Raw genomic sequence first — 72,089 nt, forward strand, 5'->3', positions numbered from 1 at the left:
CAAGGTCGATGAGGGAGCCAGTATTGTTCAGGTGACACTTTGGAGGGGCTGCCTTTCATGGAGGATGTCTGCAAGACTCCAAGACCGGGAAATCACCCTTTTTAAAAAATCACTCACCAATCATCAACACTTTCCAACAGCTTAAAATGGACATTCATTTATGCATTTATATCATATGTTGATAGAATTCATTTTTTAACAAACCTGTCAAACATATTGATCCGTGTTAGGCCCAGACCTTCGTTTTGCCGCAGTGTAATTGGTCAATTTTATTGTGAATGCGAATGACTACCAATTATTGTTAGAACGAATATATTATCCAAAGGAATAGAGCACATGCCTCGCATTATTATTATTATACTGCATTAAAGTCCATTACACTCTAATTATACCGTATTATTATTATTATTATTATTATTATTATTATTATTAAGCACAGGCCTCACTCGCTTTGCTAAATTATGCATTTATCAAAATAAAGCTTTCCAATGTCACTTTAAAATGAAATACAAATAATAATACAAAAAATATTCTTAACCTAACTTTATACATTTTAAATTAATATTCAATTCAAATGATTCGCTTTTTTATTGAATACTGAATTTGGGCGTGTTAAGTGACGCTGGATGTCAGATAGTTACGTTTTAGGTGGCATTAATATTCAAGACTATAGCACTGTTGGTGATATTAAAATGAGAATATGCGACTATTGTCAAAATGAACTGCAATACGTCAGATTCTTCAAATAGTGTTAGTGTTAATAGTGTTTTAGAACTTCAAAATAAAATCTTCATTTTTACGTCTTGTTATAATTTCTGATCTAATCACCAAAAAAGTTTAAACAAAATCTGACTAAATGTATCAGAAACAAAATTACAAAAACTGTCTCAAAGATTCCTCCTAGAGTAAATATGTGTGTTTATGAATTTCGTGTATTTCTGATTTTAAATATCAGTGATATTCACATTTTTATGCGTTGAAAAGCACTTTAAGACTACAAGCAAATGTTCTTTTTCATTCACACATACACACACACACACACACACACACACACACACATACACACACACACTTGCACTCTATTTCTCTCTTTCACACACACACACACAGACAAGCCTCAATCTGATCAATCTCTTTAGTAGATGAATGATTTGTGCAAACAAACTCCAAAGTGTTTAAGGTCATCACTTAGCATCAGTGTCGGTTCCCCTTTTGCTTCTGTCCTCCAAAACCTTTTTTTACACAAGCAGTGGCTGATAATAGGATCTAACATTTCATTTCCTGTGGTCATTTAAACACGTTTGGAAATTACTTCTCAATCCCCTTGCTGATGACACCCTGTGTTGATGATGATGGCTATCAGTGTGTCTCAATGGAGACCTTGGAGAGCCCCCATTCCCAACCCCTTCACATACCTGGCAGCTGTATGTATATGTGCTATCATCCCTACACTCGAAGGAAGCATCAGAGCCAATATGCACCTGACATTTGGAATTGGGCGCGACAACTCCATCAGAAGGGAGTTTGATAAGAGCATTAAAAAGAGAAATGCATTCCACAATATACACTTTGATGCTGCAAGATGTTTCTGATAGATTTTGTCTCTAAATTGAGGGCATGAATGAGTTGTCAACAAAGATTTTGATGATGTACCACATGAAATGAAAGTGGAGGTGAAGCCATTCTTTTCTCTTTTCAATAGCCATAGTTATGGCGCACTAATAGGCTATGCTTGGTAATCACTGGCTATTGTGCCTGTTGCTTCTCTCAGTTTATTAGGGGGGCGGAGGGGGGGGGGGGGATACCTCTCTTTGTAAGGATATATGAGACAGGCTGGGCACTGTAATTGGTGCTGGCATCATCATTGCTGTCTGAAAAGTTTTGAGGGCTGCAGCCGCTACTGTGTGGTGTTACGTCCATGTATGTCATTATGGAACCAGCTTAAAGGTTGCCTGTGTTAACAACATCCGCGCCCACACATATATGTCCACATGCATGCACGCAGATAGATGCACATGTGCTCATGCACACGCAGCCTACATTCACACACAAACAAAGGAACTGAATAAGCCATACATTATATAAAATTGCCTCTATTACATAAAGCAAATATGTACAGAGCTGAAAGAAAGTCTATCGCCATTCAATATATACTGGTAGCACAGAGCATGGGGTGAAGTATAATTTATTTTACTGATGTAAACAATTTTTAGACTATTATTCTCAGGTAATTGCAGGTTGCACTGCATATTGTGAATGTAAAAGGAAGCCTTGCTTCAGTCTCATAACCCCCCCCCCCTCGCCACAACTCCCTTCCTCCCCATTATTCTACTTAATATGTCAGAAGGTCTGATCGCAGAGAAACCTTTTCAAGTCCTATTGATGTGTTCCTCAATTGACCATAGCGACCTAGCAACCTAGAGAGCGCTAATTGGCAAGGGCTTAACATTATTGGCTGCATAGTTTACACAGAAACATAGGCCAAACATATAACCTTCATCATACACAGTACACTTTTTTTTTTATATATATAGTTTTGCTGATACAACAGGAGAGGAAATTGTTTTGTGTTGTTGGTCTTAACTAAAGAAGCAATTAAGAAGGAAAGGTCAAAGCAAAGTCTGGCCTAGTTTCTGAATGGAATACAGTGGGTGAAAAGATGTCGGGTGAAGATACACGAGTAAAGATGGAATAATGTGGTTAAACTTTCATATTATTTATATTGTATATAATACAAATAAATAATACATATATCAGACAGTTCCACCTCCTCTCTCCTTCCTTCCCCACTTCCAACAGCTCTTTGCCCCATGTGAAATGATTAGGGGAGGTAAGGTTCGCTTTTCATTTTACTGTGCGGGCGAATTCATTGAATTGGCAGGTTCTGAGAGACACAGAGCGAGATTTTAATTAGTGCATTGCCCTCGTCTTCTGCCAAGGAGAGACAACCTTTCTTTTTTCATGACAAACCTGCGTCTGCTCCGTTTGTTTGGTTTCAGCAGAATGAGTCACTGCAAGTCTGCAAGTCTTTGCCCGAGGGAGCAAAAAGTTCCCTAATTCCAGTCATTTTCAAATGGGAAAAATAGCCTGCAAATAATCATCTTCCTACAGAGTGGGAAAAAAAAAACATTTCAAGAAGGTCATAGGACTCTGAAAGCAATTCTCACTCTAATAGATTTCCATGAAATTAAATACATGAAACCACATTTTTACCATTGCCTTTGGTTTGACGATAACATGAACTGAAATGCACATACACACACACACAAACACACACACACACACACACACACCAACACACACAGACACACACACACAATTATATGCTGTTCCAGTACTTGCACTGGCTAATTCCATTGCTTACTATGAATACCATTTTAGCAATATGAGGCATTGCAGGGCCAAAGCAACCCTTTGAAGACTATTCACAAATGTCTGTAGAAGGGGGGGCAGAGGATGAAGGATGGAGGACCAGGTTAGGAGTGTGTGTGTGTGTGTGTGTGTGGTGGGGGCAGCATCCCTTATTAGAAAACCATGTCACATTCTCTCCTGTGCCGGCCGGACTCGCTGCGCTGCCAGTAATCCCTCCTCCAAGTCCCCCTATGCATGTTATTCAATTCGCTCATAAGTAGTTAGAGAAACTGTTTTCAGTTGCCACTAATAACTACTGACCTCCAGTGACACAGGCCAACAATAGGTTTGTCAGGCCTGAAACGCACAACCAAAGAAGCTGATTAGGAACTCAAGTGGTTTGAAGCAAGAATCAATGGCTGGTCTGTCCTGCCACGGTGCTTCCAGTATGGCACTGATGATTGTGGGACCTCCATTAGTTATGCCTTATTAAGTCCCACAAACTCTTCTTTAAGAAAATTAGTTTAGCCAATTCTTAAATCTATTACAGCTGTGGAGCCCCGACTGAGATGCCAGTGTGTTTAGACTCCAAGACAGTGGAGGTTGGAAAGAGACCTGTGGCATTAAACACATTACACTAAGTCCATTTATATACTTTTCCCTTGATCTGATATCACTATATTATAATTCCTAAAAAAAAACATTCGCACATTTTTTGATCTCCAACTTTACAAATTCTTTTTAAATTCTTTAAACACAAACTATATAATACTAGGTATGTGAGGTGAGAAGAACAAGAACAATAATATCATCATAAGCAAACTATTACTGCAAGAAACTGCATGTATCTCTATTACTGTCATTTCAGGAATTACAAAAGAATGTGCTTTCATACAAAATATGTGACATAGCTTCGTCCATCTTTGTAAAACGTGCGTTATTCTATTGAGTTTATAAATCTGACCTTAGACGTCTACTATCAAAAGCGGTGCAGGAAAATGAAACAGTGACTCAATTCAACCAATGAAATGGCTACAGATTGTAAACATCTGTAGCCAATGTTTTTTATGACACGAAGGACAAGCTTCTCCACATGAGATTTGTAAGCCATTCAAAATACTCCTGTATGTCTGTCTGTTATATCTGCAGGGCTACACATGATATAATTATACTCCATCCTTGGAATGGGTTTCAATCTGTCCAAAATGACAAAAAAGAAAATCAAACAGGCATAAAAGACATTTAATTGTCACCCCCAAATATGTAAAGAGTTCAAGTGAAAATGTGTAAGAAATTGAGTTTTTGTATTCATATCAACAGACACATTTACAGGACAAAAGAGTTCATCTCTGTCCTTCACAACACTCGTCTTTACTTTTGAACTAGCAAGCAGTTTTCTCCCAGCTCACCGTTGCCACAGTAATGGCCAGCTGCCAGTCTGCGGATTACTGGTTAATAGGGCCAGGGCTGAAGAGCAGTTCAATGAAGGTAGGCAATGGATAAGATCAGTGTGTCTTGGCTAGGGCATAGTTATTTATGTGTGTGTGCTTTGTTTTATTTCTTCGTATTGTTTCATTTCTTTTTACAGGCACAGCTGAATCTCAGCATATAGTCAAGTATTTAGATACACACAGTCATACATTTTAATTAGGGATGAATAAGTGTGCATGCTGTGAACACACAAAGCAGTTAGAAATGGTACAAGTAAAAATAATAAAAAAGCTCCAGTATATTCAAGGGCTACACTTTAAACATGCTTGTTAATATATATATGTATATATATATATATATGAAAATGCTCTCAGAACTAGTTAATGAGGGTCAATGATCCAACAGCAAACACACAAACATGCACACACGAATCAACATGAATGGCAAAAGACAACAGAAACAGTCACCCCTCAACAGCTACATCTGTCAAATTAAGCCCAGAAGGACATAATCATTTCTTCAAATATAACATTCTGTAATCTGTCCCCTCCAAAACACGCAGGAGTCTCAATATAACCGTCCCAGAGGGCCATGGGGGCCAAAGAGGACCACCCACTTTCTTTTCAATTATCATCTTGCAGCAACCTGTCTCCTCTCCAGCATTCAGCGGGAGACACTGACTGCTCTCCAGAGGGAATTACAATTAGACTGCTGTTTGTCCCTCGAATAAACTTCCAGACTGTAGCTGACAATCTTAACTCTGTCGAGCATGTGACCCCAAGGACAAACAGGATTACGCCCCAAATCCTGTGTTCCTTTACTCTCTCTTCTCCTCCTCTTGAGATGCTGTGGCCAGGGGGTCTCAGGGTGGAGGCAGGGAAAGGGAATGTGGGGACGCAGCTGAATTCCCTTCAAATACACAAATCACATCAGTTAGAAGTGTTATCACTATTATTTCATTATATCCCATTCTTACATTTTTTATAATAAACTGAATGAGAAGTTACAGCTTTTTGTATTTTTCTAGATCATTACTATGAAGTTTGGTTCATTTTGGGGGGTTTGAGGTTGGCTTAAGTAATTTTGGTTAAGTTTAGGATAATGTTCCAACTTAAATCTAATGCAGTGGTTCCCAACCTGCAGCCGAGATCGCCCGAAGGGGTTGCAAGATAATACTGAGGGGTCATGAGATGATTACCTGGATAGGAGGAGGCCATGAAAACTGAAAAGTCGTTTCAGTTTAAGAAGGTATGAAAACCACTGATCTAAAGGGCAGCTTGTCCATAAAGTTCATAGTTTTTGACTAGTACAGGCCAAAATGTTGCATTTCTTTTCACACAAGTATTGGTGTCTGGATGGATCAGGCTTCTGAATATTTTGAGATTTTGGCTGCCCAGTTATATATTGCATTTAGCTCAATAACATTTGATAAAATAAAAATTTACAAAAGGTTTATTATGTTTTACGTGATTTAATCCTATATTTCAGTTAGATTTTTGTGATTTTCAACTATTTGTCTGTTTTCAGTGTTGAAAAAACAAGGGGAGTCTCCCTCTATTCTTCCAGCAGGCTAACATTAGTCTATTATTTACTTGTAACTTGTATCTTCTGTGTATTATCTGTCAGTTAAAACCTCATCAGTGCAAATAACAATCACACTGAGAATTTGTCTCTGGGACACCAATTAGGACACAATCCACATGGGACAAAGGCTCTGTTTCAGATGGGAGTCATACTGGCCAGAGGATCTGGAGTGTTTATTTGCCCCGCTGTTGCCAGCTGGTCATACGAAGGCACAGAAAGGGTACATTGACTCCACCCTGCAGGGGGTAGTGGCACAGCAAAAGGGAAATGGGACTCTTTTTCAGCTCCCCTCTCCACAATACAGCACACCCAATCAAAGAGGCCCAGACCCTTTTGTGGGGGTGGTGAGTGGACAAGGGAGGGAGGGAGGGACGGTGAGAGGAAGGGGGTGAGATTGGGCTGCCAACCCCTCCTCCTGCCGCTGTCCTGTCTGTGCGGCCAGCCACACTTCACAGCTAATTAGCGGTCAGATCCACTGGCCCCTAATCAGCAGGACATGTTAAAACTGCCCTAATCAGGCCTAATCCTGGCTTTGTGTCACACACACACACACACCCTTCCCCTGTCTACTGTATTGATTGAATCTGCAATGGGCTTTAGGCGTGCTCTCGATAACATTGTATGATGTCAGCCAAAGAAACTTTAAAGTAAAGCTTCTATAGGTGACATGGGTGGCTGTCTTACTTCCTTAGCAAGTGATTAAATATATTGTAAAAACTTTAGTGATGCTGTGCAGCAAATGCATGACTGTTTTAGTTTGCTTTCAACATATTAAACTAAAAGCAAAGTAAAAAAATATACAGGGTACTAATGATATAACTGGAAATAACTAAAAATACTACTAGATAAGATAACTGAAATAATGTATCTCTAACAAGTACAACATAATCATCAGCTGCTGTACATTTAAAGGCTGTATATTTTAAATTATAAGTTATAAATAACGCCTTCTTTCTAGCTTCTATTCTATTTTCACTGGGAAATCTTTGCCGTTTTTCATTTGCTGTTTGTGTGGAGTTAGTGTGGACTATGACTATAAATAAGTGAATATTATATTTTTTTGTCTTTGAACTAGATTCTCCATCATCTCTCATAACTTTTCAAGTTTTTGCAGTGTGTTGTATCACCACTTGTTTAATAAAACGAAAGGTTAAGGTCTTACATTACTCATAATGCTATGCCATTCAAATGCTATATGCACTTATTTAATATATTTACTGAATTACTAAGATGGTAATTTTGTCACATAAGCAGTGCTGTAATTTATCAATTATTTCAGCCCTTTAGTAATTAACTGGTCTATAGTGTTAATTAGGATCTAATGCACAGACACTCAAAGATTGGCATGAATAATAAGGTGATTTTCCTTATGCATATTATTCTGTGATCATTCATGAGTGATGGGCTTGTTGCCAAAGCTGACAGGATGTAAACACAACCGTGGTTAAGTAAAATAAATCTGTTAAAAAGTATATTATTTATTATTTTATTCAACTTTCTGTTTGTACAGTCATGGTATTGATGTCATCACGACTGACATCAGTGCTGTCCACCTGTGCCTAAATAGTGGCTGTCCTATTTGCTTGATTCAGTCGATTCAGACACTACTTAGAAACTTTAGGGGGAAAAATGAGGTCATCAACATTGACAGTATGGATGAATTTTAATCTAAATGCTCAAGTGTAGAGAATGGATTAGGTAATTACCATACTTTCCAGTGATATAAGGCCAAAAATTAAAATCTCCAACAACTTCTCAAGTGACAACTCATCTAATCAGGGGGACAATCATGTAAAGGCCTTGCTGTTTACTGATTGCTCTAATCAAAAATGGCTTCTTCAAACACAGCTAATTGGTCAGTTTACTCACGGAACGGGGAGGCAAATGTAGAGGGGCTACTGTCGTGATTTCAAGGACCCAAATATCTCCCATTTGCATTGAGTGCCACCAGAATACACTTGACTCCCACAAGTTATCAGCAAACCAGACAATTATTCATCAGGCACAAATTGGCACATCAAAGTCAAATCAGAGAATTACCGTCAGGAAGACCCCATAGCAAGGGGGCTGAGTGAGGAAAGGTGGCCTTTGATTGACCGCGTTGCCCTTCAGTCAATCTACCAGTCCTATACTGTCAAGCTTAGTACCTTACAGAACTGCTTCACAAGTAAAATCACACAGCATTTCAAAAAAGGAGGAAGATCAAGGTACACTGGCTCAGACTTTAAGGTGTTTCTTTCTTTTCTCTTACTGGCTATAACAACTAATAAACTGTGTGAAATATAATTGTCAGCTTTAAGGAGAGGCTCCGACATGACAGGTTAAAGCTCCAGTGAGGTAGTGAGATATAAGTAGACATCATTTAGCATTTTTTATTATTTTTATTGTATTCTTCTCTTCAATTTCACTTTTTCAAGACAAACAAAAATGTAAGTTAAATCTGCTGGTAGTTCTTTACTGTTTCACAAGTTTCCTCAGAGGTTTCAGACATTTTTAATTGCTGTCCTCAAGTTCAAACAAGGGACCTTCTACTCTGGGCCACCAAGAGTTTTCACTGGACAGATGGGGTAGCTGTTAATAGCAGTCAACAGACATTTCGTTTGGCAAGTAGACTTTCTCATCTGTAGGATTTTACTGACCCAGAAACATGCTCATCACACTTTTCAACAGAAGAAGCAATAAGAAATTAATCTCTGACTAGCACTTATGTCAAACTATACTACTATTCTGTGATTTTTTTTCTATGGCACTCGATTTTAAAAAGTACTCTACTGATTTAGAATCGCACTTTTGTAACATTGGCTGGAGATTCAGGTGTGTTATGTAACTGCAAATCCCAGCCCAGATTTTTTCATTTTAACACTTGTAGTCTTCTGTCTCAAGTGACGCTTGCCTTACTTGAGGCAATTTTATCAGAGTGAAGAATCTGATGTGTAAAATTAATATCATTAATGATAATAATGCAAGAATTTATAACAAAATGAATTAGCAGGACAGGAGATGTACAGATACTTTATTATTGCTCACAGTAGGTTTAAAAATGTACTATGTAGAATTACACTGAAGTGGCATGTTAACATATCATCATAGAATAAAGACAAGAAAGCAGCAAGTCCAACTAGTGTATTTTAATGGGCAAATATTGCAGTACTACCTTTTGCAATATTAGAAAGCAGTATTATACTGTATAGACATGGCAACAATATCAAATGCAATCAGTGGAACACTTATCAGTGTGAGACTAACAGCATATCAGTTATGGTGTGGTAACAAAGTGAACTGTTTAATTTAATATGGTGTATTATGCAGTGCAGAGGAGGTGCGTTGCCTGGAGACGGTTCCAGTTCAGACTGCCACTTAATCTGAACTTTACAGTGAGATTCTTGTTGAACACCTGACCTAAAGTCTTGGCAGTATTAATTGATATACTGTATCTACAGAAAAGAGAGACGGTAAAGGCAGAGGAGAGAGAGAAAGACATGCTGTTATGCACTCTCTCAGATAAGCTACCAGGACACCCCAGGAGAAAACATTCAAATTCCAACCTGTGTGGAGAGTATTTTATACCTCTAAATTGATTGAATGGGATACATTTAAATGAATGCAATTAAGGTCAAAACAATGAGGTATACTTAAGGTAAACCATTGCCCTTAGGTGCCCTTCTCTGTTATAAATCTATGACCAGCAAAGATTTCTGGGAGTTATGATGCCCAATTTGGTAAATCATTGAACAACTATTCAGTTTGTTGGGGTAGGGTGAATTTCACTGCTGGAGTGAATACCATGAGGGTCTCGTCAAGCTTTATGTGACTTCCTGGTTTCCTGGCAAGCTGGTGCTGTGTTCATGGCAACCCAGCCGGGCAGCACATGGGTAGAGAGAAATGGTGCAACTTCTACAGTGGACACTGGGATAACATTACTGAAGAAACAGGGATGCTGTATTAGGAGCTCTTAGATTTAAGGAACCTGAAGCAGCTGCTAGGATTTCATGGTACTGAAGTGATCACTGTGAAAACATACTGTTTTTCACAGACATATTCCCAAAGTTCTCAGAGGCAGTCCCAACCTAAGATCAGAAACCGGTGACAGTGGCAAGGGCTTTGGTCAAGGAATTGATTCATAAGTATGGAGTTCATCAAAGAATTCACTCACTGAAGCACAGATAACACAGGATCTGGGCAAGGTTGCTGTCAGCCGAGTGTCAAAGGGGCAGTTTACTGTGGTACTGATCGTGGACCAGACTCTGAGGTTTGGTGGAGAATCTGGCCTGGTTCAGAGGAGGGTTTCTGCTGACAAGGGGTCAGGAGAAGAAAGCTGCTAATGAAGTGTTTCCCATAAAGAGGTAAGGGACAAAGTATTTGGGCAAGCTGGTGATTCAGAAGAGGCAGGGACAGACATGAACATGCACTTTATAGCACATCTGTGGAGCATGCAGTTCAAATAAATTTCAAAATAAAATAAAATAAAAAATCAAAATAAATGAAAAGTTCATTTTGTTTTACTTTTTATTAGACATGAGGTGAATTTAATGAGAATGCACATAATAGGAAAAACTATTGATGTCCCCAACTCTTTCCACATGCTATACAATGTAACCATTTTGACAGAATAAAAACAAAACAAGTTAATTTGTTTGTTTTTGGGGGTTTTTTACAACACATTTAATTACGTCCTTGACAATTCAAACAGCATTTTGGTCCCTCAGTCTCCCTTAAAATTGCTTGTCAACATTTGTAGCATTGCTTACTTAAACCTTTGGACACCCCTGGCAAGGTTAACAAGGTGGCTTTTATGGAAAACAAAGGACAAATCTAATAACCCGTTTTGAACAAAGTGATGAGGGAAATCAGACATTAAGTTATCCTTTATAAATAAGATTCATTTAGAAATAGAATGAATCATTATTAAATTAATCGTTTCAGGCCACATGCCTTTATATTTGAATCCTCAAGCTTTATACAACAAATTACTCATGGTCATTAGTATCTGCTGGGCAAAAAAGAGTAGCAGTACAGTACAGCAGCTTCATTCAGGTTCATTCAACTGAAAGCACTTACAATTTGTCTGGATATTCTTTAACAGACAACATCAAATTTAAATCTCAAGGCCAACTATTTTTTAAATGGATCTCCTTATAAGTTTTCAACAACTATTGGATGGATTTTTTTTTTTTTACAGACATTCATGATCCACGGAGGATGAAGCCAAATTACTTTGGTGATCCACTTGACTTTAGTGCCACAGGTCCGTTTTTTTTCATACATCAAATCAAATCACAATATCTATATACAGATTGGCACACAGACATAATATACAGACATTAATGGTTCTCAGGCAATGTATCCAACTGACTTTGGTGATCCCCTCACTTTTCCCCCCCACCATAAATTTTATATTTGTGCATACTAACAGGCTAAACTAGAAAATGTTAAACATTATAACTGCTAACACTACGGTGTACCACCTTGTCTCTGTACAACCAGTACTTCATTTGAAATTGTAAAGCATATTGTAACACTCTGAGCTGCCTTCAGCAAAGTCTTTATCATGTTTGAATTGATAAATCTCACATGGAACTAGGTTGTTTCTGCTTTTTTCTGGATTATAAACATGCTTGTGTCCCATCCTTCACATAGTACACATGCATACAGATAGATAGACACTTACCTGACAGTGTTGACTTCAAGGTCGACATAAGCAGATTTGGACTGCAGTAATTAAAGGTGTAATGATTACAGTAATTGATTACTTGTTCAAGTGGCCTAACTTGTCCAACACTGTAAATTAGTGAATAAATCATTAATAGTAACTGAAACCTTCTTCCCTAACAGAACTTGTCCATGTTCATCGTACAGCGGCATAGCTTCGTGAATTTTTCCTTTACACTGAGGGACCTGAGACCGAATGTGTTAAATCCAGCAGGTTCACAAGCTGCCTTGTCTCATACTGTCATTCCTTCATACTAATTCCATTGTGATGAACAAAGCTGCAACGCCATTCTTTTTAAAGATGAAAAATTCATGTTGTCCTTTATCACATAATGCATATTATAATTGTAGACTAAAGAGTGAATTCACTGGTGGATTGAAATCTGAATTTTCTATTTGCATGTCACATTATAGTGATAACCTGGTGTTGGGGTTGTTAGTAATGATCTCTACTAATATGCAGAACTAAATATATTGTTGTTGTTAACAGTACTATTACTGTATTCTCAACATTTTTTTGAATACTAAAGAACAACAAAAAGCAAGATTTCTCCATCTTAAAATGAAAGACTGTTCTTGATCTGAGAGCAATATTTTGTTAGATATATTATTCTGACATCAAATTTCTCTTGCAACTTCCGCTCACAGTCTGGGGTTGTAGTGGGTAGTGTAGGAACTTATCCAATCCAACCCAATCCACTTTATTTATATAGCCAGATTTTTAGCAAAGTGCTGTACAACAAGATAAAACACAATAAATAACACAATAAAAACACAACGAAAACATGAAGTAGATAATAGAAAGATAAAAGTCCTGTTTTACACAAACAGAAATTGCACCCACATAAAGTTAGTCTAGAGAAGCTACCCCTGACTTCTTCTGGAACATTACCAATAAATTACCCACAGTTAACGTCACCTAGCACAACATTAGCGTTGCACAGCTGTCCTGTTAGCTGGTCAATAGGTCAGACCCTGATTAAATTAATCTTAGATTAACCAAAAATACTTAATTGGCACATTTGATTTTAAAATGTTAGATAGTAGGCTAAAGGCTAAAGATAATTGCTCGTAACATTAATGTTAGCAAGCTGTTATTCTGGCTTTATTTTAAGTGCCTTATTCTTAATAAGGCAGGGGGAAAGACAATGGTACATACAGTCTAAGATTTTACCACATATCCTGTAGTATACTGTAGGATATACAGTAGCACTGTAAAAAAACTGTAAAAAAATCACAGTAACATTTCCATATCAGTATAATACTGTACTTCATTTTACTATTTGCTAAAAAACTAAACTAAAAAATAGTTTCAAACTACTACAAAATAATCATTAACATCAATGCTGCATGTTAACAGTCTGCTTCTGTGGTTTACTCTGAGAACTGTGGTTCATTTATTAATAACTGGATCTGGGCTACCTTATTTCCAATTGAATGATACCTAAATAGAGTAGAAAAACACGCTTTGCCATGGAACTGTTTTTTTGTGTTTAGTTTAGTTTTGTTTTGTGAGGAGCATTATCCCCATACAGTACTGCACAAACACATATGAAAGCATGGAACTAATGAATAGCCCTACTGCTTGGCCTTCCTTCACAAAGTATGGCGCTTTTAAAGAGAACTAACTGAATACCTTGGTATTCATGTCAATGTTTGCATACAAAGACCTGTACCTATTTTCCTGTGCCTGGCAGACCAAAAATAATTAGCTTGGGTCTGCATTTAGAGGTTGAAACGAAAGATGTTTAATAATTAATTTTAATAAAATCATATTTGTATTGCATTGTATTTGTGTTATTTTTTATTTTATTTATTTTTGGCCTTTTCAAGCTCTATTTGATAAAACAGCTAAAGAGTGACAGGAATGCGGGAAGAGAGAGATGGGGAATGACATGCGGGAAAGAGCCACAGGTCGGATTCAAACCCTGGGCCTCCGCAACAAGGACTGAGGCTTCACACATGGGGCGACTGCTCTACCAACTGAGCTAAATGCCGCCCCCATATTGTACTTTTAAAAAAATATTTGTTGATGCAGCAACCTAAATGGGATTTATTAACTACTAGCTCAATGCCACTGTTTCCTGCTATTATTCTCATTGTTCATCACAACTAAACTCGTCTTTATGCTGCATGTGTGTGTATGTTTGAGTGAATGACAAAAAGACAAAAGAATATTGTGTGTATACATTCGGCTGAATCATTGATATTGGCTGAAAATTGCCTGCATGTACTGTAATTCACAGGGCTTGTCGAGTAAGTGTGCACATTTTTGTGGAAGTCGAATTGCATGAAATGAATTACACACCTTAGGGATCATACAGTAACTCATTTATTATCCTTTCATATTTTTATGGCATAAAAGTATGCAAGTGCTCTGTTGTGTTGTTGCTATAACTCTTGTGTTGACTGTTACAAAAACTGTAGGCGGACTATGCAAATAAAGTGTTTTAATTTTATATTACAGTACACATTATGTATATTGCAATTAATGTTTTGATGTACATATTTTCCTTCAGGCTGTCTAAATTCTGCCCTAAACAACGTTTATTCTAAATTTGTAGAGCAACCTCGCCCAAACATTTGTAGAGCTATGCTGATTCGACTCACACCTGTTACAATGTAATGATCACTAATAAATCAGCACAAATGTGTCAACTTACATGTTGCTGTAGTGCTTGTTTATGATTATTTTTTTTTTCATTTCTGGTACAATCTTGTCACTAACCAAAGGAAATTGGTTAGGATCAGTCTGGGAACAGCATGTGCATGTATTGTGTAACAAATATTGATAGCTCTCATGTTTTGATGCCGAGGGAACCAAATTCATAGGGCTAATTGTCAAAATACCTCTTCCAGCTCAAGCGCTGCAAGACTTGAGGGCACTTGTTTGCCTCTTCTGCTCTGATGATTCAATAACTCCAAACAAGTTTGCAGCCTCAGGAGTGACGGCTCGTACTTCCTTTTATCACTGTGAGAGACGAGGGGATGTATAAAGCTCTCAGCGATACTACTGTGATCTAATAGTGCATTTTCGCCTTTGTGTCTCACTCACAGTTTTGTGATACTTTGGGTTCAAATGTGTTGCATGAAAAAGCCGGGTCGTACATGTGATGAAATGCCTCAGCCTCACACTTATTTAACAGAGCATGTGGCTCATGACGAAAGGCCATCCCTTTGGTTATGTTGTAAGTGACTTGGTGCCCTAAAGCAACTACCCACAAAGCTTAGCAGAGCCACAGTTCACCTGTTTGTGTCACTGGCTAATAACGGCTTTGAAACCTCAGCGGTAAATAAACGGTGGCACAGGTCTGTTGATTCTAGTTGAGCCTCCTCCATGCTAATGGCTGACCCTGTATTCCCCCAGTGAGGACTAGTGAGCGTGCCAGCTCCCAGATAACAGCCGGTGTTAATGACGGGGAGTCCAACCAATCCCCCTGCTGTGTCTTGGGCTAATCTGCTTTTGATCACCTTTGCTAACATCTCTATTATCAACAGATTTCAGACATCAACAAGGAATTACATTAATGCCACTTCCTGTGACCCAGCTGCACCGAGCCCAGACGTGTGTGTGCGTAAGTTTGTTAACGTGTATCCCTTAGGGAGAATGGACGAGGTTGTGAGGGTGAAAATTTGTAAATGCAGTAACATTTACTAGCCTGACATTATGCATTGTCTTCATTTCAGAGACTCATGAGCGGGGCAGACGCAAGTCACTCACCCAGAGATCACCAGGTTCCTGCAAGGATAGGAATATAAGACACTGCAACAACTCCCTCAGATCATTTAGTATTATTTGTGCATTCGAGGAAAGATGCAGAGCAGGAAATCTGTGGATGTGTGGCAGGCGGGCACAGCCACGTCTCTAGTGGCTGTGGGAGAGCGTACCATGAATAAATTTAGCGCTTTCCCCAGGAGATTGCCTTCAATCATGAAGCATAAGGTGTCAATGCTGCGCCCTGTGTGCATGGAGCACCAAATTACCTTCCACCAGATTGCTGAGCTGGGTCTAATAGGAATGGGGAAATGGACTGTTGAGGACGGACTGCTAATTAATCTGGCCAAAGTCAGAGCTCATGTCCTGGGCCTTCTGACAACTGGTCAAGTTGAGACCAGGGATACATGTACTATTAAATGAGATTGTGTTTTGAAGACAAAGTAGATCAAAAAAGTGTGTCTTAAAAGAACATACTACATACTACATGTTTGGATATATGAAAATATGTGTTTGTTTGGTTTTGATTATAATACAGTACTAATACTGAATGCTAAAAACAAACAACACATATTTGACAATGTATTAGACATAATCAAATATTTCTAACCTTTGTTATGCTGTGCAAAAGCTCTGAAACATTACAGTAATGTGGACTAAAGCATCAAATGTTCCTAGTGAATCCTATGGTGTATGAACCATAACATTAAAGGCCATATCCAGTATTCAGCACAAGCTGAAATATTATCATCTCAATTTACATACAAATTTCCATGTATCTAAAAGCAAAAAACTCTTTACCAAGCCATTTTCCTATTTTGAATAATAGGCGGTTTTCTGAGATCTAGTTGATTGACTAAACAAAGACATGACTAGTGCATTAAAGCAATTGTTTATTGCCACTGAATCATGGTGTATGTATAATTTTGCTGTAAATGGTTATTAACTGATACAGAAACCATGGATTCGTATAATAGCTGGTAATCATTCTACCTCAGGATGTGTTTTCACCCTCATACACAGGGTTAAAGAATTAGAGTGTAGTCAATTACATTTAGCGGGTCACAGAAATTGATTTACTGCCTAAGGAATGTTTTTTTTTGTTTTTTTTTTCCTGCTGGGCTTCGTCTCTGTGGTGGCATTCTGCTCACATAATCAAGGATGAGCGTTGCCTGTCTACCCAATCTACTACTTGGTCCCACAGGGAAAGATGACTTGCAACAGGAAAACCTGCATGAATACTAATTTGCCTACTTGGCTTTAACAGCTTTTGCAAGCCAATCTCATAGGAATTTGTAGAATATGATGCCTTTCCATCTTTACATATTAATTACCCCAACTGAAAATGGGGACAGCAAGAGATGGGGGAGAGTAACAGAGGAAGAGCGTGTGAGGGAGTGAAAGAGAGAGGGAATCATGGGAATAGCTCTAAGCAGGGACTCTCTGCTCTCCATCCTAAATGCGGTTAATTATAATGTGATTTGAAGCATCTCGAGCAGGAATCTGGCAATCTAGATTTGGAGCTCTCTGACCACAGCTCCAGTTTGTGTCTCTTCATTATGGCTCAGCATAGTCGGTCCTTCTCGTCCCCTCAGACTAAGGATCACAGAGGCTGGAGTAAAACTGGGGCACACTGGTTGTGTTCACTCCAGGCATGTTTGGAGCAAATTGTTCTGATTCCTGGACTCCTTTAGTTCATTTCTTCCGGGCAGGTGAGAACCATGCTTTTTCAACTGAGTTAATGCACCGATACCTGGGAATATTTCAGAATCCAGAGCTCTAATTCTGAAGCTTTTTCGTAACTACATTTTTAGTGTAACATGGTAGTATTCCATTGACTCAGAAAAAGACGGCACTCTCTCAGTGAAGACTAGACCCTCATGTCAGACATATGTAACACAACAAGGCATTTACTTTGTCACATGTGAGGTCATGCACCAGCTGAAGTCTGTAACAGTGTGACAAGACAAACCAGCAAACTGCTCTTGTTTGTCCTAAACACTTGATTGATTCTGAAAAAGGAGCTTCAATCTGCCAAAGACCTGCAAAAACAGGTATAAGCACTGGGTAATCAACAACACATTCATCTTTAGCACAGATTGGGTCATTCACATGCGCTTAGCTGAATTTGGACCTTTGTCCAAACATTACACATATACTTGACAATAAACTGCTCACCTGTGACATGATTTGAACAGAAGCCAAACTTGTGGATAAATATTTGAAGTGGTTCTGCAATATCTAATGAGGTGGAATGTAACTGAGTAAATTTACTCAAGTACTGTACTTAGGCACAACTTAGTTGTTTCTTATTTCCATGCTACTTTATACTTCACTACATTTTAAAGGCATATATTGTACTTGTTCCATTACATTTGAGTTACTAGTTACTGTGATTAGGATTAGTAATACAAAATATAATCAATTAATAAGTTAGGATGCATTATTATGTATTAGGCTACAGAGAAGTATTTAAAGTAAATAAAATCAGCCCCACCTTAGCTGTGACATTACTGATGCTTAGACATGAATGCATCAATTAACTGCAATGCAAATGGTAGTTTTTCTTTTGGTATTTTTTGATATGACATATCATTTGATGCTAATACTTATACCTATATTATACTTTAAAATGTTTGATTTGAACTTTGCATACCTCTTCTCACCGTATATGATCAAATTGTGATTGATGTGTGCGAGGGTTGGGCCATGCATGTAATGATAGCATACAAAATGTGTGTTGTGGTGAATGTAACTGAAATGAACAGTCAATATATATAATAATAAAAACAATAACATGAGTAACAATGTAACATTGTTGCTTAGAACAAACAGGAGCCATTTTAAATATCAGAGAAATCATTTTGTCGCCTTATTACTGTCTTAAATTAGTAATGCTAACTTTGCTAATGCAGTTGAAAATGTTTGAAAGTTTTTGTTGGAGGAACTGAAGATAAATTAAATGCATTTTGCATAGTGGAAAAGGTTCAGGATAAATACCTATTGTTAACAGCCTCAGTACAGAAGGACTACATTTTATCTTGGTTCCACACAGAAATGGAGACTGGTATATAATGTGCAATGCTATATGGCAAAAATATAGCCTTGTAATCAAAAGATCAAAGCCTTATGGACACGTAACAGCAATTCATAAAGACGTGGAATCAAGCTGTAGACGGTGCTTTTATATACATCTGCCGAAATCTTCCATGAAGCATCACCATAATAAGGGTTTTAGGCGTCCATGCTGAACAGATTTTCACTTGGCCCTTTGTGTCAGAGAATCTCACCTGGTCTTTGGAGTGGGGGCAGAGGGGAGCAAACCTTCCTGCCCCGACTATGGAGAGACAGCCTTCCTCTGTAACCCACTCTCATTCACAGACATCATTCATGTGCAAATCATGCTTGGGCCTATTGTTCACCCACTGCGCTTTCAGATACTTGCTGAATCAAGTGATAAATGTAATGGCAGAGCTGGAAATATGTTTCATATGAGTGAAAAGAAATAAGACTTAACAGAGCATTCACATTTGTCCAAAGGGGGGAAACTAACTTCATACAACTAGCTATAACAATAGCCAACTGAATGTTTTGAATAATACTAATATTTATTTCTTTTTGTTTATTTGCAATTGTACACTTACTCCATTATGTTTTACGCCTTTAGTGAGGTCAGTCCTTCTCTCATACCACTTTTATTTAAGAAAAGTCTTACACTCATTCAGATCAGAAGATGAGTTAAAGGTCTCTAGGTTGATTTTATTTGGCCATTATAGGTAGACAGACACTGTCATATCCAGACTGTGATGACAACGTACAACGTTAGTATATTATGACGACTACATTTGAAACCGTAGAAAATAACAGGTAAGATAGAAGCTATTTTTAATGACTTTAGGAAATATTTTAAAATCTCAACATGAGTAGTTATAAGTAGTCGCTTTTCACCTCTAGCTATTCAGAGAAAAAAGACCTAATGGTTAACCCGAATATAATATTTCTGTGTGCAGCCAATCTGCAGGATGGGAATATTTTTAAGAAATAAAATATTCCATACATAATGAATCAGCTGTAAAAGTAATAAGGGTGTCATGGTAATTATAATAGAACTGATAGGCCATTTTCACATTTTCACATTTTGACATATCACAGTAGGAAAAGTAGATGTAAATAGAAAAGCTAAATTGCATTTAGCTGCATCCGTTTCCCTTGTTCACTACTCCCTGTATACTAAATAACCAAAAGTTTACTATATATACTAATGAGTAAACTGAGAATACAGACTTATGAATCTATGCAGCTGCTGCGTGACATGACTATAATTTTTGAATCCCTAAAAATGTGACACATTTCACTGTGGGCTTGTTATCGGAGAGTAATGAGAGAGTATTGTGCATGCTGACTCATTGTCACACTAGAATCTAGCCATCATTAATGTTAATATTAACACCTGCTTTTTTCCTACTAACAAAATAAAATGTCTGCCACAGCAAATTTGGTCTGAGGAGTGTCCCAAGTGTAACGCTGTTACTCAAATCTAACAGAGTGTAGTCTTTGTACAGGATGGTTATCAGGATGTGCCAGGTGGTAATTCAGTGGCTAGTTTTAGAGGTTTTCTGTCATGACCTTAAGAGTTAGACACCTGCCTGTTTACGATGCACTTAAAGGTCCAGTGTGTAAGATTTGGGAGTATTTCTTGGCAGGACTTAAATTTAATATTCATCAGTATGTTTTCATTAGTGTATAGTAACCTGGATATATGAATTGTTGTGTCTTAAAATAAGTCCTTTATATCTACAGTAAGAGCGGGTCCTGTTCCATGGAGTCCGCCATTTTGAAAGATATGGTTGATATGAATTTGGCAGCCAGAGGGTGAGACATGGAAGAGTATTCATTTGGTTGCAATCTGCAACTTCACTGCTAGGTGCCACTAAATTGTACACACAGGACCTGGATCACAAACTGGATCGACAGAAGAACTAAGATTGCTCTCTCTATACCCATGATGCTAACTTGGCCATATTCTGTACCCATGCATGTTGCCTTTTTTTTTTTTTTTAAATCAGTAATCAGTCATTTATAATGTATTATACCATATATACACATATACACTATCTATACTATATAAATATAGCTTACATTCTTGTCAATAGGCAGCCCAACAGGGCATAGCTGCAGATAAATTCATGATGTAGCAGCATTGCATGACACGTCAAACAGAAACCTTGAAGAGCACAGCACGATTAAACTTTGAATTACAAACAACCTGAATAACCGGATTGTTTTTGTTTCGACATTCAAGGGCAAAATCAATCACCAATCCTAGCCAAAGTAAACATTTTACCAACAACTCTGTTGATCAGTGGAAAAGATTGTTTAACTCTATATAATGGCGCCTGATCTCTTTGAAAAAAGCCCAAGCTTGTGTAATCAAAAGCACAGCCTTTTGTCTCTTTAACACACATACCAAAGAAGCTGCCGAGGAGGCCACATCAGAATGAATGAATATTTAATTGAGGCCTATTGAGGCAGAAGATCAAAATGACCTTGCTCTAAATGATTATTCACTGATAAAAATAAAAGTAGGGGAGGGGAGAATGGAAGGTGCACACTCGAGAGCCTCGGTTTATCCAGCAAGCAGGAATATATTACGCAAACATATGAGAACAAAACCATAGCATTGTTGATGTTGATTTAACTTTGCCACTTGCTTTCATCTATGTGTCCCCCCCACTTGCAGCTAACATTAAATTCGTATTTGAACAGAACTCCAAAATACATAATAGTCATTCTCACCACATAGAGGATGAGAGAATTGGCAGACTTTTCAAAAAAGAAACCATTGTTACACATTTGTTAGGATTATCTATGCCTGGTCCACATGAAATCTGCTGTTATGGAGGGATAAATCTACTACATCTCTTATTAGTGCTTTCTATGAACAGTTTAGTCGCATGCATGAGACTCAAATGCAAGAGACCAATGAAAGAACATTGACCCTTTCTTATTGGAAGTTGTCTGGACAAAAAGCAGGTCAGTCTGGCTTGTGAGGGAGCGAGACCCTCCTCTCAACTTTCCAGACACTCATGGAAGCCATTGGTGAGGAAAAAAGGGCTGAATTGATGTGGACTGAACATGAATGGCTTTAAGCTCAGTACTTGATAGCGTGCCAGACTGAAAGGAGCAGGCTTCCATACTCAAAAAAACTAGTAGTTGTTGCAAGATCACATTCTAAAGTAAATTTGTGTAATTTTGTGTATTGTGTAACCCTGTTGGGTCTTAAATCTTTGTGGGATCACTGCACCTGTTATGCACGATACAAATATGACATTCTGGGGACACATTTCTGGATAACTGCGCTGAACTGTATGTTTTGCACAGCTACAATGAGCTTTGATGATGATATAGAAATGTTTCAGTGATCTATGATATAATTTAACGTCAGATTGTGTTTGTCAGGTGCAGCAAACTTTCTGTTTTTCTTTCAATAAATCGATTGTTTTGTCTATAAAATGACAATCTAATTGTGAAAAATGCCAATAACAGTTTCTGAGTCCATGGTTGGATCGGGGTCATGTTTTGTCCTAACAGCAGTACAAACCTAAAAGATATACATAATAATTAAGAAAACCAGAAAAAGCTGGAACCTGTGAATTTCCATTTCTATGGTGATGCTATACTGCTATTTCTGAAAAATCTAGGAGATGAATAAAGATGTGGACTCACTTACAACCGTTTATCACAAAACTAGATTTTTCTGCGATTCACTAGTTTATGTGTTAAGCTGAACATACTGGCAATTGCTATCAGGGAGCTGGTTTGTGATGTGTGGTTTTCCCTTTATAATCAGTATTGGAGTGTTGTTTGACAACGCAGCAGATATGTTACATTACAGATATTGTGTTTGTACATTTAACAAAACTGCATACTGCCAGACCTTGACCCTTGTTACATACGGTAGATGTGGAGCTCTATGGGCTCATAAAGAATGGGTCGTAGCATGAGACATGTTCACACAAATAGATGTGGTTGTTATGCATGCTATTGTTATGCTTACTCATTTTGCTAAAAAGCATTTCTCAACTGCTATTGAAACCAAAATGATTTACAGAACATTGTGTTAGAAACACTTCATTAAAAGCTAGAACTGATACAAAACACCATTCTAAATTGTTACTGATTCAACTTTGAAGCCGATGATGAAGAAAGGGAATTCTCTTCAAGCCCATGTAGCTACTAATGAAATAAATTTGACAAAAATATATGTATAAAAAAAAGAGAATCTGACATTGCTTCTCACAGATGTTCTGTTTAGGTTGCTGTGCTTATTATCATCTGAAAGGGACGTGGTTGCAAGGACAACTGAATCTAAATTTGTGATTCTCCAGATAAAGAGACAAAACCTTGAGTTGTTATTTTATGCAGTGTACACACAAGAAACTGTGTCCACATCCACCCATATATTTTAGAATCCATTCCACCAGTCAACTTTTACAAAATGTAAATATATATAATAAAAATATGCCAATACTAATACTAATATTAATAAGTGTAGTAACTAAATTATCCAAAAGGTGTAGGTGTGGATTTTCCCATATTTTAAACTGCGTTAAGATGCAAAATGAAAAACTTTTCTGCATTGGAAGCACAAGTAGTCTTGTGGGATTATCATAAAAATAGTAGTTTCCTATCCTCCCTCATTGTTCAGACAATTTACATCCAGAGACACCATCTATTGAGTCATAATAAGCATGGATCACCTTCACAAAACCACTTCTGCAAGAACATGAGCTCTGTCTAATATCAACCTGAAGGCAAAGCTGCTGTAATTGAGTCAGTCACTATATGGATAACACCCCTTAACTGCAAGATAAAACCTTCCTCCGATGACAGTCTGACTCCACACGTTCTAAAGAGAATGAGCTGAATATCATCATCGTCGACGTCGTCGTCGTCGTCGTCTCTCTGACACGGAATCAGACAAGTTATTTTAAAAAATGTTATTGTGTTAGTACACATTAGTACAATATAACTCCACTTCCACCATGAGCTATCTGTCGCACACAAGTATCTGTTGACATGCTCCTTAACATGGATATTATGTTAGGGAGCCTTTTAGCAAACTCCAAATTATTCTGCCACAGTCCCTTTTCTGTGGTGGGTCAGGGCTGTCTGAAGCCATTATTGGTAATGAATGTGGAGTCCTACTTTAAAAGGTTCAGGCATGTAAAGTCACCTAAAGCTGACTAATGGAATCCTGCTGACACTGAATGCCAGGGGCTTTTACCACATCCCAGAATGGCAGTTTTGGAAAATTTACACTACAGACATAATGAACTATAAATGTAAACTTGGAAATGTAGCCTCCCACACAGTAGCTCTGAGTTATTAATAGACACGGAACGTTCAACATGCTGCAAAATCATAGATTGCAGAAGAATACGGTGTGGTTTGACAATGTGTGGTATTTACACAATAATACAGAAGAATTCAGACAGACGTCTTTGCGAGCGCTGTTATTAAAGAAGCAGCTGTGAAAATATGTGTGGAGGGTTTGTTGGAGGTTCTAAATATTCTGAGTTTGTTAGCGCTACAACACTTTGTGCCCTGGGAGATGGGCCTCTTCAGCAGGTTCACAGGTCGCGCAGCAGCGTGCAGAGTGGCCATTGTGCTTTGTCATTTCACAGGTGACTCACATCATTACACTCGAGCATGCTGGAGGTAGAGCACTCCGAGATGCTTGCGGCATTCAAAATGCATGATTTTCAGCCTAGTGCAAACAAATCGCTTTAAAAGATCAGTTTAATCTATTTCGAGCTGTTATTATGAGCTGGGAGAGTTGTTCAGATAAAGAGACTGAAGCAGGGTTAACATCAGAGTGTTGGACAACTCTTCACATACTTTACCCAGCGTGAGAGCTGTCAACTTTATTATTTGTTTTTACGATACAGTGTGCATATGATTTACAATGCAGACCACTAAAATAATGGTCAGGGGGTGAATTACTGAGAGCCAAGCTGCCTGAAAATCTCCAGTGATATAATGTAGTGCATTTAAAAAATATCTGCGGGGAAATATCAGTCACAGAAGTCATCAATGTCATTGCTGTTTGTGTTGAAAGGTTGAGGACGTAAGGCTGCTTCAATCTCTGAGTCGCTGTCATCTGATTCCCCCCAGAAAGCTAGACATAAAAGGTACAGAGAAAAGAAATACAAGATTATAACATTAGAGCAGCATTTATCTCTCCATGGTTCATATCAGTCAGCTCTACACTCTCTTTACATTCCATGATTTGAATACACTGAAGCGGCATCTTACCTTGAGCTTCAAAATGAAAATCTTAACTTTCGACCCTTAACGTGTTATAATCTCTTTGTGTCTCTCATGCTTACTCGTAGTAATAAGGTGTATCCTGGGTGACCTGATCACAGCTATAGTTATATGCTATTTATTTAGAACACTTCAACATTTCCATGAGCTTTTGTTTAATGTTTGAGCAGTGTTGTAAGAATGCAGAGGTTTTACGAATTACTAGGCAGCTGGTTGGTAGGGGGTTGTCACCTAGCTAGATAGATAGATAGAGCTAAATCCAAGCTTTCAGTAACCTGGATTTGGCTTCAAGGTCTTTTTTTTATTCCCACATCCTAAAAAGGCATAGCTGCATTTACAGGCAAAATTAATCAAATGTTCTCGTGAAGCTCATAATTTACAATAATGTCATACATGTTAACACACAAACCTCTTTATGGTGATCTGTTTGGTGTAATTAACCTTTTGTGACACTGTCTTTACACACAATTGAAATGACTTTGTGTATACTCACCTTTTGACTGTAGAGCGCAGAGAGCCTTTGAGCTAGTCTTCTCTTTCCTGCAAACACAAAGACACTTATTAGCGCTGTAAAGTTATTACCTTAGGCTTTCTCTAAAAAATAAAAAAATAAAAACAAAGAAAAATAAAAAAAGAGCTGCTATTTCTCACCAAAAATAGCTAAAAAAAGGAAAAAAGGGTAGGCAGACAGCACAGCAGAGGAAACTTCCTTGACTCCTGTTCTAATTGAACCAAAAGACTTCCACAAGGCCCTCTTTATTTAAAAAATAGTCCAAAGACAGGGTTGCCAGGTTCCCATAGCTCTGGTGATATCGGTATGTAAATGTGTGACCTCCAAAAAGGCTTTGATCTACCACAATGCATATGCAATAAGGCCCCCCCGTTCCACTTTTAAAGGCCTCCTCTCAAATTTACATCATCACAGAGCCTATTCAAAACCCCACAATATAGCCTCATCATCTCCCAGGTTAGCATACATATCCATATGGCTTACTTGTTTGCACCTATATCAGGGCTGTGGTGATGCTTTCCTTGGAAATGGGAAGAGAAAAGATGCAGAGTTTTAAGCAGAAGAGCTCGAGTTTGCGTGCCGTGTTCTTCCATCTGCATCAATTCAAATCCATGACCTCTTTGATTGTCATCCTCTCAATCACCCTCATCTCCTCTTCTTTCCCTGAGCTAAGTCTTGGCACATGTGACTGTACATTGAATATAAGGACCAAATTACTCTGGCTGTGTTCCAATTGCCATCTTCTAAACTATATACTGCTGCTCTGCACCACTCAAGGCACAACGAGAGAAAACAGATGAAACTCCCATTGCTAAGCGTTAACAGATTGCTTTGTGCCAAAAGAAATACACCATACAGCAAGTATGATCATTAGAATACAACCTTTATATTCATATGCTGATAGGACCTCCTACAGGATGATTCTTGCACATTGACCCTCAGGTGCTTAAAATGCTAGCAAATCAAAGCAGAGGCTCAGTAAGAAAAGCAGTGCCAAAAAAAAAAAAAAGGCGGCAAAGACACAATGACAGATAATCAGCCTGCAAGCTGAAGGTGCACCGCATAGAGGTTGTGTTTCGCTGAAATAGACAATTTTGTTTGCCAAGATGTGTTCACATTAGTAAATCATAATCAAATTTTGTGACTTTGGTGAATGCAGTAGTAAAGATGGTAGTTTTTCTGTGTAGCCTATTCCAAAATTATGACGATTTATGATGATATGTTTAGGGATAACAAATGTGAGTTTTTTTACTTGCCCAAATCATCACCTACTGATCATACTAGACTGACAGATGGTTGTATACAAAATGATGTAGATAATATGCAGAAAACATTGTCATAATAATAATCATGTACTAGTTTCTGTGATTGTACCACTGGAGGTATAACTGGATATTTTAAATCTTCTCTTGTAAACAGCGAACATAATTTTGAGTTTTGGAAGGAGAGTTTACAATTATGAATCTTTTGTATGCGTGTTAGTGACAATTAGATATTTTTATGTGTGTAAACTGATCTTATGTTTGTGTTTTGAAAAACACACCCACCTGCTAGCTACATTCAGCTTTTTAAACTGCGTGAAAGATAAAGCACAGACGTAGAAACACAACTACCCCACAAGGACTAGTGCATCCATTTACGACCGTTAGGAAACAGATCTCTGCAGCAGCAAAAATACAGCAATAATCTATACGATTACTTCCTCTCCTTTGCCACAATAATAGCTGTTACGGAGAGTAAATTAGGCTTTTCTTTTCTTGAACTTCCCCCCGGGATGGGAATGGTCTATCAGCTGTTCCACTTCAGTGAGGGACAGGACTGATTTCAAGACAGGTCTATTACCATAGAGAGCCCAGTCTGGATCTGACCCCACCAATCTAATATTCCGTTTCCATAAACATTTATGCCAGTTCATCTTCTGCTGAGTTTCCCTTAATTGAGGCAATGATCTGAATATGTAAGACTGGGCTGGCCTGTGTTTTACAAGCTCTGGTAGACAGAGGTGAATGTAATGTGTAAAATGATGCAAATTACAGCTATTGTAATGTCCTCTTTTTTTTTTTCCAAAGCCTCGCTCATTCTCTTTCTCTGGCCTTTGCAATTGTTTCATATTGTTGTTTATCTCATGTTTTAACAGTTTTCTGTCTGCTATGCAGAGCTGAGTCCACAACGACCTTTTAAAATTGAGTTTTGTATATTGCACAATTGGAGCTTGGAGGAAAACGTTGATATGTTTAGTGTTGTCAGTGTATTTCCTTAATCAGACCTATGTCTTGTTTTGTAAATTTACAGGTACATATCTCAGATCTACACGTTTTGAAATCATTTTCAAATCAAGTTGTAAAAATACAAGGCATGTTGACTAATAATGTAGTGATATATAATCTGCAAATATGAGCTGCATTAATAAAACCCTGGACAATCCTATTGCCACATATCTCAGGCACATTGATGTACAAAAGGATCAAATTGGTACCATTTGTCATGAATAGAGAACAAGTGACAAGAACAACCCAATGATTACTCAGCTTACTGAAATCCAAGGCACTCTGATGAAAGTATAAAGTCATTTTGAGACTCTACAGTTTTAGATCCAGTCTCTCTCTCTCTCTCTCTCTCTCTCTCTCTCTCTCTCTCTCTTCCTCTGTGACATTTTGTTTTGTTTGCCTCTGTGAGCAGCATCCTGATTCTGCTCTACCACCTTCTTTACGATATCTTTAGGCATCTCTACTGCAGAAACAAATAAACGACTACTACTTCAAATTTCTGACAAATACAGTCAGTTGAGAATACTGTATCAACTGTGTCAAGAAAGACCTGTCCAACTGAAGAAAAAACATTTTCATGTGCGTGCGATGTAGAAATATAAAAGCCTGAAACTACACGCCTGAAGTGAGTTTACAGCTTTATAGTTATATTGGTTTACTGACCAAAATATCTGACAGTATGTGAACAAAGGAACATTAACGTCAAATAATTACAAAGTAAGACTGAAATATGTGTCTTGGAGACACTGAAGTCAGATTTTGCTTCAAATCCTACAGTCACAACTGTCAGAGGAAATAATGCTTACCAAGCATTAATACTGCCTTGCACACACCGATAGCTAGAAAACTGCTTTTATTTACCCTGGCTTTTTTTAAGCTCCTGCCGCCCACACAGAAATGCTAATAGCACAATAGCACTTTTGCGCAGCGGTGCTTGTCTAAAGGCAAAGGGAGACCCATCACCTCATCATTCCCATCAACTCCTACTCCCATCCCAGCTATGACCCCGCAGAAACATTGTTTAGGCTCCGTTTAGATGTACTCTAACAGGCCTGAATGGTAGCAGGATATAGCCCTCAGTAGGGGGCAAACAGTGAGAGGCAACTGTGAGTGCACTGTGAGTGGGTACTCTCTAACATGTGAGTGCTCTCTGCTGGCAATGAGTAAGTACTGCAACTCAGAGGAAGAGGTACTGGGCCAATGGTTTTAACACAGCGTGCTCTCCTCCTGACTGCTGGCAGTCTAGTGGAGATGGCCAGTGCAAGGGAAGGCTGAAGGACAGATCATTCATCTCATGTTACATTTCTGTTCTGTGCATCATAACCTACGTGAGGGTAGCGTAACATTTACTGGCTAGACCAGGTTACAATATAGAGCAACAAAACACCATCAGAATACATAAATTACCACAGATTTCAAAACCGAACATTATTTCCAGCTCACAATCACAGCAAACTTATTTGAGGAAAGTGATATTTCCCTTGTTTTGCTGTACAGACTTTGTACTAAACTGCAAATAAATCAGAAAAGCTACATTAAACATAAAAATTAACAAACAAAATGTGTTTGAAAGCCAACATAACTCTTTATAGGGTCATCAGGTATTCTTCTAGTGGATTGAGGCAGTCAATGTAGGACAGTGACCTCCTCTGGTTAGAGCCTCTAAATGCTGCCTTCCTTTACAGTCACTGTCTTGTTTGTCCTCTTTTGTCCTGGTTGAAATCTTAATTTTTAGTTATTTTTTATGCTAAACTGAAGAAGGAAACCAACTCAATAAAATACATTGCCAAAGAAAAACAAAACACAACAACAAAAGAAACAGTCAGTGCCAAATCTGTTGCTGCTTTCTGAGAGGATATTATCCTCCAAAAGAAAAATTCATAGGAGGTACAGATTAAATGATTCCACAAGCCCAGTTGTGCATCTACTTTCTTACGTCTTACAGTGCTCATGATTATATTGTCTGTTAAAATGTTTAGAACAGGAATCCTTCATCTTTCACTACCTCTTTGTCTGGTACGGACTCTCTGTCTCCCTCTATCTCTTGCTCCTCTCTTTCTACGTCCCCTCCCCTCCGGTCCTTTTTCTCAGCTCATGTCCCTCTCACCCCTCGATCCCTCCTCCCAATGAGCTGTCAGAGATCCGCACACATCGCCTCCCCATGAGAGAGAGAGCTTCTGATTTTGACACTCTGAGTGATTTGAGGTCGAATGCTTGAGCACATCCTGTTGTCCAAGGCAAAGCTGTAAACCACTAATTGTTGAGTCAAGGTTTTTGTCAAGCAGGCACTAGGCACAACAATCATCACACCAGCTGATAGCTGATGGCTGCAGTATTTTGTATCTGTGTGTGCGTGCATGTGCTGAAGCATTTTTAGGGATCAAAAACTGGGGGGGAAATAAAAAGGTATTAACAAACCCAAAAATAAAAATAAGAAAGGAGTGGCATCTGAAATGCCTACAGTAGAAAGGAGCACAATGATTCTTTGCACGAGAGGAAGCAGTGGCATGCACTCGCATACAAAGGGGAACAAGTGGTCTTTACATGGAGTGCAGCTGCTTATTAAGACTCACTCCTTCGTGCATTATTCCTTTCATTCCCACTCAACCACAAAGTGATTTTACTTTGCCACTCACAAAGACAGCAAAAGATTTCTAATGGACAAATCAGTTGCTTCCCCACGAGTTATAATACAATAAACAGCACATTCTATAAAAGTATCTGACTGAAAAACACTGTGTGGGGGAGAGAGAGAGAGAGAGAGAGAGAGAGAGAGAGAGAGAGAGAGAGAGAGAGAGGAGGAATATGAAAGACCTCAATTCTCTCAAACGCCATAATAGTGAAATGAGCACATATAAATGTGTTAAGAGTATCTCTTTGCATCTTGTATAGACTGCATGTATTTAATCTGTAAAGCTTATTAAGGCCCTAGTCATTGCTATGCAAAGCAGCACCCAGTGCTTTTCTCTCGCTTTTCAGCCGAGTGCAGTGTTTGGCCAATAGGACTGGCCCCCCGCCTCTCATTCTGCATTCATAACATGCAACATTTGCACAATGTATCTCTCAAAGGCCCTGAATAGAAGGCCTTAATACTCATGTAAACAACTGCAAACCAATTACTTAATGAATCGGGCCCACACATAATGAGGAGCCTCACAAAGGGCTATAAATGCATTTTTTGCACCAAAGCCTCTGCTTTAAACTACAATCCCTCTGCTGTAGTCTAGGCTTAACTGGCAAATCATAATTATTGTCTAAGACAACAGAGAGGAAGCCATTTTTGTATTTTGAGTCCAGCTCCATCCTCCTTTTGATGTCACTCATCAGCTCGCTGACAAAATAAAGCAAATAATTAACAAGTCCGGCGGAGAAGGGAGGGGCGGGGGTGGGTACAGGAAGACAGAGAGGAAGAGGGGCAAAGAGATGGAGAAAGGGCAAGAGAGCGAGAGAGAGAGTGGGACACAGGGAGAGAAGCTGGGCAAGAGCATGCTGCAGTGTTATGCTTCTGCTTAAGTGCAGGGCTTCTAGACCACTTGTGGAAGCAATAAAGCGCAAGAAGTGACTGTGGTAAGTGGAATGCTTAAATCTAAGCATCCAGGAGAAGCAAAGAAAAGACAGGGGAAACCGTTGTATGACCAAAGAAAGCATGATGGTGACTTGCAGGTCTTGGCGCCACTTCCTTCTTAACCCCAGTGAGATTAGACTCATTTGTCCAGTTTTACTTATGTACACAACTTGTGTCTCCTCGCTACTCATAACATTTTGTTTCTGTTTAATGTTTTGTTCCGCAAATTTTGCTTAATCACACATATTGTGGGCTTCCCATGCACATTAATGACAGGGAGACAGGCACCATCTGAGAGGGTCTGGGCCCGAAATTGGCTCATGTTTATTAAAGAGGGTGGTCACTGGGGCTGGCAGTGGCAGACATCAGCAGCTATGAGGACCACAATAGAGCCAGCCCATTAGGCCCTTCCCTGGGCTAATAGGCAGACTGGGAGCGTCTGCTTGCCAGGCCAGGGAGATACAGACTTCAGCCCTTGTGTCAGCATGGTGCCCAGTAATCACATGAAATCAGAGAAGATTATTCCTCATAACGTTTACCCAGCCATTACTACAGCCCAAATGGGTTCGCAGTGAAGAGGTGCTCTGAGGACCCCACATGCAATTGCAGATTTGATGAAGTCGTGTTGATATTCAAATGTAACAGTGATGGTGTTAGCTTCCACCAAGCTATTTATCATTAGATCTTCTTTTCCAACCCACTCAGAGCGCTGATTTGAGCAGCCTAAATGCATTTCAAGGGTGAAAAATCAAAGGACATTTGTCCTTGTCAACCCTTGAGTCCCCTTCTTCCAAAACAGTTGTCCCTGATTCTCTTCTTGACATGATCTGTTTGCATTCTGACAACAAGCCTGAAGACACTGATATTATGACTCCAATTTTTTTTTTCTGTTGGCTGTTTTGCTTTTGATTTCAAAAACATGGCTGAACCCAGTGAACAGTGAGTGAGAGGGGCTTTAGGGGCCTTTTGTCTTTGTAAGCGAGTTAATGGGTGGCGGCCCCTTGATCTTATGGAAATGAACAGGGAATTATGAGTGGCCATGCAAATGTACATCAACCACTTTGGTGTCTGGTGGCCCATTTCCTGTGGCCCGTTGAATAATAACAATGTTCTTACCGAGGGTAAGGGTCTTGATGTGAGGAGCGTTTGGCCCTCCCCAGGTCCTCTTCATGGCCATGATTTATTCCTTAAAAGAGCAAACATGGCCCGATAAAACCATTTGATTTGGACATCTCATCACAAGCTAATCTACAATACATATTAATATAAAAACTTATGACAAGCTAAGGACTGAGAATCTCAACCCTGGTGTCCTGGGCTCTTGATCAGGAAGACATGGTCATGTGAGAGGACTAATATTTACTTAGAGCTCCTTGAACATGACATGATTAGATAAAATATATCAGCAGAAATTGAATAGAATAGTCATGATTATATTATCATTAGTATATAATCACCTGAAAATAAGAATCAGAATTGTGTTAACTTTTAATGAGCCCTTTGTATCGAGGGAGTGGGTCCTCTTCCACAGAGTCTGCCATGTTTCTACAGTAGCCCAGAATAGACAAACGAAACACTGGCTCTAGAGACGGGCTTTCGCATACAGTAAGAGAGTTGGTTGCAATCTCATTGCTAGATTGTACTAAATTGTACACACTGGATCTTTAAGCCTATAATTGCTAAATGTTTGAGATTTTTTGGGGACTGAAAAACAGATGAGCCAAACACAGTTGAAAAAACCCTGGACTAGTAACTTTGTGCTTTGACTGTCGTTTAGCTTACATCTATGTACACAACAAATATGGCCTTTCTATTGTGTCCTCATGTGTTATGAACATATGGTCATTGTTGACCAACGGTTAGGCTCCAGTTGCTCGCTACTTGCCTGGCAGAGTAGGTTGCATCTCTTACCTGGGGGATCGTCGTCGTCCTCCTCCTCCTCTTCAGAACTCTGCAGCCTTTCCTGCATGGCTGATTGTTTAAGTAACTGATATGCTTTGGTCTCTGGGACACACACACACACACACACACACACACAAAGTCACTGTCAAATATTTACTTAAAGCCTTAAAGCCTAGGTTTCCAACTTTCAGAGGTTTCTGTGTTTGATGAGACAACACGCTTCAGTAGCTGAGTCTTTTGGACTCACTGCTGTACAGAGTGGGTGAAAACACGGAGCTGTTGATTCTAGTCTACAGTATCTAGCAACCGTTTCCATGAGACTGCAATCAGCATCTCACATTATCTCAGCATCCTCTACCCGGTAGGCAACAATTGATTTTCTGTTTTTAAAACACTCATAATTACTTCCCGGAACACTAAAGTAGGTATCATATTTAAAAAGGGGTACAGAGACTGCACTGGGCAGAAGTGCTTTATAAATGGGCCGTTGTCTCAATTATGTTTCTTAAACACACAAACCAAATCAAAAGAATTCTGGTCCAAGTCTTAACATTTGTAACTTGGTTTTATAATAAGAGGCACAGCTTTTAATCATTTTCTAAAAAAACATACAACATTTACAGTGCACTACAATCTCCAGTGTTATTCCACCCACGGCACTTTTTACAGACATCATATTTCCATGTGGTCTAGAAAAAAAAAAAACATCACTAGATGCTCGCGCATGGGGCAGACGCGCATGTCTTGGCAATTACTATCAGTTCCAAGGTCATGGTATTTGATTGTGACATTGATGTCGCTCACCACAGCAAAACCCTTTGCTTGAAAAATCTTTAGTCATGTATTTTCTTTCTTTTTTTTTTTTGGTGTGGTGGGGAGGGGGTGGAGGGGGTGGGGGCTGGTTATGGCTCTTTTGATTAAGTGTAGCGATTGGAAACAGGACTCATTTTGCTGGCTGTGCACCTTAGGGATGCAGACACATGAAACAGCCCGTAGAAAATCTGATAGCCAAGGGTAATATAGGATTGCTTTACATTTCAGAGGTGCAGCTTAGGGATGGGCACACCAACTGCTTCCAGGACGCCTTCACATCTAGTATTTTTCAAGTCCAGCCTTGCCAGAGCATTGTTTAGAAGATAATGAGAACCGATGACAGATCTCTTGCGCTTCCCACCCTGGCGTCCAGACAATTAAAGCAGCAGTATTATGCCGGGCCAGCGAATTATCAATTTTGCCAGAATGCCTCAGACCAGGCTGCAAACATAGCTAGTGTTTTGTGGAGATAATTAGAGAGAACTAGCGCAGCTCTTCAGGTGGGACTTTGACCCTGGATTCACCTTGATCATCCTGTCTTAGCCATTGCGTATAAGAGCCCATTATTCACTGCAGTGGGAAGAAAACAAACCACAACATAAGGACAGTGTGAATGCTGGGGCACCGGCGATGCCTTTTTACCTCTAATAGGAACACTTTCCACAGGGCTTTCGTCCTGGCTGTCCTCTTCAGTACTTTGTAGTTCTGTAAGAAAGGGAAGCACATAGTGAGAAGCGGTTGCAGGGAGGAAGGGAGTTTAGGGATAGAAATAGGAATGGGGGGTCTTTCTTTAGCTCTGAATAGAAGGCTGTATGAAAACTGGGCTGTGAGGGATTTATAAAAAAGCTCTATGTTGAAATTGATTTCTTTTATAAAAGGGAAGTTTTAGTTCTCTGTAGAGGTAGTTTGTAAAAAATAGCAGTAGTCTAACATTTGTTCCTGTTATGGTATAATAATGGTCTAGTTGCATATTACTGGGCAAAGACAGACGTATCCCAGTGTGAAATGTTTCGGATGTTTGCGGGAATCTATTGTCAGCTGTAACAAGTCCAAAATTGTTAGAAAATATCTTTCTCCGTTACTAGAAGAAAAATCGAGCATTCAAATGTAGTTGTCTAGTTATGTCTATTTTAAATAATACTAATAATCTTCTGTAACCTTGGATCTGTTGCTTCTGTACCGGCCCCGCAGGCTTCACATCATCGTCAGCCAGGAGAGAAGGAGGTCCGCAAGAAGACAAGTCACTCTCGTCCTTTGCTGAGGGGCACTCCTCACTGGACCGGGACACAAGTGTCCTCAGCAGCACTTTGGCCTGCGAGCAGCACAAATTAAAACCACACTCTTAATTGTTCCCATTTTGTGAAGGAAGTGTCAAATTGAACTCTCGCGATTAGGCAAGTCATTTACTTTGGCCATGGCTGCTCGCACAGAGGTGCAGCTGTAGTGTGTGTTCAAACGCCAAGAGAAAATAACTTCAAATTCTCTCACTCGTTTAACTTAAAAAAAGATTATTTCGCACACTTTCACTCCAGCTCTCCTTCTCAATCACACTTTTTTCCCCCTCCTCTCCCTCTCTTCTCATCCATGAGATTAGAGAAGCGCCTAAAGAATGCAATCACCCTGGCGTTAATGTGCAACACATTCCAGATATCTCCCCTCTTGGCTGAGAGAATTGAGACAAACTGCTCTCTTCCTCCCTCTCCAGCTCATTTCTTTATCTCTGGGGAGATGAGGATACACAATTAAGAGGAGCTGTTCCGGGAGATGAGGAGCACGGAGATGCCACACACCGATTTCTTTTCTCTTCTTTTTCCCTCCCCCATATCAAATCCTGCCATCATCATCTCTCTTTTGTGATCAAAGACTGCCTCTCAGCCTCAGATGGCCATTTGCTACTTTTAATGAGCACTAATATGGAGGGGATGATCAGGAGGATTTTGACAGTGACAAACTTTAAGTACATTGTAAGTTGTTATCAGCAGGTCGCAGTGAACATTGACAACGTACATGCTTTCATTTTCTGAGAGGGGAAGAGAGGCAAACACATGCCAATCTGAGCTTGCCACTTGGTATTTGATGATCCTGCACAATAAAAACTGTCTTGATCCTTGTCCCCGATATCTGTCTTTGTTCTTTTTTTTTTTTAGATTTTGTCAAATGTACCGTGGGTTGAGGGCTCTCGCAGACCCACTGCATTTTAAATATCAATGAATGCAACTGTTAGCACTTGAATATTCAAAGGGCCTCTTTGAGTGTGTGCATGCGAGCTGCATGCTCCCATTTGTCGGGGTAGCCAGGCTGTGTGGCATTACGTGAATGGAAATTTCTGTTTGCTCTTGTGTGTGGAGAGTAAGCTGTTGTATGAGAGGACAGAGAGGAGAGAGAGAGAAATAAAGGGAGAGAAGGAGAAATAGAGAGAGAGAGAGAGAGATAGAGAGAGGGAGAGAGAGACAGAGAGAGAGAAATAGATGGAGTAGATGGAGTGAGAGTGAGAGATAAGGGGGGAGAAAGATTTTCACTCAGGCTTTTCCTGATGCACTTGGCCACAATGATGTAGATGGCAGTGCCTCTCTTCCTTTTGTCAGTTCATATTTTCAAGAGGCTCTACAGTCTCCCTCTTTGCCTCTCTCAGTGCGTCGGGGACACTGGAGCAAGATCTCCAAGCCACAAGAACCCAAGCAAGATGAGTCCGCAAAAATTAATAATGTAAAAAAAAAAACACACACACACACACACACACACACACACACACACACAAAACAGCATGTGTATGTAACCATTCCTGCAGACAAAATGGTACATTTTCTAAAAAAAAAAAAAAATCTCTTGACATTATCTTTGGGCTATAAGTGTGAATATTAATTGTAATTTCTTTCTTTGTTTAATTGAGCATGATCAGCACAAGGTCAATGAGTGGGAAATTTAAAATAATCCTGTCCGTTGTGGAGAAGGTCCAAATGGCTCCCTCTTTCAATCGGACCCAGCTGATGGCTATACTTTTGGCTAATACCAAATTAAAAGCAAGTGTTTCTCAGATGAATACGCCACATGAGATGAAAGAAGCCAAGCTGGGGGCTGTAATTTGTGATTAGCACATGGGTCAGGGTTTCCCTTCTGTCTAGGTCAACGTGTGGAGCAATCTGATGAGTAGACAGCCAGGGTTTGTTTTTTAAACACCCGACACAAAGAGGGCACTCAGTACCAAGTACAGCTTTCTTCTTCTTAAAAAAAAAACATGCAAAGAAACAAAAACACTAGCCTTTTTGGAACGAAGAAAAAAAGAAGCCATTTTACTCCTGTGGGTCATATGTGTGTGTTAATGTCTGCTTGTTTTCAGTGCCAGTGAATGCAAGTATTTGTGTGTGTAGAGGCTGTGTATGTGCCTCCAACGCTACCTGGTGGCTGTAGGCGGCATGGCGCTCCAGCAGCAGCGGCGTGAACAGCTGGACCAGGCGCTCAGTGCTGAGGACACGGCGCTCCTTGAGCAGGAGGGCGTGCTTGAACCAGCGATCCCACAGCCGAGCGGCATCAGGAGGGAGGCTGGCGCTGCGGTGAGGGTGGGGGGTGGGAGAGAAAGAGAGGCTTTCTTTCTGAATACAGAGTAGGACGTCTGTAAATAACCCATACTTATACCTCTGTACAGTGAATGATTCTTTAATCAGAAAAATTGCTTATTGGTTTGACCATGCTGTGAAGAAATTTGAATTGTCACACTATTTTTTTTTCTTTTATTCTAAAAAAAGGCTGCTTTAGAAAATGTCATTAATGAATTCCAGTTAACATCGAATACACACAGAGAGCAATATAGTGTCTGGTTGAAAACTGAATAAAAAGGTCAAAAAGCCAATAGGTATCTCCACAGGAAAGAGAGGGACCTGGGTTTCTTTGGATCGAGTATAGCAGGGAAGGTCTCAGTGAAATCAATAGAGTAGTGAAGCAGAGCATGGATTTGGCTCAGAGTATAACTACTCATTATCCAAAGGACTGGAAGTCACAGATAGGGCATTTTAATTTACTCATGACATTCACCCATGCAGTTTTACCGCACAAAGTGACACCAAAGATGACCTTTACATTTGTGGACAAGGGAGACTGTATCGAGTGGTGGTGTGAAATATCTCAGTGACGGTTTTAAGTGCATGCTGCCTCCCCCACTGTCTGGTCAAAAAAAAAGAAAAAGAAAATGCACAGGCAGCTATCCACTCTTGGTCTAAAAAGTGGAATTCACCTTTACTGTTAGACCGTTCACAGTCTCTTTGAAAGAAAAAGAAAGGCTTATTGACCTGTGTATATATACACACACATTGTATATACTGATTTTTTTTACTTTTTTCCCCTAGCTTCTTAAAAGTTGCGGATGGTTAGAAATGTAAGATAACTAAATGTACATGACTAGTAACATCTAACCTGATTATGCCATGGTGATTCTTTATACAATCACAATCACAAATTTCATTAGGAGTCTTACCTTATTTCATTAGGCTCAGTGCAAGACTGGTGAGCTAACACTAGATCCTCTGGTAGCAGGCAGCCCTTCGAGGTGCTCCATGACAACCTCTGAAGCTCATGAAGGATGACTGCTCCACATGCTTTAAGGTCCTTGTCGTTCAAGCCCGCTTCACTATTACAAAGGCTGTCCAAAATACAGAGAGCAGTCAGCTAATGCCATGGAGCCCTGGGCTCAGCCCGCGGGTCAGGAGTACATGGAAGTACATGTGACAGCTGCTGACACTTAACACGCACAGAAAAGCATAATCATACACATCAATGCACATACACACTTGTTGACATAATGTAATAGAAAAACTAAACGTTATACTGAGGGTCATGACACAAGATGGCCACTCTCCTTCCCTTTGAAGACACTGTTGACACCGTTTACAGCACTCAGAGTATACTGGGTTTAAAAAGAGAGAGAAAAGCTTTCCTTTGCCAGACATTTAGCCATACTTTACAACAAGAACTCCAATTATGATAAATTAATCATGCTATGAAATATAAAAAGGCTTATGAAAAATAAGCCCAGTCTAATGAAACACATTCTCCATCCTTCATCTCCCTTCCAATAACAATTCAACAAGGTGGTTACTAGAACGATCCCATGTGTTTGAAAACCCCTCAGAAATAAAGACGTGTGAATGTCTGTGATGACACTTATGTGATGACATCTATAGTGAGAGCCCTGGCAGAAGGATAATATGTTTTCCTCGGGCGTACGATCTGCTCCATGGCCATTAAATAAATATACACAGCATTCAGTCTGGACAGGGAAAGATAAGATTATAAAAGTTTGAAGAAAGACAGGAAGGACAAACCTGATAATTCTATTGAGTTGTCTTTCATCAATTGAAGATTTATCATATACGCTGGTCCATTCGCTGCAGAGTCGTCCTTCAATGTTGTCTAGCAGATTAAAGAGTCCTTCCTGGGAGAGACTAAAAATATATTACCGATAAATGTGATGAAAGGAAATAAAAACTGAGGAGGCCATGTGATCAATAGGCCTGCAATTTGTGAAAAAAAAAAAAAAAAAAAAAAGACGATGCCACTTGATCCAAAAATCTGAGATACATTTTTACAAGCAATTTCCTTGAGGTACTCAAGGACTGCTCAAAGAATCTGATCATTACAGTGCTGCCAACCACAATACAGAACTTCAACTAGTTTAAGTGTGTCGGTTGATAGAACCACATGAAATAACAGGTTGTGTAAGAAAAAGCTTGTGAGACCTGCATTCCAACCCAGAGCTTGTAGAAGTAGCTGCCTACTGTTAAAGTAACAATTGAAATCAGCAACATACAGTTAAATGGCTAAATAAACATCATTATAACTATATAATCGATTTCAAAAAAATATTAACAACTCTGTAACACTGCCGCCATTGCAAATTAAAAAGTGTAAGGGAAGAGATTCCAAAAAAAAAAGAGGGGCCTCAAGATGATTTCTTTTGGAAGAGATTTACACTTTAATCTGATTCTGTGTGGGGCTGCAAAATGAGAAATGGATGCCTAATGCATGTGGATATTGGGAATCCATCTCTTTCTTGAGCATTAAGCTCTGGGTGGCCCTCATTGAATTCTCCCAGAAACCCCAAGCCGAGAGATCCTGAGCCCCCCGACATAAAAAGGGGCCAAAAAAGAATTTATGACAATCTGTAATGGGCTCCTGGGTTAAGGGTCAGCAAACAATTGCTCCCTCTTTTTTGCAGGTTGTTTCCTGGTAACATCCTGATTAAGCTGGCAGCTTAAATTATGTCCATGACATTCTGTAGTGTGCAATCCGCCTGTGCTAAGTCCTCTTCAGTGTGGCTGAAGTAGCATAGGCAAAAACTTTTTTTCTCTCTCTCTTTTTCCTCTCTCCCTTATCGTCAGCGTGGGCCTTGAAATAGTCATCTTCCTCTTTCCACTTTATTTGTCAATGCTCTTCAAAAAGAGACCTTTAGAGGGGGAATTAGTTGTGTTTTTCTGCAAACCTCTCTCACACACATTGTATTGTTGCCAGCTTTCATGTCAAGGTCTCCAACCTCACTTTAGACACTGCTGTTGTCCGCGTGTCAACATCATCAGGAGCGCATTGTTAGTGAGGAGGAAGAGGTCAGCCTCTCTGCAGCGATATTGCTCTACACTGTACAGTACTGACTCCGGGGTGATTTACCACACGGAATGGCCTCACCAGTGAGTGATTGGTGTCAGAAGAATCTCACCATGCTGGCGCAGGCAGCAAATATAACACACAAAGGAGAAGAAAAATATACCACAAGTAATAACATATTGAGTGCATGGACTGCCTGTCTAAATTTGGGATATGTCACACCGTGCTGCAGTTTATAAAGTACTGTGCGACAATGTGCAATAACTGAGACCAGAATTTAAAACCAGAAAAGACACAATTGCGGTATATTTGGAAAAAGCACAAGGCCCAAATAACACAGCAAAACATTTAGACTATTTTTTAATTTTTTAGACGAGAATTCCTAAGAATTGAACCTTAAAATTGCATGACATACTGTCACCAATTGGAGAGAGCCATCATGTAGTTCAGGGACGACATAACTGAGAGTGGGACACAGTATGGCCATTATGTTGAGTCTCGGAAAAGAGAAAAACAAACCTGGAGGATATTTCAGTCATATACTCTCACTCACCCCAACCATGCTGGAAGAGAAATATAATGGGATAATCTAATGAATTGCCCAGACTTGTTTTCCTTGACTGTGAGCTGAATGGAGGGAGCGATATAAACTCTAACCTTAAGAAAGAAAGAGAAAGAGAAAGAGAGAGAGACAGAGAGAGAGACAGAGAGAGAGAGAGAGAGAGAGAGAGAGAGAGAGAGAGAGAAAATAGAGACTGGATGCTCTCGGATCTTTACATCAAAGCCGCTGGTTTTCTCCTCATACACAGAAGCCCTCCGCGTTAACAATGAAAGCTGCAGCCCCCGCCATCGTCTCCCAGCACAGGCTAACTGCAATTCCTCTTGAGGTCATGTTATAAACAGTATAATAGACCACACAGAAATGCAGTTATGCACAAACAAACATGTTAGAATCTCAGAGAATATAAAAACCTTCGTACTTACTTTAGATAAATAGATAGAAGGATATATATATATATATTCCTATATATAATTAGATTTTTGTTTTTGAATAATATGACTTGTAAATGTGCAACTTGGTACTTAATCTAAAAAATAAAGCATATTATCATAATTGGCATAATGTAAATAACCTAAAGAGGGAAAACAAAAACCAGAATATGGTAAAGAAAGAAATCATACACCAAATAAAGTTTTCTTCGTCTTTTTTAGGAGCATAAGAGGTTCTGTTTCTAAAATACTGCATATTGTAGGGAAAATGCAGAGGCTTTGGGTGCAAACATTCACATGGGATTTTCTGTGGCTCTAACCCCATCCAAAATGATCCTTCAACTCAGAGGCCATCATCACGCTAAGGATTTGTGGCTGTAAGTGCTGTCCACATGCCCACCCTCCAGAACACTCTATGGTGCCACAAATTTCCTCCTCCATTGGGGACTTCCTGAGGTCTCTCAAGCTGAAAATTGCTCTGTTACAGCATTATCTTGGATTATGGCAATATTGTTGCCGACAGGTCCTGAGCTCTCCCTATAAGATGCATCACTGCCACCACGGCAGCTGCTGCTGAGCTACGGAGAGCACGGTGGTATGGACCGTGACTCCCACAATCCTCTCTGTCAGCCTCTGATGTGATGGTGGCAAGGACTGTACGGTGTCTTCACCCGCTCCTATCATCAACAGCCCTCTGTGGTTCAGCATGGCTATGCAGAACATTCTCCTTTTTCAGTTTGCTGAGCTTTAAATCTTGGAAATAAATGCTGACTGAATTGTGCATGTTTTAAGAAGAGCATGTGCCATAAAGCAATCAAAATGTTAGTGTTTTTGTCCATTGATGCACTTTTCCAATTTCTACACAACAACGTACAGAAGTCATAGATACTGTACCTTTCCAAGGTCACCACCGGAGCTGAAGATTCACAGTTTAACTGTGGTGTGTTCTTGGACCCATTAGAGTGAATGGATGATTCAGGACTGTGCTGGTTGTGATCATCAGTCTCTCCAGAAGAGGCATTCCTCTCATGTGCCTCACTCTCTGGTAGATCCTCTTCCAACTCAGATTGTGTAAGAGATATGGACAGGTCACTAGCACTGCTCTCTGACAACTGCACATCAGAGCTTGGTGTGCTGACACTCTCACGTCTATCTGAATGTAAAACACAGCACAAAGTATCACTTGGCTTATTTTAAATCTTCAAAATGGGTAAATAAAGTGTTTGAGATGGCCAATTTTAGGAAGGACAATAAAAAGATATTACATGGTAACAAGCAAGGAAAAGCATCGCAAACCTGCTGTGTCTTGAGCTTCTTTTCCCAAAGTGGTTTGAGCCATCAAATGACTGAGACCTCTCTCTCCATCTTCCATTATAGGTGGCTGATGAGCCATCTCATGGGAGTCACTGTGTTCTGTAGGGGAATTCTTGGCCTTCATGGGGTTACTGCTGCTGTGAGACGGATTCTTCTCAGGTCCCGTCAAGGTCACCAAAGGTGACGGTTCTTGTTCATCATCACTTCCAAAAGGCGCATTGCCAGCTGCGCCTGTTAAGGCACGAACAGATGGGACCACCACCATCGTTCTTTCATGTTTGTCACTCAAATTACAGCCGTCGGGGGAATCGTTTGAGCCTGAAATGTCATCTGATAAATGTGCTCGGTTGCTGGCGGCATCCTCTCCGCCAACTCTGAAGTCCTTCAAAAGGCCACTTGGTAGACGTTCGCGGGAGTGCGTGCTGCGATTGGGTGAACAACGCAATGCTTGGTGTGAGTGTACACTTGTGGTGCCAGCTTCAGCGTCAGACCCTCTGGAGGTCTGGCGGCCCATAAAAATTACCGTTGGTGGTTGTGTAAAATCCTTAGCTGGGTAAGAGAGGGAGCTGTCCTGGTGCTGCCTGTGCACAGTCTCCTGCAAATATGAAGAAAAAAAAATCAATACATGAGATATATTCATTCTTGCTAACAAAATGTTCCATTGCCTCATAAGAATGATATTTTTCTAGGCATAAATACAATTCTTTTTTTCCATTTCTTGTTTAAGTTAAATCTGAAAGAAATCCAGCTCAAGTATGTTAACTATCCACTTTACAATTCTGAATAAGTGTATCTTATTTGGGCCAAGGTCAGAATTCTTTTCACAACATCTTTCAGAAGACTGTCTCGAGATCAATGTTTTAACTTTTCATCTTATTAGAAATACTTTAGACAAGTTTTGATTCATGTCTGCAATGTCACCAAGGGGGGAAGAGAGTGGAGCAAAAAAGCCTCCCTCCAAACATAATAACAAAAAGCATGGCTTCTGTTTCTTTTCTGATAAGCGTCTTAAATACCAAACAGTTAGCTGCTTAATAACATTCACTGTAAACCATGCAGCCTGCCCAGCACATCCACAAAGTAGGTAAAAAAAAAAGAGGTAAAGTTAATTTCTTGGCTGAGTGATTCCATCGGTAGCTGCAGGGCAAAGTAGAAAGTGTTTCACTAAAGTAGCAATTGATTCTTCTATCAATCTGCGGCACGCGTGTGCTCTTCCAAGGAATGTATTAAATATGAAAATCATATCCCGTTATCATCTGTCTCCAGCTTTCAGCCCGGTAAGCTTCCCTTAATGAATGCTGCAGCCTGAGGGACATGCACACTGCCAGCCAATGGCTTGTATGCATAATGGAGTGACGGTACCATTTTGCTCATTACAATATCGACAGGCTGACGGGGGTTTTGCACACAGTTACAAGTGACTGCTCTAGACAGCATGCTCCAAGTTATTATGAGATGTCTTAGACATTTCATCTAAAAGAGCTTTAACTGCTTTAAGTGAAGGGAGAAAGCAGCTATGGGCTTGAACTACATCGCTTGTACAGATGCACCAGCTAGGATTAGACACCTGTGCTATTACAGATACACAGTTTAAATGTAGACTCCTCTACAGATTTACGAGGCATAATGTCTACTTTCCTTTGTTATTTGAAACCGGAAAACACAGCTTGATAGAACTGAGATTTGCATAAACCTTGTAAACATTTCAAAAAAGAAGAAACCAACATGAAAAAAAAAAACAAGTGCTATTTTTCAACCAAACAAAAATGTGAACACACACACACACACACACACTTACTCAATACATAGTAAAGGATGTTACTCGTGTAATGTTGTAAATGTTCCTTCCAAACATGAATGCTATTTTCATTACATTTTATGCTGCACATATTAGTGTTACCTTTGCTGTGTCCAACTCCTGTTCCATGTTCTGCCTTGCTTCCATGAATATGGAAATCTTTTTGAAAAAGTCAGCCTGTGAGATAAGGTAAGGACAAAAATCACAAAATACACGAGTAGATAGATAGATAGATAGATAGATAGATAGATAGATAGATAGATAGATAGATAGATAGATAGATAGATAGATAATAGTGAATAATATTATAAATGACAGAAAGATGATAGTCATGTTATCTAACTGACATGTGGCAGGCACACTGGCTGTGGTAGTACTGCTGAAAACTACCTGCATGTGGTCTGAAGATTGTGACAACGTCAAGCATCAGTCAATCCCAGTCAATCACAAGGGGGGGAGGTTTCCCAAGTGACTGTCCGCTGTGTAACTTCTGACACCATTTTACATTTATCTTACCCGCCAGACTAACTGCTTTAATCCGAACTCCAATTAAAAAACCTAATGGCCTCTTTAAGGGCACTTGGATTAGCTCCCTTTTTCATCAGAACAATGGCAGTTTATAGAAGTCAACCTTTTAAAAGCTAGCTTTCAAAATCTCCTATTTATTCACTTTTTGTATTGCACTAAATAAAACTAGAATTCTTATAAATGCATACATCTCCGCATGCGTACGTGTAGCTCCGCTTAATTCACAAGTCCATTTGAGAATTTGTGAATGTTTTTCATTCAGCATCAGACCATAAAAATGAAGGTGACTTGATACAATGGAAACAATGGAGACCGACAGGACAACCAAAATAACAACAAACATGCAGGACTCATAAAGCATGAAGAGGAAATAAACCAACTGCTTGAGGGGAGAGAATGACTAAACCTCTGGAGCACTTCAGAGTCTCTATATTGGGCAATTAACTCAGCGAGTCATAATTAGCCAATTTTGTTAATTTGATATTAAGCTGTCAAGCACTGTCGTTGAGTTTTAAGTGATAATCTGACAGGCTCATTGTTTTCTCCCTCGTTCATTTGCTGTCGTGATAAATAGCACAGTTTGAGTGTTTACTATTGTCACATTAAGCAATTGCAAGCAAATATTCCCACTCAGTGTTAAAATTACAGCACAGCATTAAGGCAAATGCGGAAGAACATGCTCCTCTAATAAATATGCATTCCTCCAATTATTTTATTTTATTGTAGGTTTGTGAGTTTATTGTTTTACTTCACTTGTTATAACTAAATACACAGCAATAACAGAATCAATTATTAATGATTAAATTTGATAGAATATTGTAGAAAAATGTACACTTGTCTAAACTTGGATCAACCTCACTGTACGGAGTATTGTGAGTGATTTTACCATAACTCTATAATTATAAACATGATTCCACTGAACAAATGAAATTGCGTGTACGTGTGTGTGTGCGTGTGTGTGTTATACCTTTTGTTGTTGCAGGGGGCCATGGTCAGGACTATATTTGTTCATGTTAATTTCTATGCATTCCACATCTCTCAGGAGCTCAAGGTTTCTCATTTTCGCTCGTGCTTCCCTGTCACAGATTTCCTTGAGATAACCGCGCAGTTTGGAACACTTTATCTGTGAGCTGAAGGCAGTGGAGAACTATTATCCAATAGAAACATTATCTAGGACCATTGTCAAAATAAATAAATAAATAAATAAGAGCTAGACTTTTCACAAGAAAAGGTTAAGCATGAATATGTTTCAAAATTAAATCGTATTCTTAACTCTCTTTGCTGCTTTGACCTGGTTTATTAATATTCATGAGAATCAATTTACAATAATAAAAACAGGATGCTTGTGCATTGTAACACACTTAAGTCATAGGCTGAATATTTTTTTGTTCAACCAAATTGACAATATTGCCAGGACCTTCTTTTATTTTTTCCAAATGGAAATACAATGACTATGCATCCATGCAGCAGCATACTGCATATACAGTACGCATGCTCATTACATGTGGTAAACTTGCAAAACTATTTTTTTAAAAACACTGACACGTGTAGAGAGGACTCTTGATGTGAAAGCTCAGACAGGAGAGAGGTGAATTAAACCCTCTTCTGATATTTACGGTAATGTGTATAACTTACATTCTTTTATCAGACCTGGAGTAAGTAAACAGCTCCTTCTCCAGCTCCAGCCTGCGTTTCTCCCTGCACACACACACACACACACACACACACACACACACACACACACACACACACACAACCTCAGCTGCTAATTGGCGGCTAATTATCAGCAATATTAACGACACGTGTGTATTTACTCATTAACAAACTATGAGTACGCATTGGCTACTTTCAATGAGCTAAACGCTTAGCTTCGTCGTAACTTTTGGCCGATATGTGAACGCTGTTACGGTCATATCAGGTTAGCTTTACATTCATACATAATACATGTGACTGTTGTTATTTTAAGGTAACGTCCGAGTTTAAAAAAATAAATAAATAAATAAAAAAGGCTAACGAGCTAGCTTTACAGCTATCTCCGTAGCTAAGCAGACTGTTATCACCCTGTGCCCGCAGGAGGAAGCTATCCGGGCGGCAGATGTCACAACTCGAGCCCGCGGTCTGCGCCATGGCCGGGTTCCCCGATAACAAAGAAACGTGTGGAGACTCACCATCTGTGCATGCTCTGCTGTATCGACGTTATCTTTTCATAATACTGGTCCTCGCTGCGAGCCATGGTTGCCATTTTAGCCCGGTTTGGCGCCGCTGCAGAGACGAGAGAGACGGGGAAGGAGAAGCAGGCGGAGGAGGATGGAGGATGGTGTTTACGTTGGTTACCATGACGACCCCTTCCCAGAAATCCCTGCTGATAAACACAGAGAGCACGTGGTGCAACTACACGCGATGTGACTCTCTTTAAAAGCAGGTGTAGGTGCTACAATTAAGAAAAAAATAATTGTTCTTCTTTCACCACAGTCATATAAAGTGTTGGGTAAGAGAACTGTTTAATATTTACTGAAACATTTTTTTTAGGAAGTGTAAAACTAAGTTTTAACAGTGTTCAAATGTCTCTTGTTTATCAGGGTAATCTATATTCATGCAAAGTGAAACCAATTAAAATAAAACATAAATGATATTTCTAGGATGAAATAGGATCTCATAGTTCATAGAGGATTGGCTGCCAAAAAATATGTCTGTAACCTGACTGGGCTAAATACCAGCCATCAAAAGACTTTCTTTGTCTTCATTTGATAAGCTTTTCCTCTCTCTGTCAGATACAGGTTGATGTCTCATTTACGCAGATGACTGCCGTATCATCCCCCTGATCTTGTCTTGCATTATCAAAGTTCACCACTGACAGTTCTCATAATGTCATGTTTTGACAGCAGCAGGACATCATTTTGCAAAGCGACAACACTACATGTTTTCTGCCGGGATTCTGAAAATTGACAGCCCCTCCAAACGCACGCCCTAATCAAGCAATTTCCCCAATTCCAGTCCCATCAAATTGCTCTTTACTGGGGAGTTTTGTTGTCCTTTTCTAATGCTAATCTGTTCTATTCAGCATCTCTTTATGAGGCTATTTGCTGTGAAATAAATCCCCTTGTTTGCCTCCTGCATGTATAATTGATATTGTTGCCAGGCTTTTTGTTTGAGCTGTGGAGAGCTAAAAGGCGGTACTTTGGAGGTGATGAAGAAATGGGCCTTGCAGCATTGCCGTTCCAGCTCAGCTGAGATTGATGCGAATGATCAATTCATGATAATTTTATGAATTATGGTTCACAATATAGGTAGATATATAGATATCTAACATTCATAACCATTGTTTAATATGCTTGTGTTGCTCTGCCCTACTTTGTGTTTCAGGCAGAGCATTCATCAAGATGTACTGGCACCATGTGAGATTGCATCGAACGTAAAGACGCCCCAACTGAGGTGAACAACTTGGACTCAACCTGTGGCATGTATTACATTGGAGAGTATGATTTCAGTCACTTTGCATAGACAAATGCATAAAAAAACATCCAAGCTCATAAATAATTTTCTACTTATCTCTTAAACAGCATTCCCTCGAACTCTACGGTGAATTATCTACAGCATAGTTCCCTTCTAGTTATAAACATGTATATAGCCCAAAATGCTGCATGCTACAGCTACAGTAGGTATAGTCTTTACAAGTGTTTATCAGTAAAAACAAAAAAGTGCCATGCATACATTTTTCAAATCTTACTGCATGAATGACTCCACTGAAAATATTATTTTCCCTATTTGTAGTTTCATACAGAGTTTCTGCCTGCTGCTCCTCTGAAGACATACAATGTGTATGGCCATTGATATGCCCTAACAGAGGTCACAATTTGCATGAGAATTAACAGCTAGTAAATTAAATTGATATTCAGCGCACATCTCCGTTGAATCCGTCAGACCTTTGTTCCCCTGCCTGGCAGAGCCCATGTTCAGCCCCTAGCTAGTCAGAAACATCTGTGCAGTTAATAATTTGATAAACAGCTTACACAAATGCTAAATTATCTTCTCCACCCCCTCCCTTTTTTCTTCCTCCCCTTGTGTGAGACTTGGAACAGTTGGCTCACCTCTCTGTGGTGTTGGGTTTATCTGTCTTTTGTGGCTGTTCTTCCACAGCTCTGGTTTTCATGGCCCTCCCTTCACTCCTTTCACTATCACTTAGATACTGAAGCAGTGTTTTGGGGTTAATGCAAATCCTCATTTCTCATCTATGAAAAAAAAAAAAAGGCGTAGGAGTCGCCTATTGTGCCAAGTTTAAAATGAACTTGGTCTGAACATTTGTTATTCATTCATAGTTCTGTCTGGATAGCATTTACAAAAATGTTGAAGGAGAACTGTGACATTTATCAACACATTTTAACACGTACAATGCCATTGTGGGTTCCATTGAGTTAAAGTCTATTGTTTGCCCAGAACTCAGGTGACTGCCTGTGAAATTGCAAATTAAGGTCTGACATATTTTTTTCCAGAGAGCATTCTACATCAGAGTGCAAAAGCTTTCAAGTTCCATGTGTTAATTCAATGGTCACTTGTTTCTATAATTGGCTGATACCACTAGCGAAAGAGATTTGACCGGGCTTTTATAATCGTTTCAAAAAGTAGGCACTTGTAGTTGGCACAGGTATAGTTTGATTTTCACAAAGTTATATTAAAAAGATTAAATGTGTCCAGATGATGATATTAGTAATATCTGTTCAAAACCAGGTCTGATTAAATTTTAAAAAGGATACAAAATATCACAGACTAATCTTTATATGTTTGTATGTGTGTGTGCACGCACATGTGCCTGCATGCCTGCGTATGGTTTACTCGTGTGTCTATGTTTTGTGAGTATGTTTTTGTCTATGAGAGGACAGCAATTAGTTAAGTGCTATCAAGTGGATGAAAAGCTGCAACAAATCCCCTCTATAATTTCACGGAAAAGAAAGCTGACAAAATAGAATGGGATGGAGGGGAACTAGTTTCCAATATTTGCCTTTTCATTTGCGACTTGAGAAGAAATTGAACACCAAGAGGCTGTGCTAAGCTGTATTAAGACACACTGTGAACCTCGTTTTTTTTTTTCTTACAAATGTAGAGTTCTATTTTTTTTCTGTAGATGTTGTCTTTTCTTTCACTAAGGATGAGTGAGGAGATCAGATTCACCATGATGCTGCACTTGTTGGTTATTTGAATAAACATCAGGGCAGTCTCGAGTGCTGTCTGAGAGCACAATGCTTCAGTGTGGTTTTGAACAAAGACTCCAGGTCTAATGACAGTGGCCCGTTGTTAGCACACGCACGCCTTGTGATGTTGTAGCTTGCAGAGTGGATTCATTCTCCGTTTTCTTTCTTTCTTTCTTTCTTTTTATTCTTTCCTTTGGGCATCTGTTGCTAGTCTCATCCACGTCCTTTCCAATCATTTTCACATGTTCGCTGTCCACATCGCAGATCCTGTCAGTGGGCGAGAAAGACAGGAATGAGAGGATCATCTCTCAGTTTGACAAGAGTCTGTGAGCCTGGAGTTTGACCGACAGCTGATAGCAGGGGCGGTGTGGTACACAGCAGCATAAGGGCAGCATGTGTGGTTGTCAGATGATGAGATGCATGTGGGTTTGGCTGTTTGGGTCAGGCATCTGATAGCCAGGGCTTGATGTTTGCACCTGTAGTGGGCCTGGATGATTACACTGAGTGATCCCTGGCCTTGTTAAGACAGTGCCTATCCACCTCCATATTTACTAGCTCAGGCTGCTGTGCAGGTGGTGAATCAAACTGATGCTAAACTACAGAGTAGCTTGTGTTGTTTTTGATATTGTCTTACTCCGTCTGTTGAAATTATGCATACCCAGGCTTTAAATAAGCAATGTTCCCCTGATAGAATGTAGAGGTTGTGGGTCTGTTTTAACTCCACCTAGAAGCATGATTATAAAAACATTGCATATGAAGTAAAGTTGCATTCTGTTACGACCAGAAAAAAAGGGTATGATTGGTTATTCTGACATGGTATCTTAATTTTTAATACAGTTATGATGTGTAACTTTCTGTCTGAGGATCCAGAGTAGATGCAGCCAGGAATAGACAACTCATTATATGAACACCCAAGGAGCCAATCCAGTCCTGGATGGCCCATTTGATCCTGTTCTCCAGGAGAGGCCCACAGGGCACATGTCACAGCCACATTAAGGCATTAGGGAATGTTTTATTTGTTTGCGTGAGGGGCATCCTCTCCTGTCTCTTTCATAGGTCACACTGGGTTGACACTGCTACTGGATGTCATTGCGCTTATGTGGGTTTAGTGATCCAGGTCAAATTATCCTTCGATTTGAACTGAAATTGGGAATGGCAGAGGCAAGGATCAGCTCGGGCCCAGGCCCTCTCTCCTGTATTAAGCCATCACCGTGTTGTAAGGCGAGCTCATATAATGAACCCTGTCACCGCTACCGCTGCACCAATATCCTCACAACACAGCGTGCATATTGATTGTAGATTGTAGAGTGCATGTGTGTGCATGCATGTAATGTATGTGTGCATGCTCGCGCAAGCTCACCTTTTTCTAGCAAGGAGCAAGGGAATCATGTTACTCTCTGACTGATTAGAAAGCTCATGCATAGGAAATCACGACAGAGACACTGCTCCCCATCTGCCCGCAGTGCAGGTGAAAACAATTTACACATCGGCAGGCTAATGGATACATTCATAGGGAGCACAGACAGAGGGAAAGAGGGATCGAGGGGGAGAGGGAGAAAAAAACGGAGAGAGGAAAGGAGAGGGCTTGTAATGGGCCCAGGCCTATGCAGGCCAGTGGCCCTGCTCATGCGGCCAAGCCAGATAGCAGCGTATCAGATAACACATAATCACCAGGGTCAGGGACTAATGAATGCGGTCATGGCCCACCAGAGCAGGCTTTTGCCCGCGCTAAAGACACTTGTAAACAATTCGGCTGGGTGAAACATGGCAATAATATGTTGATTCAGCAGGTAATGAGGTTCTCCCTGAATCAATACCCCCGGCTAACCCCTCTCCCAGGTGGACCAGTGAAGAGCAGCAAGCCAGGTTGGTGAGCACACACCTCTGCCGATGACCTTTCCATGGCAGTAAGGACACGAGGCAGTCTGAAGAGGACTATTCTCGTATTGCACAAGGCGCTGAGTGTCAGAACTTTCATTTGCAGCAAGCAAATGAACAGGCAGGCGCTGCATGCTAATGAGTGGCAGGCTATTTTCCACCTTTTTTATCTGCACATTATGCTCTTGACTTTGGAGAAGGTGGGAATTAGGTTGGACCTCAGTGTCAGGCTGCCTGATGGCTCCGCTCAGGAAAAACTGGTAATTGAAGCCGATGGCTGCCGCGGAGGAGGTCTGAATTTGGAAATAAACAGTTTCAAGCACTGCACGTCATTTCTAGAGAGATGACAGGGGGAATGGAAATGAGCTGTCTGGATCTAATGTGCTTTCGCAGCAGGGAAAAAAGGGAGCCATCTTTCAGATAACAATTCCACTCATTAGGACTTCAGTGCCACCGTAATGACAAGAGACCAAGTTGCTAAATTCAGAGAGGACAATTAGGAAATGCTGGCACCCAGACAAACCAAGTAAACAAGGACACATGGCTCTGAATTGAATTGTACATATACTGCGGTTTGACATTGTGAGATGCAGCTAAAAGTTATTAAGGGAAGTAAAAAAAAAAAAAGGGAAAGAATAAACCCTAAAAGCCTCCTCATTCTTGTCACAGTAGCAACTATTATTGCTTGGTTATGAGCATAATGAGAAATAGACCAACATCTGTCTCTCTACCTTTATATATTCATGGTTTACATAACTAAACTGTGAAGAAGTTGTTGTAGGAATAGCAGTGGCAAGTGTAACAGTCAACAGACTGCATTAGACATTGGTAACTTGAAAGCTAATTTTCTCTAGTACACTCCTCTGCAGTTTTGGCAGATGTGGCCTCTTCACCTTCTTCTCACGTGGCTCCTATCCATTGTACCCCCTGAGGGTACCACCAACTTCTTAGGCTCTGCAATGCTCCAGTGTGGCGCTGCCATGTGTGTGTCCACGGCATCACTCTCTCTCTCTTAGGAGCCACTCCCGCTCCCTATTTCAATTTCCAAAGGATTACCAACAACAATGCATTTCCTCAACAGTTGTGCAAAGTTCCTCCACTCCCCTCCTACACCAACTCTTTCCCTGGTTGCCCAAACAAAGCCCCAAACCCCAAAATGTAACTTGTGGACATTTCAAGCAGGATTCCATGAGTTGAATGATATTTTGCTCATTAAAATGTTTTAACATGGCTGCTGGGTGGATCTCTCTCGCCGCATTAGAGTAAAGAATTTGTTTATATGCTTTCAAATAACAGCAGCAGTTAATCTCTGATGCTTTTTAATGTAGCATTTAAAAAAAAGAAAATGCAACCTTCCATGGACGAGGCATGCAACCTTGATGTAGCGGGCGAGACCACAGGGGTTTCTTAGACTCCAATAGCCTTCATGCTCATGAATAAAACAGGGGGTTTAGGGGGCTTCCTGTGCAGCTAATTCACAGTGCAGAGCTTCCAATCTGTTTTTATGGTACTTGGGCGGAACAATTTCTCTTCCCCTGCTTCAGGGCTGCATACAGCCAGAGAGCGGATTCTCGGCAGCTCGTACAGGGATAGTAATTTGCCATAATCAGTCATTGTGCACTGGTGAGTTCAGCACAAGCTGAGACACATGATACTTTGTGGTATTTCTTCAATTTTATGCAAATAAACAAAGCAGCACAGTTTCTGAAATTGCCATCCATTTTTAACATGAAAATGTCTGTTGGCGTGTAACTGTCAACGCAACTTTCATGTAGCTAAGAGCTCCTTTGCTTCAGTATGAGTGATTGCGATTGTGCTTCGATATGAGTTATGTATTTGCCGTTTGCCATAAAGTATTATGATCTTTTTGATTAACACTGTATTCCTTCAAACTGAACCTCTTGCTAAAATACCAAGCAACACATTGCCATCGGTCGCTGCAATTAGTTATGAGGAACACGGTGCTCTTCCTCGTGAGTCCTGTTTGCAGACTCATTACCAGGTCCCGCTGGTTTCTCCAGCACTGAGAGGAAGTTAAACAAAGCACCACTCACACACAGCCCCTCCGCGGCGACAACAGGCTCCAGAGCCATGGCCAAATGCTGAGAAGTGAAGGGTCAGCGAAAACAAACCACTACGACACCCTTCACTCTTTCTTCTACTCGTTGCAACTTGTCACCGTCCAAGCCAATCAGTAGTACCTCAAGCTACGGTAGCAACTGAGAAAACCAACCCACTGGGCAATACAGCCCCAAACCTCTTCATCTTAATTCTGCCTCATCATGTCAGCATATACAGTGTAATCAACCAACCTTCCTTTTTTTTCTTGAAATCATTTATTTACTTTTCTGATTATTTCTCACAACAACAAACAATAAATTGTGATTTTTTAATCTATTTTTTTTTTATTAATGAACGTGTACAGACAAATGAAAGCAGATACACTGAAGTGGTAATGAACGTGTACAGACAAATGAAAGCAGATACACTGAAGTGGCTGCGAACATAGAGGCAGATGTACATGTCGATACACACACACACACACACACACATACACTCACACACACACACACACACACACACAAGAGGCAGAGGGGACCTAATTAAATGCAGACAGTGACTGTGTGGACTGGCGTACAGTGGAGCTGGGCCCCAAGCCAGTTCATCTCGGCCAATTAGATGTTGCATCAAAGCCGGGGAGGCCATAAAGCGGTGGGTTCACAGGCAACATTGTTGTGTGCGTGGTCAGCAATCAGCAACGTCCCCCGCTGGGATCTACCGCCGTTGAAGCCGTAGAGAGAGTCACCTGACAACAGCCAGTACAGCAGAGGCCTGCCTGCCTGCTGTGTGATCTTCTCCTAATGTGCATGTGACTGAACCACAGGCCTCTGGGATGGAAGTAATGCGATGTTGAAAAAATATATATCTGAACCCCCACAAGTTTTCTGGTTATTGGTCCTCTTTTAATCAGAATATGTTTGTGCTTTATCCTTATACAGTAGTACCCATGTGTGATGCAACCAAACTAAACCCAAAAAAGTAACTACTTTTGCACAAGTAATTAATCATACAAAACTGTTGAATCTCAGGAGGTTTGCTCATTGCTTTTACCTCCTGTTTGCCAGGGTCACAAGCAATGCATCCAATGATTACTTTCCTGGAAGCTTCACATTTACGTTTTTTTCGGATTCGACGGTCCTAATTTGCATGGTTAATTTTCCCATTGACTGAGAAAATTAGAAAAGAATTGAATTTTTTCCTCCCTTACCATTTTTGTGCAGCTGTATATTCTGAGCTCTTAAAAATAAAGACATATATTTGGTATAAGTAATGACACAAGGATGCCTGGTACAATTTCTTGCCCTGAAAATGAAATGCATTAGCAAAGATCTCACTTATTCTCCGGTACTTACATCTCAATTGTCAGTCCTATCTAATGTAGATACAGGTGATCCCATAAAAGCTGCAAGAGCCAAGAGACTGACAGCAGAAGGAGTGTTTGTTAAATGTATGTTCAACCTGTTCACAGGCACAGGTACATTTCCTCTGATACTGAGCAGCTCTCCCTCTCAGCAGCCGAGCCACAGCTCCCTCATTATACCTGAGGAGTCAGAACAATACCCAAGGTGCACTGGGGTCTCTAGGACTGGCCCACCCCTTGCACCATACAGGGCGGAGAGGACTCACTTCCATAATATTGACGGGGGATAAGCAGATATTTCTTTCGTGGTCATTATAAGGGAGCATGTTATTGTGAATTATTAATTCACATGCGGTTGAGAAATAATTCCAAAGAGGAGAAAATATTACAATTGAAATTGGTTTTCAGTATTTAAACTTATTAAGAGCACTTGAGAACGTACACTGTCTTCTGACTCTCCCTCTTTAACATTCATGTAAATGTGTCTATTGTAGGTCAGAGTGTATTTCAGTGTAGTTTAGCCTTTACAACATGTAAAGGCATCCATTAACCAATCACATCAATAGGCTTGGTTAATTTATGTATATTTATTTATATATTTCTTTCTTTCCTTCAGTGAAACATAATTACAGATTATGTAATGTTTAGGCCGACATGTTGATTACTGTCCAGTGTTTGAAAGGCTGCAGTTCTTAGTGAATTAGAGAATGATTAGTGCATGGCAAATCTACTTCATTCTAAATATGTTAATTAACAGTCTATGCAGTGGGTGCAGTAGTTAAAAGCACTAGTAACCTCACACAAGCTTCAAATGTAACCACACTCTAAATTGCTTGCCGTGGGTTTCTTTGAAAGGCTATATTTAATTAAATGCCATACAGTAGCCATTTCGGGGCTAATGGAACTTATATTATATGTAAGAGATCTGGTGAGGAGTCACTTAACCATCCATTACGAGCGTGGTTTCAGTTCCGCAGCACCGTTTCCTAGCCACATATAAACGATGGGGATTAAATCAGCATTCTAATACAATTTAGCCAAGATGTGTGAATTGAGAGGAGTTTTACAAACCAGTGGGGTAGATTTCATTGATTAATATAATTTATTTTCTTTGATACATTACATTGTAACATTCAATTCTCTCTAAAAATACATTATTTGTTGAGCAATGATCTACAATTCTGATTTAACATAAATGTTTCTTTAATTTTAGGATATAATTTGTTTTCATTTCATGTCGGATGTGTTTCATGTCTACAGTGTGTAAACACAAGTCCAATCCAGTAAGACTGAGTGGCTCTTCAGGACCACTAACAGAGCGCAGAGCCACCTAGTGTTAGCACTCAACACACAATAGACTCCTTCAGCAGCCGTAGGTACACTGTTGACACTGAATGGACAGAAAAACACACTGACAAAAGTCCATATGGCCTTACATGATCATTTTTTAAAGAGAATCCATCTTAGGTGGATGTCACAGTGAGCAACATGCAGAAAAGTGTGCAGTTAAATTTAAACAACTGTGTTTGGATACACTGCTGTTGCTTTACACGGTTAAGTATAGTATTGTATTTCAACTTTTGAATAGTTTTAAGTGTAACAGTGAACATTCCCAGTCCATCACTGTTTCTTGTTTCATTGTGCTCCACCAGTGTAGCATGGTTTCTCATATCTTGGTTAAGGGTGCCCCCATCTGGCCAACAGCTCACTAATGTGTTCACAGATTGTGTGAGGCCGTTTGGTTGCTCCTTTGGTTCCTCTTATCCACTGCTCGTTCTTTGCACTGATTCCTATTATGAAGGCTGATTGTTAGCTAATATAGATTGTGTATGTACTATGCTGATTCTGCATTGGCATAAGGTGAGTTTAGTCGATTCAGACATGTGATAATTTGTGTTTATAATTTAAGAGAACAGTAAACACCCAGGAGTTGTGGAATTTTTTTTTTAATTATTTTTAATTTTTTGCAACAGAATCTTAAGGATTTCTAACACACACCCTCAGGGTCTATGCAGCAACAGTTGTTTTGGGAGAGTCTTCCTGTATTGGGTGAAATAAGGGTGGCGGTGCGAGGCGGTGTAATTTGCAGCCTTGCCGGAGGAGCCCATTTTCTTGTGTGTGGTCACTGGGCGCTGGCTGCTGTTCATCAGTATGGAAGTCTATGAGGTGAGGAAAAATTGTAATGATGGACACTGAGCGACGGGAATCAGCTGCTCAATAAGTCCCCCTAATTGCTTAGCAACAGTGTTCCAGGGTCTCTCATTTGAGATCAAGAGTTTAGTGGACTGAAGACTCCGCTTTGGAGAAATAGAGCTTGTGCCATTCGATAAGACGGCGGAGAAATGGGCTCTATCTTCTACTTCCTTTGTGCCCTCCCTCCCATTCCTCCACCCCCTCTTCTCTCTCTCCTTCTTTTTCTCTCCCTGTCTCTCTCCCACTGACCCCCCCCCCCCCCCATCCAACCCTTTCCTACTAGGATGATTATGTTACTTTCAACTGCATGATGTATTCAGTTCACTAGATTATTTTCTGTCATCTCAGTTAATTGAATTCTGTCCATCACATATAGATGTTTTCACATTTGCATAAAGGTTAGAGTGGTGAAGAGTGTCAAACTTCAATTTAGACAATGTCACTCAAATAAATATACTGGCCTCCCACCCCACCCCACCGCCCATCCTCCCCTCTCTCCCTGGCGTTTCGAAGGTGGGTATTTACAGATTCTGTCTGAATTTAAATAGATCTGCATTCCTGGGATGCGCTGGCTCTCATATACATGTAAATATGAATATGAAAATGACCAGATGACTCTCTGATATGGGGTGCATGACCACATGTGGTTGGGTGTGTGCAAATCTTTTCAATAATCTGCTTTGTGTTCGCATGTTTGATTATATATGTGTGTGTGTCTGTCCACATGGTCGCCCTCATGGCAGGTTTGTGACACAGACAGTATGTGGGCATCGTTTTTCTCTACAGAGGCTTTCAGTAAGCACTTCCTCCTACTCCCCTACTCATTGTCAAGTGCCTCTAACACCCAGCCTGCAACTGTCGTGTGAAAATGTAGGACCGATGTGGGAGGAGTAAGGAAAAGGGCCTACCCGAGTATAATGTGTGAATGTAACTATACACATAAAAAGCACGTGGTATGATAGACACACATTTATTTTACACACACACACTCCATTGAGATTTTAAAACAGTTTCTCCATGGCAGGCAATCTGTTAAATGGCTACGACTGACAGAGGGAAATGGAGCATAATAACATGTCACACAAAGAAACATAGCAAAGAGGGGAGAGAGAAGCAGACTTACTCTGACAGACAAGAAGACTTGGGCCAATTCACATTTAATAAGTATCCCGGAATATCCAATTATGTTTGCTTTTGAAAAATTGATTCATGTGTCTTTAGCAGCAATTTTCGAATTAGCCTCTTTCAAATAAACATCTATTAGGTTTATGTATCACATCGGTGTGTGGCGACAGCATGCAGCCAGAGCAAAAATAAGTCTGTGTCAGTTAGTCAATAAATGGGAGCGCAAAGACGACGGACAGATTAGAGTGCTTATCTCTTTTCATCAACTCTGAATGCCAGCTGAATTGAAGGTCAATATCTGAGGATTCTCCAAGCCGAGCAGGTGTCTGGAGAGTATGGATTGGCTAGTGTTTGCAGCGCCTCTGTCCGTCTTTGTGGGCAGGCCAGGGCCAATTTCAAATGTGTCACAACAGCATTTGAGCCAACAGTTACCTGGACAAAACCACAATACATTATACTACATTCCTCTTTAACACTCCTTCCCCCACAGCTCTCTTCTTTCTCTCTCTCACTGCCTCCGAGTAGTCTAGATATGTCACACCGTTGGTTTTGTCATGCTTTGTGACACATGGTGTGAGTTATCTGTGGGGACTTGGGAAAATATCTGCTGAGAGACAAGCAAAGGTGGGTTATTATGTGTGATAACATGAAAGACAATTGCGTTCTGGTATTGACTGGAAGATTTGCAATCTTTTTTTTTTTTTTTTAGGAACAGAGTCAGCCAGAGGCTTTTTTTTTTTCTTTTTATTGTAAATTAGAAAACACAAATACAGACTGAAAGTACAGAAGGTGAAAACATCGTTTCAATGGGCCATCAGTTTACAGCCATTTTCAAGGTTGCTCATTATTGATTTACATCTCTGTTTCTCCTTCCAGAGACACAGTCAAAAACACTGTAGATAAAGAACTATTTAAAACTTACTCAGGCAATGTGCAACTCTATCTCGCTTCTTTTCTTTCCCCTGGTTTGCAATGAATGTAGAGGTTTTTCTTGTTGGAAATGGACAGAGAAAGCCTGATAGGCCGTGAACGGGGCAGATGGCGCTCTGCTCTCGCCTCCGGGCTTCCAATGTTTGTGTTTGAGCTTAGCTCTAAAAATCACACACACACACCCACAAAAATAGTAGATAAAACAACATTGGCACTCGCGTGGTGCCACACGTGCGCGTATGCAGAATGTGCGCACGTGTGTGTGTGTGTGTGCGTGTAGTCGAGGTTGGTTACGAGACTGTGGAGGTGGCGCTTGTATATTGAAGGGTCTTGTCCAGTGTGTCAGAGGGCCCTTTCGGCTACTCTCTTCTCAGACAAAGCTTTGGTGAAGGGGCTCACTCCAACAGGACATGGCTGCTGGGGGGGGAGAGAGCAGCAGCAGCAGCACTCCAGACCTACTCGCCTGCAGGAGGAGGCTATCTCAGCCACCTCGTCCACTCCTCAGGCTGGCCGATACCCTCTACCACCACCGCCACCACCACCCACGGGGAAGGCCATATCTGACCTTATCTCAGCATGTGTGCACCTGTCTGGCAACACACACTGGTAGAGGCACAGAAAACAACCTTTCATGGAGAGTGTAAGAAAATCACAAAATTGGCAGCACTTAAATGTGTGCACCACATGGGCAGCCTTGAAACTGGATATTATAGTGAGATTATATGAGTGATAAAATGGTATGAGGCAATCAATAGTCTCACAAAATCAGTGCTATGTTTGAAAGTGATTAAGGACATTGTAAATAGGAAATGATTTTGTTTTTGTACTTTGAATTAGACTGCACAAGAAATTCATATACTTTGGCAGCACTGAATAAAGAGAAACGCCTGCTGAGTATTACAAGAAGATTAATGGCTGGCTCTATTTGGGTACGCATCTGTAATGTTATTGTGGGCTTTTTTATTCATGCAGGCAAAGTTGTGAGCTCACCCTTGGCTTTTATTTACATGGTAGTCTTTCGTCTGCTCAACGGGAGAGCCTAGCTAGCTGTAGATAGGTCCTTTCAGATACTTAGAAAGGCCGCTTCAGTAGCTTTTTGTTGCAGTAACTACCTCTTTCTTCCTCACATTTCAAATATCTTTGGTTCAAACCTGGTGGCCTTGATGAACAAGGTCTATGGAATCAATCAACCGCTTTTCTTAGAAGATCTTAACACGATTTAATGTTGGCCTTGCCACATTGTCCTTTTGAGATATAAACCTCATCCAACTTGCGCCTGAGATCCAAGTTTCTTTTCTGAGGGGTCTTTTTGTGTGGAGTGGATTTCAGAGAGGCCTCGGTATAGGGGAAAAAACACAACCAGAGACAAGCAAGGCTGAGGCATATTGTTCTCACTAATAATGAATGACAGCATACCTCAAATATTTTTCGTGACTCATTTATTCGCCTCAGTCAAAGAAACATCTTTAAATCAGTCAACTTTAATTTACATTGAACATCACACAATCAATATGAGTGCTGTATGAGGCCATGGCTAGCACGTATATATAATCCATGCGTTTCAGCAATTAATGAACTGAATGTTTCACTTCCTGTTCAATGTAATATTTTCTATACAACACTTTTATAAAGAGATTTGCAACATTTATATATTTTCAGTTGGACAAGAAATGTTTAAAGTGATAGGCTGTAAAAAATTAAAAAAAAAAAAGACAAATATGTTTTGTGAATATTATGTTTTTACCGTATTTGATCAGATAACAAATAACACCTGTATTTATTTGTTTTCTTTCTGTTTTGTCATGAGCTGTGGGCAGCATTGTTAGTGAACCAGACAGATATTCATTGTGGACATATGTGCGAAGCACCATCAGCGTCCACAACCTCTCTCAGCTTCAGTAAAACAGTAACATCTGCCTTCAGTTTTTATGGTCCACAACATATGTCCCTTCTTTGGTGACAAAGCTGGCTAAGGCTCTCATGCTGTTCCTGTCCCCTAGTCCAAACATACATCTTTAGATACCTGTCAGCCTTTATTATTCCGTCCTCTGTCGCTGCAGATAAGGGAAGTTAAAGTTTAATGAAATGCAGCCCGGCTACAGAGGCCTGGCTTTTATAATTTGTCACAGGCTGGGTGGTGGGAGCCCACTGCTATGTAAACACAGAGGCAGTGGTCACGGCCATTACTTCTAAATGACGGAACATGGACGAAGTGACAGAAATGTCACCGTGCACCAGCTATTTTCCTGTTGTTGCCTTGCGCTGCGCTGTGCTCTGCCATAAACCAAGATGGAGACATCAAAATTTGAAAAACACAAATTCTAATAAAGCCCGCGGTAATGTTTTCACAGTAAATTACCCACAGAAAGTATCCAAATGCAGTCATTGCCCGTCTGTATTTTCACATAAAATTGATAGCCAGCATGTCTCTCAGGCTGTGTTCTGGGGAGCCTCAGATATAAGAACAAATGTGGTGTATGCTGTAGGTGTGATGAGTGTTGAAGCTTCCAACTTGTGACTATAGCCAACATACTACACTTGGACCTGGGATAGAACAGACATCCTATTCCCTGTCTCGCGGACTCAGGGCCACAGCACTACTTACACCTTGTCCACCTATATAACCCTAATGATAATTAAAGATAAGCTAGGGAAGCCTCCAGCTATGGTGGTCAAGGAGATCTGATACACTCTATATCACTGGACTGAAGAGTCTTGTAGCTAACTGCCTTGTAGTATCAGCAAATTAAATGTTTTCTGACCATTCATACAGTGTGTGTGTGTTTTGGTTCATAGGAAAATACAGAGTGGTCATTGTACTTTACTAAAAGCTACTTGTCATTCAAATGATCATTATTTAAAACGGTGTTATTAGCAGTGCCGTTCATTTGGAGCGACAAAGCGTGACAAAGACCATCCCTCTTCTCCGGTTTGTTCTGCACTACACAGAATTCTAGGAAACCGCTTATTCTGCCACTTCCATTTTGAGCTATTAACCAGGGCCGCAGTCTAGCAGTCGACAGTGGGTGGGGACACACACTGAAAAACACATACACTATACACACTTCAGCAGCAGTTGATGTCTTAATACAGGCAGGATCTAATTTAGCTGATCCTCTGACATTTATCCTTTAGGTAAACTCTAGCCCTCTCCTCTCAGTCCCAGAAGCACCCGTGCCAACAAAACAGCGCAGGCATATTTTAGAGCACCCGCTTCACACCTCAAAGTGCCCTCTGGGACACTCAGTGTCTCCTTTCTGGTTTCTGGTGAAATACTCCACATTTGATGTTATTTCTCGGGCCCTTTGTGATCAGGTATAGGAAGTTAACTGAGGGTAGACCCTTGATGAAACGGGAAGTGGGGGCTTTTTTTTATTTATTCTTGGCTGCAGCCATTTTCAGGTGGTGCAGAAATTGATGGGCAACAGTACACAACAACATATGTGCTCACTTATGGCAAGGCACACCAACAAAGCTGTTGAGCAGACATGCACAAGCATACTCAGAGGTGGGCTGCGTGTGTGTGTGTCTGTGTGTGTGTGTGTGTGTGGACTGGTAGCAGCTACAATCAGTAGCTCTGTGACAAGGCAGGGAGGTGGTGGCTAGCAGGAGGGACAGAGGGACAGGAGTGATAACAGATTGAGCGACTCTGATAAACTCTCCTCTAATGGTTCTGCCTGTCCCTCTCCCCCCCTCTTTCACTGGCGGCGGATTAGAAACCTGGATAAGGAGAAGCAAACACTGGCAGCTTCTCTGAGTAAGCAACAGAGAGAGGGAAGCAGAGGAAGATAGAGAGAATGGGGGAGAGAGATGGGAGGAGGAGAGACATGAGGAGAATGAAGGACAGAGGGAGAGAGGCAGAGTGGGAAGGGAGCCGGAGAGGATATTCAAGGAGTGGCACTTACTCACAGCCATCCATCGTTTCTCCTTGCACAACCCACCACCCCCCACCCACCAGCCCCACGATCCCCTTATAGCCACCTGCTTTATTTTTGCTTTTTTCGGCCCTTGACAATGCAGTGACTGCTTACGGAGCACTGGAACCGCTCTTTGAGCCTGAAGTCGATGATGGGTTCAAGTGGCGGGTTGCAGGAGGTGTCAAACACAGCCTAATTCTGTGTGGTTAACGGCTAGGCGTGACACGTGCAGGACAGTGTAAACATGGATTAGGTTGATGTCTCAATCACAGCATGGCAGAATGACAGGCAGGCTGCTGGCAGCGGCAGCAGTATGGGGAAGCTGCTTCAAGTTTGTACAGTGGTTCATAGTATATATGCTGTCCATGATGAAAGCGTTAAATAATTAAAGTTTTATGTAACTTTATTTTTAACTGGTAGAAACAGAGATTTGGAATAATAATTTGAGTACATTTATTTGCCTGAGTGTAATACTACCTAGTCTATTACAGTTATATTGGAGCCTAACCTCATCTTCATCATTTAATTTTACTGAATTGGAAATTATTCAAATTTTGCTCGACTAAGATCCTGTATTTTTTTACTGTAGATCTGGATGACTTTGATTATTATATTACACATTTCTCATGTGTTGCAGATGAACCTCGGAGGGGAGTGAGAGGTGAGAACAGCACTGATTTCACATAAACACAGGATTGAGAAGATTGCACATAAATACGCCACTGTAGCAGACCTTTCAATCATTCTGCACTTTCAGCTGCATTTCCACATGGACCTTTGAATGGAAGAAATAATGAATGTGCAAATATAAATAATCCATCTTTGAAAGAAGGAAGAAATCAATACAGATTTTTTTTTTTTTTTAAATGAATAGGACCACTCTCTTCAAATGTGTCTCCGTGATAAATTCTTTATAAAATAAACACAGTGCTAACCATAGCTTTGATTAACAGACAGTGACTCCTAGATTTACAGCGGTGACCACAATGTGACCTCACTGAGCATCAGTAAAGAACCAGATAAGTGAGATGCTGTTTTTTTTATTGAATAAGGAGTGGGTAGAACCCCATGCCTGGCTACCATTCGACTGAAAGAAGGCTCAAAATAGAGAGGGATAATGTAACCATGCAAAATGAAAAGCAAATAATTATATCCGGCTTTAAAGCCTCTATTAGAGCAATTCTGTACGAACAAATGGAAAATTGCACACTTAGTAATTTGTCCATTTGATTATGGCTCCTGAGTATGTGTGATTAAAATAGTGTAATTATATCTACTGTATTGCATTCGTGCTCTGAACAAGACACTGAAATATCTGACAATTTTGTAACTGTAGTGACAGTTTGATTGACTAGACACAATACCATATACTGCAGTAAATTAATAAAATGTTCCATTTGCTAAATTGATCCATGAAAAGGATTTACCCAGAGGAGCTAAAAGTTCAAACTGCACGTAGCTTTTACAGTGCAGCAGGGGTTAAACTATTAAAAAGACAACTATTGACTTCTACCACAATGTTCCTTTTCAGATTGTACGAACATGAAGCTTTAAAGCACCACTCCAGACAGCAGTAAAAAACTGTTTAAAAAAAAAGGCTTTAGTGAAACTCACAATGCCAAAGAAGAAAAAAATAACGCAAATTGCTATACACTCGTGGCAATTATGTTGAGTAGCATCCTAGTCGGAGACAGGGTCGTCTTTCTCTGCACACAAGACAACATCACACTTCTGAGCATGGGGGCCAGTGAACTTGACACTAGAACGTGTGGCTTCACCTTGTATCGTCAAGTGCTGCAAACAATATGCACTCACAGCAAGCACTGCTCGACTCAGAAGATGACATGCTCCAATGATTGTGCCTTTGCCACAACTATCTGTGATTGACAAAGGCCCCTGTAACTCAGCATTGACTCACAATCTGGTATCTTTCGTATATCTCAGTGAGAGAGCAAACAAATGAGCAGTAAATAACTCAGTCGCTCGGTCCCCGCAGGCCGTCAATCAAATGGACAAGTGTAGACTATGCTGTGTTAGAGAGCTCAGAGCTGAACTAATCCAGTAAATACAACAAAAGCCCGGACCTGAGAAAAATCCTGTCTGAAGATCCAGTCTCAAACCACAGGAGGAAAGAAACACGGAAAGGAACACAAATTTAGTGACTCCAAAGCAGGCATGAAGTGTGAAATCCTACTCTTTCCAAGGAACAGCTGAGCCCGCATAGTGAGACGAAGCTGCTAACATTTGCCGCAATGACAGATGATTGTGCTCATTGATTCACTGAGTGGAATCATTAGATAGTTAACAAATCGCTACCAGAAATATTAGCCATTATTGTGGTAAGCCAGTTTTAAAAGAGTGTCAGTTCACAATAAAAAATAATAATTCATAATAGCCAAATGAATGCAACTATTGTTGGGTGTTGGGTAAGTCTTTCAATAGTGCCTTGCCATCATCACACTCATCATGTCATTGCATTACACTGAACAAAAGAGCTGAAGACTAATTATTGAAAGATCCACACAAACTAGTGAGCTAGTTAAATATTGTCAACTCTAGCCAAATTCCCAATCTCCCTCTATTAATTAAGCCATTTAATCATCCACCACACTAATTGCATAATTAAATCACTGCCTCCTGGGTGTTACTGATGTGCAGTGGGTAATCTGGCGCAAAAATACCACTCATCAACAATGTGGGCTGGGTGATAATGGTAATGGATGGCTAGGACCACAGCAACCCACCAAGGACAACTTGTTTCATTAATACACTAAAGGTTATGGTGAGTTTGTACCATTCTGTTATGAACTGTACAACATGTGGGGACATGTTGGAGAAAGGGTTTTATTTATAGAACGATACAGTATTACCAACGCTACTACTCATGTCTAAGAAGCTATTCAGATTGATACACAATTAAAACCATATTCTCTGTTTCATAATTATGCAAATACATGTTTGGCTATCAAATACACTCCATTTTAGTACTTGAAATAATATATTCACCATCATGCGACTGAAATAATTTTCCTTCTGTGAACATTTCTAAAGAACATTTCTAACTAATATATATGCATTTAAAAAATGCAGATATATTATTTTAAGCATTTCTTCCATGACAGAACAATATGTGTCACATTTATTTTTCATAAAACGAGCCTTAAGGAAACCTAAAAACAAATTCAAACCTACAAAGTAAAAATATCTAAATGATTTAAAAAAATAAATAAATAAACATTCCCCTGCACAAAACATGCAGCCCCTTATCCAAATACAACAACATGCTGTAGCTCTCCAATTTAGCACAATTGTGGTCAGTCGACATGAATGTGACCAGCACAAACACCTTGTGTGTTGGCATTGTTGGGTCTGCTCGTCTCAGCACAAGACTCCAGCGGCTCCAGCCAAGTGTTTAAATTCCTGAAGAGCCTCCAGAAGAAATTAGTATGTAATGGCCACACTCTGCAAGAAGAAAGACCCATTATGGCTTTCCACTGACTGTACTTGGCTTTCATTTGTGAGCTAAATGGATGCGCGTGAAGGTGAGAGTTCACTAGCCATTCAAGTATTTGGCTTTAACTGGCTCCAGCACTCTTGCTTTAATTCAAGCAGAAGGACAAGTATGAATAATCGCTCTGGATAAGACTCATCACAACCAGCGGCTAAAGCCCCCCCCCCCCCCTCCCTCAAAACCCCCCGCCCTCAAAATGGCTGCTGAAACTTAATGACAAAATACCATTTACATCATGCCTTTTAATTTGCAATTTGCCAGCTTTTGTTGCTGCTATCTGATTTTGGTTTGTTAGCTACACACTGTATTATTTTGATGCAAATTTCCTCCCAGCTCATCTCAACTGGTTCTAATTTCACATTTGTTTATCAGAGCTCGAGAAAATAGCTAGGGAGAAATGAGTAACTCTAATCAATGTAAAATAGAACACGAAATATCCAATGATTACGAATCCACGAAGGCTGCCAGACTGTGAAGAGAATTGAGGCTGTAGGATGCAATAGCCCATGTAGTATCATGGGGACAAAGAGACCACACCCAGCTGACACTGTGGGGATGAGTTGTAAAAAAAAAAGAAGAAAAAAAAAGATAGATTTTAAAGAGAAATGTCTGTCATTGGGCCTGTAACGAAGGAGTGACTGGTTTATTTAAATACACAGGAGTGTACAGCCAAAACTGCTAATACGAGGCCCCAAGGGTGTTCATCTCATGTAATATATGCACAGGCTAATTTATTGCACCAGGACTAATTTCCATTGCTTGTGCTTGGAGTTGCCTTGCTAATTATGGAATGTTTTTTTTCTTTTAACCATTTTTTTCCCTCCCTGATTCATAATTGCACATCCACATTCAGGGGCAGTATCTTTGCAAATGAGATGAGGCCTTGCCATTTGGCATTCACACCCCCCCCCACACCCAGGTGAGCCCACAGCCCACACAGGGCACAAGAAACGCTCCATTTCCTTCCAAAAAACACCCACCCTCCCAATCACCAATGCTTGGATCTTTGATGGGCTCTGCCCCCAGAACTGCTATGACCATCTCAGAAATATAAAATCGGCTGGTGTGTAATTAGACTTGGGACTTTAATTAGGAAAAGTTAACTGTTAGATGAAAGCTGTCACATCTGTGATACGTACTGCTGGTTCAGTGGATGGAACCCAGGGGGGTCTGCATCAAAAGGCCCTTCCCTGCTGAGCAGGCCCACTCTAGCATGTTCTCATGCGCCAAATCAGGCCCTCTGAGTGGCAGCGGATGTGAGGAGATGGACAAACAGAGGCAAAGACACAAGTTAACTGCAAAGGAGAGACGGAGAGGAGGAGGAGGACGAAGGGAAAGGGAACGGTGGAAAAAGAGAAGAGAAAGAAGAAAGGGGGGGTAAAAAATCGCAGAGCCGCTCGGCTGCTTTTTTGTGTGTCTCGTTAAATGGAGAACACGACACGGACACAAAGGGATCTGAGGGAAAACAATGTCGCTTAACAAGACATCACTGGCTCATCATTAGCAATTTGTTGAGGGCATAATTTTCCCCTGCCCCTTGCATAATAGGTGCCCTGGGATATTGCCGATGCTTTTGTGTGCCCTCATTTGGCTATTTATTTACTTGGCTCATGTCACAAAAGAGATCTGGCCACCTCGAGCGAGAGCCAAGATAACGCTGTTATGGCTCCACATCACAGCCCTATTAAGATGGAGCTCCTTTAATTGACTCCCCGAGCTCATTGCCTGACCTGGAGTCTCACTGATCCCACCTAACCAATAAGAGGTCTTGTCTCACAGGGCAAAGCTTCGGGGCAATGAGGTGTTTTTCTTCATCTTGTTTCGGCTGGTGTTGTGTCAAATGGCCTTGTGCACTTGTTTGTTTTTATGCATCGTGTCCGGAGTCAAGGTACCAGAAAAACGACCAGGAATGATTCTGTATTTTGATTGAGACACACTCTCTCTCTCTCTCCCTCTCTCTCTCTCTCTCTCTCTCTCTCTCCCTGCACCGGAAAAAATACAACAGCTGCAAACTGCTGTAGCAGTGTTAAATATGGTGAAACGGCTTGACGGATATCACTGCCATTAATCACAAAAGCGAGGAGAGAGAGAGAAAGAGAGAGAGAGAGAGAGAGAGACGGAGAGAAAGCCTTATAATTTCATTGTGTGTGTTTCCTGTTTACCCATCCTCACAGATGGTACTGCCAGCGCTCCACAGAGGAGCTCTCACACTGTTGTTCCATCGCCCCCGCTTTCTGTGGCCCTTTTGTGACAGTATAGACATTGAGCTGTCATTTACATTCAATAGACACATACACTGGGGATGGATGGACGCTCGAATGGATGGATGACCCGAGTCATGGCAACAACGCAGCTATTTGGAAAAACAAAAAGCAGTTTTTTCTGGAAATGGAAAGAAATTGATGATGCTAGCTCGGTGCAGCGCTGACAGATTGCCATGAGTATAATGATGTGCATACACTATCAAAGGACCCCTGACTTCCTGGGACTTGCCCCTTTTTCCACCCATCGTTCTTTTTGAATGACAGCATTCACATTAGTGTAACTGTAATACGATTGTGCCTGTTGTTGAGGAAATGAAAATCAAGTATTTGACCTTTGTATCTTACAAGTGGCTTAGTCTTATGCTGTGGTGGCCTTCAGACTGATGGTGCACCCTTTCATGCCAGCATTCTCGCTCTATTTTTTTCCACAGTTTTTAAGCCTTCATATCAAGACTAAACAGCTTTAATGTATTCTGTCCATAGCATAGCTGGAATTTGCATGAATTTACTAGGCTTAAAGCCAAACCGCCTGTTCTTAGTCCTTCATTGCGTGAAGTGTGTTAAATGTGCTACACATGCACACAGCAGCCCCGTGTCTGCTGCTTTGACACAAAACTGTGCTTTGGCAAGGCCAAATGAGAAGATAGTGAAATCGATTTCCACATTGTATTTCACACCCTTTCATCAGGCCCGGCCCTCGTGGCTGGAACGCTTGTGATTTCAAAAGCACTTAACATACGCCAGCCCCTTTGTTCAAGAAGCAAACTACTTCTGAGGAGACATCAATGCAAATAAAACCAACTAGCAGAGCGAAGGGAAACTCGAGCTGAAGAACAACCAAATTACCCGTAGTTAATACGTCTTCATTACAATTTCTCTCAATCTCTCTCTCTCTCTCTCTCTCTCTCCCTCTCTCTCTCTCTCTCCCGCATACCAAAGATTCTCAGCGCTAATGATTTTCTGGGTATTAAAGAGGCACCCACTGCTGTCACTCTGGATATGAAACAAGAAAACAGATTATTGTTGAGATCACCCACTGTGAACACCCAAATGATACTTAAAAAATAATGATGTTCTTAACCATACTCATTAACAGCACAGTGCAGGAAAGAACAATACTCTCCTCCAGGAAAGACAAACAGATTTCAAATTAGAGCATAAAGCAGAGAGGCAATCAGTTTGGAAAAACACTGAGGACGGAAACAAAGCAGACGGTGTGGCGATATTCTGTTCCCACGCACCGGGATTTGTGTACACTAGCAGTGGTTTAAAGTGACTGAACATTTGGCCACGGTTATTGGTGTAATCTGCATCTTTTATTTATTTTTTTTTCCACATAAGAGGCATGCATTTGAAATAGAATCGTGTATAATAACTTACTATCTGCACAATGTGCAAGTTGATGGCAGACACATCAAATCATAATGATAATTAATGTTCCCCCACTGTTCTTTACTTCAAACATTCTCTGTATATGCACTGTATATTAATATCCATCTGTTGTTCTGTCCCTGCTGAAATAATTGGCACCATACAGCAAGAAGTGAAAAGTTGCTATTGGTATTGTTTTATATATAGGATGACATGTAACAGATTTTTTTTATTATTTGCCTTATTCAAAACTGTAAGTTTAGGCCTCACAGCTTGACTAGCCCATTTCAACAAGTTGCCAGTGAATAACTAAAGCCTAATTTCCATTACATAGGAGAACGATTCAAATGTTGGCCTATAAACAGACAGTAAAGGAAGTCCAATGTTCCATAACTCAACCCTTGTAATGGCGTACTTTCCTGAATAGGACAACTAGGGACACAGTGGGATTGTTCAGTTCTCGCCAAGCCAAAACGATTCTTTGTCAGCCAGGCATAAATAACATAGTGTTGATTGTTCTGTCAAAGTTAATCTGACAGCTCAGGGGAAGCAGTCATTTATCTAATGACAGAGTTTCTATGACGACAATCGATCCTCCTGCAGCCTGGTGTGTGTGTGTGTGTGTGTGTGTGTGTGTGTGTGTGTGTGTGTGTGGTGATGACGAGCTGTTTTAGATGAACACAGTAAAACACATTCAGGAACAGGATACAGCAATGCTCTGTGGTTATGTGCAGCTTTGTCTGTAAAGGTATTACTTGAATACATTCTTAAGCTACCACAAGCTTTCAGTTATTTTATTTATTTATAATTAAAAAATTAACAACATCTTTGGCACAGTAACATTTTTATCACAATAATTCAGTGTATGTTTGCGTTCACTGAGGGAAATTAGTG

General features: G+C 40.2%; 1 protein-coding gene across 2 annotated transcripts; it reads right to left on the reverse strand.

Annotated features, from left to right (window-relative positions):
* Positions 1-24,657: 24,657 nt before the first annotated feature.
* Positions 24,658-47,776, reverse strand: kiz (kizuna centrosomal protein). Of its 2 annotated transcripts, none has more exons than XM_010731284.3 (15): positions 47,568-47,776; positions 47,035-47,097; positions 46,367-46,529; positions 44,974-45,048; positions 43,056-43,668; positions 42,654-42,912; positions 39,494-39,613; positions 38,647-38,811; positions 37,574-37,724; positions 35,337-35,490; positions 34,821-34,883; positions 33,375-33,467; positions 32,580-32,649; positions 25,614-25,660; positions 24,658-24,971 (listed from the first exon to the last, which is right to left on the reverse strand). In XM_010731284.3, the coding sequence occupies exons 1-15, from the start codon at positions 47,639-47,641 to the stop codon at positions 24,868-24,870; spliced, it is 2,214 nt and encodes a 737-aa protein (XP_010729586.2). In that variant the 5' UTR covers positions 47,642-47,776; the 3' UTR covers positions 24,658-24,867. The 2 variants fall into 2 exon arrangements, with proteins under 2 accessions (XP_010729586.2, XP_010729587.2); XM_010731285.3 differs by having other exon boundaries at positions 46,367-46,546; positions 47,568-47,775.
* Positions 47,777-72,089: the final 24,313 nt, after the last annotated feature.

This window comes from Larimichthys crocea, chromosome XXIV, assembly GCF_000972845.2.
Source record: "Larimichthys crocea isolate SSNF chromosome XXIV, L_crocea_2.0, whole genome shotgun sequence".
Lineage (NCBI taxonomy): Eukaryota > Metazoa > Chordata > Actinopteri > Sciaenidae > Larimichthys > Larimichthys crocea.

What these genes read in the sequence shown, in the direction of transcription:
- kiz (XM_010731284.3), bottom strand. Translation starts at nt 47,641, where the DNA reads ATGGCAACCATGGCTCGCAGCGAGGACCAGTATTATGAAAAGATAACG. An exon ending in GCCCCCTGCAACAACAAAAG is followed by an intron (nt 45,049 to 46,366) that starts GTATAACACACA and finishes CTTATCTCACAG; the next exon opens with GCTGACTTTTTCAAAAAGAT. An exon ending in AGAAGCTCAAGACACAGCAG is followed by an intron (nt 42,913 to 43,055) that starts GTTTGCGATGCT and finishes TTTTACATTCAG; the next exon opens with ATAGACGTGAGAGTGTCAGC.